The sequence below is a fragment of the Salvelinus sp. IW2-2015 genome, linkage group LG11, assembly GCF_002910315.2.
Source record: "Salvelinus sp. IW2-2015 linkage group LG11, ASM291031v2, whole genome shotgun sequence".
Classification (NCBI taxonomy): Eukaryota; Metazoa; Chordata; class Actinopteri; order Salmoniformes; family Salmonidae; genus Salvelinus; species Salvelinus sp. IW2-2015.
Genome location: NC_036851.1, coordinates 35,564,783 through 35,630,242, shown reverse-complemented (window position 1 = coordinate 35,630,242; position 65,460 = coordinate 35,564,783). Strand labels below are relative to the sequence as shown.

At 42.7% G+C, this 65,460-nt stretch overlaps 2 protein-coding genes across 4 annotated transcripts in view; both read left to right on the top strand.

The window, feature by feature from the left end:
• Positions 1-5,021: 5,021 nt before the first annotated feature.
• Positions 5,022-45,733, top strand: LOC111970290 (sodium- and chloride-dependent GABA transporter 2). Of its 3 annotated transcripts, XM_023996944.2 has the most exons (15): positions 5,252-5,464; positions 6,044-6,240; positions 10,512-10,646; positions 12,860-13,000; positions 34,469-34,556; positions 35,464-35,596; positions 38,149-38,283; positions 38,548-38,651; positions 39,303-39,427; positions 39,655-39,767; positions 39,999-40,136; positions 40,567-40,669; positions 44,688-44,788; positions 44,961-45,131; positions 45,458-45,733. In XM_023996944.2, the coding sequence occupies exons 1-15, from the start codon at positions 5,355-5,357 to the stop codon at positions 45,614-45,616; spliced, it is 1,953 nt and encodes a 650-aa protein (XP_023852712.1). In that variant the 5' UTR covers positions 5,252-5,354; the 3' UTR covers positions 45,617-45,733. The 3 variants fall into 3 exon arrangements, 2 of the variants coding, with proteins under 2 accessions (XP_023852712.1, XP_023852713.1); XR_002878098.2 differs by lacking the exons at positions 44,961-45,131; positions 45,458-45,733 and adding an exon at positions 40,928-41,005 and having other exon boundaries at positions 5,022-5,464; positions 44,688-44,774; XM_023996945.2 differs by lacking the exon at positions 10,512-10,646 and having other exon boundaries at positions 5,253-5,464.
• An 11,794-nt stretch (positions 45,734-57,527) lies between these two features.
• LOC111970289 (sodium- and chloride-dependent GABA transporter 2-like) overlaps positions 57,528-65,460 on the top strand; it is a 27,506-nt gene continuing 19,573 nt past the window's right edge. The window contains exons 1-2 of the mRNA XM_023996943.2: positions 57,528-57,884; positions 60,479-60,613. Of these exons, the coding sequence (XP_023852711.1) occupies positions 57,698-57,884; positions 60,479-60,613 (322 nt within the window). The 5' untranslated portion in view covers positions 57,528-57,697. The remainder of the gene's footprint in view (positions 57,885-60,478; positions 60,614-65,460) is intronic.

The following is a 65,460-nucleotide window of genomic DNA, read 5'->3' as shown; positions in this document are numbered from 1 at the left end:
ATGCACTTGTTAATATATAGCTTCACGTTCGTTGTTGTTTTTGCATAGTTTGTTTAAGTGTTCTTCGTTTCGTTAAATAAATAGAATAATGTATTCTTATCACGCTGCGCCTTGGTCCTCCTCTCTTCATCCAAACGACGAACGTGACAGAATAACCCACCACAACCGACAAGCAGCGTGAAAGGAGGAACAGCGCTTTGTGAGCAATGGACTTGGGGGAATTCTGGACGGCAAGGACCCTGGTACAGGCTGGTGAGTATCCCGCCCAAAGCTGAGCTGGAGGCAGCGAAAGCGGAGAGGCGGTGGTATGAGGAGGCTGCACGAAAGCGCGGCTGGAAGCCAGAGAGGCAGCCCCAAAAATGTATTGGGGGGAAACGGGGAGTGGGCTAAGCCAGGGTAGGAACCTGAGCCAACTCCCCGTGCTTACCGTGGAGAGAGAGCGACCGGGCAGGCACCGTGTTATGCAGAGATGCGCACGGTGTCCCGGGAAGCAGGCATAGCCCGGTGCTGTACATAGCAGCACCTCGTATCGGGCCGGGCTAGAGTGGGGCATCGAGCCAGGTGCCATGAAGCTGGCTCTACGCATCTGGTCTCCAGTGCGTTCCTCGGGCCGGTGTACATGCACCAGCCCTACGCAGGTGTTCCCCGGTTCGCCAGCACAGCCAGTGCGGGCTATTCCACCTCGCCGCACTGGCCTGGCTACGGGGAGCGTTCAGCCAGATAGGGTTGGGCAGGCTCGGTGCTCGAGACCTGTAGTGCGCATCCACGGTCCGGTCTACCGGTGCCTTCTCCACGCACCAGTCCACCTGTGGCAGCCCTCGCACCAGCCCTAGTACACCAGTGCCAACACCACGCACCAGGCTTCCTGTGCGTCTCCAGAGTCCAGTACGCCTGTTCCTTCTCCCCGCACTCGCCTTGAGGTGCGTGTTCCCAGCCCGGTACCACCAGTTCCGGCACCACGCACCAGGCCTACAGTGCGCCTCGGCAAGCCTGAGCTGCCCGTCTGTCCCCAGCCGCCGCCTGAGCTGCCCGTCTGTCCAGCGCCGCCTGAGCTGCCCGTCTGTCCAGGCGCCGCCTGAGCTGCCCGTCTGTCCAGGGCGCCTAGCGCGACCCGCTTCCAGCCGCTGCGCCCGTCGTCCAGCGCCGCCTGAGCCGCCGTCTGTCCAGCGCCGCCTGAGCGCCCGTCTGTCCAGCGCCGCCTGAGCCGCCCGTCTTCAGGCCGCCTGAGCCGCCGTCTGTCCTGAGCGCGCCGGAGCCGCCCGTCAGTCAGGAGGCCGCCGGAGCGTCAGTCAGGGAGCCGCCGGAGCCGCCCGTCAGTCAGGAGCCGCCGGAGCCGCCGCCAGTCAGAGCCGCCGGAGCCGCCCGCCAGTCAGGACGCCGGGAGCCGCCCGCCATCAGGAGCCGCCGACGCCCGTTCCAGTCCGGAGCTGCCCTTTCAGTCCGGAAGCTGCCCCTCAGTCCTGAGCTGCCTCTCAGTTCGGATGCTGCCCCTCAGTCCGGAGCTACCCTCAGTCCGGAGCTGCCCCTCAGTCCGGACTACCACTCAGTCCGGAGCTGCAGCCCTGGTGCGGTTGCGCGCTCTACATGGTCTTCAGTCCGGGACTCGCTGCAAGGGTCCCCGCTCCAGAGGCGCCACCAAGCGGTTAATGACTATGGTGGAGTGGGTCCACGTCCCTGCACCCGAGCCACCGCCGTAAGAAGGTCCCCCGGACCCTCCCCTCTGTGTCAGGTTTTGCCTGAGTCCGCACCTTTGGAGGGGGGGGGGTACTGTCACGCCCTGACTTGTTATCTTTGTTTTCTTTATTATTTGGGTTAGGTCAGGTGTGGACATGGGATGTATGTGTTTTTGTCTTGTCTCGGGTTGTTTTGTATGTTTAGGGGTGTTTAACTAAGTCTGAGCGTGTTTGTATTGTAATGTCTATATGGTTGCCTAGATTGGTTCTCAATTAGAGGCAGCTGTTTATCGTTGTCTCTGATTGGGAACCATATTTAGGCAGCCATATTCCGTTGGGTATTTCGTGGGTTATTGTCTATATGTAAGTTGCCTGTGTATGCACTTGTTTAATATATAGTTTCACGTTCGTTTGTTGTTTTGCATAGTTTGTTTAAGTGTTCTTCGTTTCGTTAAATAAATAGAAGAATGTATTCTTATCACGCTGCGCCTTGGTCCTCCTCTCTTCATCCAAACGACGAACGTGACAGTAAACAATTGTTGGAAAAATTACTTGTGTCATGCACAAAGTAGATGTCCTAACCGACTTGCCAAAACTATAGTTTGTTAACAAGACATTTGTGGAGTGGTTGAGAAACTCGTTTTAGTGACTCCAACCTAACTGTATGTAAACGTCCGACTTCAACTGTATGAATACTGTTGTGTGCATGTTTTGTTAATCATCTGTATAATACTTTTTTTTSGATTCACAGACTTCACTCTCCCTACACCTCTGATGAAGATAAGAGGAAACGTGTTCGATTACCATGCACTGCAAAATCATTCTGGTTATGATACGGAGAACATCAACACATTAACATCAACACGCCAGAGGATATACCCATTATACTTGGGGCTCTGCTGGGAGTTTACCTCATATTTTGATTTTTTTATGCTGCTTTGCCTCTTAAATCATAATAAAYACTGACAACTATAATATTATGTTATTGTTGTTATTTTTATGCATATTATTAATAATACAAATATTAGGGGAAGGGGTAGTTCAAAAATGAACCCCAAAAGGAACCATTAAAATGAGTTCCTAAAAAGGGTTATTCTAAGAACTTATTGGGGTTCCCCCACAGTTTCAATTTGAAGAACCCCGAAAGGATTCTCCAGGAACCTTTTTTGTTTTTAGAGTGCACCTTTGATCTACATTATGTATGATATGTAATGTTTAGCTTTAATAGTTCTCTGCAGTGTTAATCCCAGGGTTAGGTAGCATCTGAGAAGTCCATCCAGTTTGTTTCCAAACCAGTGGGTTAAATGTTAATGACACAAGCTGGTAAACATACAGTACATGTACAGTGGGGCAAAAAAGTATTTAGTCAGCCACCAATTGTGCAAGTTCTCCCACTTAAAAAGATGAGAGAGGCCTGTAATTTTCATCATAGGTACACTTTAACTATGACAGACAAAATTAGAAAAAAATATCCAGAAAATCACATTGTAGGATTTTTTATGAATTTATTTGCAAATTATGGTGGAAAATAAGTATTTGGTCACCTACAAACAAGCAAGATTCTTCTGGCCTCACAGACCTGTAACTTCTTCTTTAAAGAGCTCCCTGTCCTCCACTCGTTACCTGTATTAATGGCACCTGTTTGAACTTGTTATCAGTATAAAAAGACACCTGTCCACACCTCAAACAGTCACACCCAAACTCACTATGGCCAAGACCAAAAGAACTGTCAGAAGACACCAGAACAAAATTGTAGACCTGCACCAGGCTGGGAAACTGAATCTGCAATAGGTAAGCAGCTTGGTTTGAAGAAATCAACTGGGGGAGCAATTATTAGGAAATGGAACATATAAGACACTGATAACTCCCCCTCAAAGTTGGGGCTCCACGCAAATCTACCCGTGGGGTCAAAATGATCACAAGAACGGTGAGCAAAATCCAGAACCACAGGGGGGACCTAGTGAGATGACCTGCAGAGAGCTGGGACCAAAGTAACAAAGCCTACCACAGTAACACCTACGCCGCCAGGGTCAAATCCTGCAGTGCAAGACGTGTCCCCCTGCTTAAGCCAGTACATGTCCAGCCCGTCTGAATTTGCAGGAGCAATTGGATGATCAGAAGAAGATTGGGAGAAATGCACATGTCAGATGAAACAAAATAGGAACTTTTTGGTAAAACTCAACTCGCGGTTTGAGGACAAGAATGCTGTTTCATCCAAAGAACCATACCTACTGTGAAGCTGGGGGTGGAAACATCATGCTTTGGGGCTGTTTTTCTGCAAAGGGACCAGGCGACTGATCGTGTAAAGGAAGAATGATGGGCCATGTATCGTGAGATTTTGAGTGAAACCTCCTTCCATCAGCAAGGATTTAAGATGAACGTGGCTGGGTCTTTCAGCATGACAATGATCCCAAACACACCCCCGGGCAACGAAGGAGTGGCTTCGTAAGAAGCATTTCAAGGTCCTGGAGTGGCCTAGCCAGTCTCCAGATCTCAACCCCATAGAATCTTTGGAGGGAGTTGAAAGTCCGTGTTGCCCAGCAACAGCCCAAACATCACTGCTCTAGAGGAGATCTGGATGGAGGAATGGGCCAAATACCAGCAACAGTGTGTGAAACTTGTGAAGACTTACAGAAAACGTTTGACCCTGTCATTGCCAACAAAGGGTATATAACAAAGTATTGAGATAAACTTTTGTTATTGACCAAATACTTATTTTCCACCATAATTTGCAAATAAATAAATTAAAAATCCTACAATGTGATTTTCTGGATTTTTTTTTCTCATTTTGTCTGTCATAGTTGAAGTGTACCTATGATGAAAATTACAGGCCTCTCTCATCTTTTTAAGTGGCTGACTAAATACTTTTTTGCCCCACTGTATGTCTGATTCACACTATTGGGCCAACCCAAACTGTACTATGCTGGCTCATATATTTTCTTTTCACATTGTTCTGTTCAGACCGGTTCCAGCAACTATGGTGGATACTTAACCAGGCCAACTCAGTAACATAGTCAAAAGTTTACACCTGCACCTTCATTTTCTGTGAATGAATGGCATTTCAAAAGAATTTTGTCAACTTAGAACCACTACTTGAACAAATTGTACCTTGACACRAACAAATACTGCAGTAATGTATTCAATTAAAATGTGTTATTTTTTTATTGTATACTGTACATCTTAATAAAACACAGAGAAGTTTCTTGTTTTACAAAGATATAATAGGGAGAGAAGGGATTGTTGACTAAATATGTTTAAATAACAACATAATAAGTGGTCCATGATCAGCATTTCCCGATTACCAAATGACCAAAGCCTAATGACCAGCTCTGACATACCAGAGACAGCTCAGCTTATCTGGTTTAGTTGTTAGCAACTTTGCCAATCTCAATGACCCCAGCAGCTCGGTCCCAGTGGAAAAGTACTCCCAGGAAGTTATTCTGTGTTGTTTTCCTCTGTAGCAGCTCTTACCACAATAACAAGCTCATACAACAGGCATGACTGGTTATCAGTTTATTTGTGCTATTCTTTTTTCAGCCTCCTCCATCACCCTATTCTCTAGGCAATGTATGAAGATTATGATGAAAGTTGTCAAGAGTAGTTGCTAAGAATGAATTGTTTGACTAGTTTGTTGTGATTGTTGGTCTAGGCTACTCATGACATCTCTGCTTTGTTCTGGGTATGCAGCAGTTTAGGAGCATGCTGTCTGAGGGGAATACTGATCAGTCTGCCGTTACAGCACAGACTCAGACCACTGCGAGGATGGGGGAGGAGACAATGGTAATGGAGGGGTAAGTGCTTTATTATGTTTGTTCTGCATATTTCACTCTACGGTATCCAAATGGTTTAGTATTGTCAGGTAATTGTGCTATATAGCCATACATTTTAACTTGTAAGCGAGTGGCTGAAAGTGAGAAAAATGTCCACTGTTGGTAATCCTACATGGGCAAATTAATGAAGCTTACTACTGGTGCCAAGTAAGGATCAGCTGAGTAGTTTTAGGCTGTTACACACTGGGAGAACAATGGATGCAAAATTAGAACTTCCTCAGACACTTGTGAGAATACCACGGGACAAAGGTATCTCTGTGCGCAACCTGAAGATACAGCATTATCTATGCCCAACTCCTTGCAGATGACGGAACGCCTATTGGCACCAAATCACTTTAAAGAGGTGGGGTGTTGTGGTTCACTAGGTTCAGAACGTACAGAGTGAGTGACTGATAGGCTATTTAATTGGAAATTCAGCAATGAGAACATTTATCAAATTTGGTGCTTGTCTTTATGATTTTTAACAAACACCTAAATAAACAAGGTTTCAGTATAATTTTATTAACCCAAAGACTGCTGTGTGCTGGTGACAATGACTAGAAATTTCCCGAAGGATCACAGTCATAACCTGCCTGCCCAGGACATCAGTCTGGTGAAGGGCCAGAAGAAGAGCCAGTTGCTGCTAGACCGTGGCCAGTGGGCCAACAAGCTAGAGTTCCTCTTGGCAGTGGCAGGCACCTTGGTGGGGCTGGGGAACTTGTGGAGGTTCCCATATCTGTGTTACAAAAATGGAGGAGGTAAGGGACGCTATCGCACACTCGAAGACAACTGCACACTTTGTCTGTACACTGCTACTGCATTTACACTAGGGTCATGGACTAAGTGAACTTGATTGCCATGTCAACACCATGGGAAAGAATAACCTTGCTATTCTTATTATTTTTGTTATTTTAATATAATATTTGACTTGATATGGTTGTAAGGTACTGTACTGTCTTTCCCCACAGGTTTCATTATGATCGTAGTGGGTGTAAAGTGGGTGACACTTTACATTAAGGCACCTTTTAAGGGAGTTATAACTGTTTATAAACTCCATATTAATTAACTAATGATTAAATGTCTTGGAAACCCTTTAACCCTATAGAGTCTAAGCCCTGTCTAAGCCGGGGGAGGGGGTTCTAATCTAACATATGGAATTGTTTTAAGATGGTCATACCAAAGATTATTTAGCTATTTGATTTGGAATTTTTAAATTTTAAAGTATAAAAAATATATACAAAAATTATTGGAGGAAACATTGAATTTGCCATTACTGCTATTAGCCAATAGAAACACATTGAATAACGGATTCACTACATGGAACAACACATAGCCCCCCCAAAAATCTAAAGGAAGTTTGTTCTGAAGTGTCTGTCTTATATCTGAGAGATATAAGAAAGACCAGGAAACTATTAGAATTGTTTTTTTACATGTATTTATCTCCTTATTTTAGGCACTAAACTACAATATCTCCATATATAATTTCACACATTTTTTAAACTGCTATCAGGGACCTTCAGACAAATCTTGTGGCTTGTGGGCGTCTGAGAGCAAAATGGAGAAAACCATCAAGTTCACGAGTGTYATCTTTAAACGTTTTTGTGAAAATACCAATTTTCGGGATGCCTCATGGTCTGACAAACACTGCTTTAGCTCTGCCACTTTTTCACTGGAAAGATGATATCTGCGGATGTGATGGATTGAGACGCATCTCATGCAAAAAAACAGATATCTCTAGCTTGAACAGACGGATTTTGATAGGGATTTTTGTATTATGTTAATTCGATTTCCATGGGGGCAAGGAAATTGTAGGTTAAGGATTAAGGGTACCTTGTGGTAAAGTGTTACCTGAGCTTGTAAAATTTGTATAGCTTGTGAAATTGAATCAACATTTGATCTCCTCTGGTATGGCTTGATAGGAAATGTTTGATACCGATACCTACATTGAATGCATTAAATAGGTGTGGGGTGTGAACAGTAAAAGAGGAAACAAGTATTAAGATCACTTTATTGCGCACAAGGTCCAACCTTACTTCCGCTTTTAACCCAACCCCTCTGAAAATTGTGGGGGGTGCATCGCTCAAGGGCACACCGGCAGACAATGGCATCAAGGAATTGATACCAGCAACCCTCTGGTTGCCACCTCACTTCCCACCAGATTATTCCCATCTGACCCAGCATATATTTACATCAGTGGGTAGGTAGAGACTTCAGCTTTCTCCTCATATGTAGACAAAAAATGAAGGTATGGCACAATTGCACAAGCCCTGCATGTTTAAAATATCCTATTGGATATCAGAGCGGCGGTATTTCACCAGCACTACCAGCATTGCTACCAGGAATATGACTTTCTCAAAGCGGATCCTTTGTTCGTACCACCCAGGGCAATTGAACTGATACCAGAGCCGACACAAAACTACGCCGGTAATCGGAGCGGTCTTCTAGTCCGATTTAGGAGGCGCGCACACCACCCACTGCTCCCGAGTATATTACTTGCTAATGTTCATAAATAACATGTTCATGGATAATAAAATTGACGAGCTCAGGGCAAGGGTTTCTTTCCAGAGAGACATCAGGGATTGTAACATACTGTACTCTGTTTCACGGAAACATGGCTCTCTCGGGATATACTGTCTGAATCGGTCTAGCCATCTGGATTGTCAGTTCATCGCGCAGACAGGAATAAACATCTCTCCGGGAAGAACAAGGGCAGGGGTGTTTCGTGATTAACAACTCATGGTGTAATTGTGATAACATACAGGAACTCAAGTCCTTTTGTTCACCTAGAATATCTCACAATCAAATGCCGACCGTATTATCTCCCAAGATAATTTTCTTCGGTTATAGTCACGGCTGTGTATATCCCCCCTCAAGCCGATACCACGACGGCCCTCAAGGAACTTCACTGGACTTTATGCAAACTGGAAACAATATATCCTGAAGTTGCATTTATTGTAGCTGGGGATTTTATCAAAGCAAATTTGAGTAAAAGGCTGCCTAAATTCAATCAACATGTTGGTTGTAGTACTCACGCTACTAAATCACTCGGCCAATGTTACTCCAACTTCCAGGATCCAAGTGCGAACCACCGCATTTAATCATGGCAAGGTGACTGGGAATATGGCAGAATAGAAACAGAGTAGTTATTCCCTCCGCAAGGCAATCAAACATGCAAAACGTCAGTATAGAGACAAAGTGGAGTCTCAAGTCAACGGCTCAGACACGAGACGTATGTGACAGGGTCTACAGACAATCACAGACTACAAAAGGAAAACCAGCCACGTCGCGGACACCGACGTCTTGCTTCCGGACAAGCTAAACACCTTCTTTGCCCGCTTTGAGGATAACACAGAGCCACTGACGCAGCCTGCTAACAAGGACTGTGTGTTCTCCTTCTCCGTGGCCAACGTGAGTAAGACATTTAAATGTGTTAACCCTCGCAAGGCTGCGGCCCAGATGGCATCCGAAGCCGCGTCCTCAGAGCATGCGCAAACCAGCTGGCTGGTGTGTTTATGGACATATTCAATCTCTACGCAACAGCACCTCTTCAACCTAAAACCTAAAACCCTCACAAACTTTTACAGATGCACAATTGAGAGCATCCTGTCAGGCTGTATCACCACCTGATACGGCAACTGCACCGCCCGCAACCGCAGGGCTCTCCAGAGGGTGATACGGTCTTCCCAACGCATCAACGGGCGCAAACTACCTGCCCAGGACTGCCCAGGACACCTACAGCACCCGATGTCACAGGAAGGACAAAAAGTTAATTAAGGACAACAACCACCCGAGCCACTGCCTGTTCACTGAGTTATCATCCAGAAGGCGAGGTCAGTACAGGTGCGTCAAAGCTGGGACTGAGAGACTGAAAAACAGCTTCTATCTCAAGGCCATCAGACTTTTTAACAGCCATCACTAGCACAGAGAGGCTGCTGCCTATATACACAGACTTGAAATCACTGGCCACTTTAGTAAATGGAAAACTAGTCACTTTAATAATGACACTTTAATAATGTTTACATATCTTGCATTACTCATCTCATATGTATATACTTTATTCTATACTATTCTACTGTATCTTAGTCTATGCCGCTCTGACATTGCTCGTCCATATATTTATATATTCTTAATTCTATTGCTTTACTTATTGTGTGTATTAGATATATGTTGTGAAATTGTTAGATATTACTTGTTAGATATTACTGCACTGTCGGAGCTAGAGCACAAGCATTTCGCTACACCCGCAATAACATCTGCTAAACACATGTATGTGACCAATAACATTGGATTGGATTGGTTTTAAAATGGCTGTGTTCCAATGGGAATTTGTCCATGTTTACAGCGCCACCATTAGGTAAAAGATTAGAAATTTTATTTTTCAACAACAACAAAAAATACATTCCCTTTGGAACAGTAATTGGTGACATATTTTACCTCAAAACGAACCGTTCAAATCTTTTTTCGGGAACCCCCCCCCCCCCCCCATAAAACTCTTGATCTCTTCATCTGAATCCCACAGTTCTTACCTTTTTAACTGTAGTAAGCGTGTGTTTGTAGGACTTATAGTTTGGAAACCGAAATGTACTTAATGAGGGTAGTATTCAATATTATGTGTCATTTAAACAATGCCACCAGAGGGGGTCAGAGTTTATTAAAGCAAATTTCCTTAAATTGTTCACATTTTAGATTGTCTTATGTGTGTTCATGTGATATTTGAGTGACTCAAACACTACAAGAAAATCAATGGGCTAAAAAACCTAGCTAAAAGACCTTAGCTGACATGGGTTAGTTCATCTAGATTTCTAAAAAGTTGCACTACTTAATTTTTTAATTGCGCCTAGTGCATTCTACTATTACATCTTTCAGGAGTAAGTTGAAAGCCAGACTGAGTTCCTTAAAAAATAAAAAACTTGCACCCCCTAGGCCCCACAGTTTGGGAACTGCTGGTCTAGACCATGTGATTAGCATTTTATGAGGTTGGCATGTGAATCAAGTTAGGCATAACAACACTTTGTAACCGTCCTCATAGGTGCATTCCTGATTCCCTATGTTCTGTTCCTGCTCTCCTGTGGGATCCCCATGTTCCTCCTGGAGACAGCCATGGGACAGTACACCTCGCAGGGCTGCATCACCTGTTGGAGACACTTCTGTCCTCTCTTTGAAGGTTACTACTGCAAGAATAGAATTTCATATAGAATCCCAATGTGTGTGTGTGTGTGTGTGTGTGTGTGTGTGTGTGTGTGTGTGTGTGTGTGTGTGTGAGAGAGAGAGAGAGAGAGAGAGTGTGTGTGAGTGTGTGTGAGAGAGAGAGAGAGAGAGAGAGAGAGAGAGAGAGAGAAATAATGATAGGATATTTATAGCTGCAAGAACATTTCATTTTAGGGACCCTCATAGTACAGTATGTACTGTACTGTGCTGATGGATTTTGTTTTGTAAATAGCAGGTGACGCCAAGGGGAAATATTCCACACAATATATACAGTCACCTCCAAAATTATTGGCACCTCCAATAATTCTGAAACCTATATTTAAAAAAATAAAAATTGTATTACTTGTTAAACAAAATCTGATTCTCTGCAATTGTATTATTATAAAATAATATAGTGAGAGTTTATTTTCCTTGCACCACAGAGCCCCCAATTCCGTTGTTGTTGGTAGTCTCGTTGTTGTTGGTAGTCAACCCTACTACTGTTGTGTCGTCTGCAAACTTGATGATTGAGTTGGAGGCGTGCTTGGCCACGCAGTCATGGGTGAACAGGGAGTACAGGAGGGGGCTGAGCACGCACCCTTGTGGGGCCCCAGTGTTGAGGATCTGCGAAGTGGAGGTGTTTTTCCCTACCTTCAGCACCTGGGGGTGGCCTGTCAGCAAGTCCAGGACCCAATTGCAGAGGGCGTGGTTCAAACCCAGAGCCTCGAGCTTAATGATGAGCTTAGAGGGTACTATGGTGTTGAATGCTGAGCTATAGTCAATGAACAGCATTCTTACATAGGTATTCCTCTTGTCCAGATGGGATAGAGCAGCGTGCAGTGTGATGGTGATTGCATCGTCTGTGGACCTATTGGGGCGGTACGCAAATTGAAGTTGGTCTAGGGTGGCAGGTAAGGTAGAGGTGATATGATCCTTGACTAGTCTCTCAAAGCACTTCATGATGACAGAAGTGAGTGCTACGGGTCGGTAGTCATTTAGTACCTTTGCTTTCTTGGGTACAGGAACAATGGTGGCCATCTTGGAACATGTGGGGACAGCAGACTGGGATAGGGAGAGATTGAATATGTCTATAAACACACCAGCCAGCTGGTTTGCGCATGCTTTGAGGACGCGGCTAGGGATGCCATCTGGGCCGCACGTCGGCCACGGAGAAGGAGAGCCCGCAGTCCTTGGTAGCGGGCCGCGTCAGTGGCTCTGTGTTATCCTCAAAGTGGGCAAAGAAGGTGTTTAGCTTGTCCGGAAGCAAGACGTCAGTGTCCGCGACGTGGCTGGTTTTCCTTTTGTAGTCTGTGATTGTCTGTAGACCCTGCCACATACGTCTTGTGTCTGAGCCGTTGACTTGAGACTCCACTTTGTCTCTATACTCTATACTGATTTTGCCTGTTTGAATGCCTTGCGGAGGGAATAACTACTCTGTTTCTATTCTGCCATATTCCCAGTCACCTTGCCATGGTTAAATGTGGTGGTTCGCACTTTCAGTTTTGCGCGAATGCTGCCATCTATCCACGGTTTCTGGTTAGGGTAGGTTTTAATAGTCACAGTGGGTACAACGTCTCCTATACACTTCCTGATAAACTCAGTCACCGTTTCAATATATTTGTCAATATTATTCTCAGAAGCTACCCAGAACATATCCCAGTCCTCGTGATCAAAACAATCTTGAAGTGTGGATTCCGGTTGGTCAGACCAGCGTTGAATAGTCCTTAGCACGTGTACTTCCTGTTTGAGTTTCTGCCTATAGGAAAGGAGGAGCAAAATGGAGTCGGGGTCAGATTTGCCGAATGGAGGGCGGTAGAGGGCCTTGTATGCATCCCGGAAGTTGGTGTAACAGTGGTCTAGTGATTTAGCAGCGCGAGTACTACAGTCGATATGTTGATTGAATTTAGGCAGCCTTTTCCTCAAATTTGCTTTGTTAAAATCCCCAGCTACAATAAATGCAACTTCATGATATATTGTTTCCAGTTTGCATAAAGTCCAGTGAAGTTCCTTGAGGGCCGTCGTGGGCCGTCGTGGTATCGGCTTGAGGGGGGATATACACGGCCGTAACAAAATTCCCTTAAAGCCAACCTCATCAGGGTGGAAAACACAAAACCTGCAAACAGGAAACTGTGTACATTTACATGTATATTTTAGTGCACTTAGATTTGCATTTGTTTTGTTTATCCCCAGGGATTGGTTATGCCACCCAGGTGGTCATTGCGTATGCTGCAGTGTCATACATCATCATCCAGGCCTGGGCCTTCTTCTACTTGTTCTCCTCCTTCAGTGCCGAGTTGCCATGGGCCAGCTGCAGAAACGCCTGGAATACAGGTAATAACAGTAACATGGGTAATAACAGTCAATAACACAGGTAATAACAGCAACATGGTAATAACAGTCAATAACACAGGTAATAACAGTTTGTAACATGGGCAATAGCAGTTACAATCATATACATATTGACATATACAATAGGTCAATTACACAAGTAATGACAGGTGATAACAGGTGATAACACAAGTAATTAGATGTAACAGTTAATAAAACATGTATTAATAGTTAATAACATTAATACACAGCAAATAAGTTAATTCCATAGGAAATAACAGTTAACCCTAAAGGACCACACACACCACGCCGATTGTCGATCTTCTGTTTGTCTGCTGCTTGTTCGGCGTGGTTTGTTTTAGGGACCACCTGCTGATGGATGTCTGGCTGACAACATTTTTGTACATGAGGAATCGGTTTGCACTCACTTTGCAAATTACATCCGGCACTCTGTTCAGAGGTGCTAAGTACTATCGGTTGGCAAAAGCTATTGGTGTGTCCGTGCCTTAAAAGTGGCAACATATTTATATACTTAAAAGTGCCAACTCCAAATTGGTAATGATTGCGAAGAGACACTGTCAAGCAGTAACACATTTTTATTTTATTAACCTTTTCACACCTTTATAGTCAAATGTGATGTATGCTTTTCATGTTTTAAGTTATTCGGATCAATTTCAATCACAAAAACTTGTCATAAACCTTTGTCTGTTATTCATTCAAAGTTTTGCGTTTCTCTGATACTGAGAGGCTGAGAAATTGGCGATTGAGTTAATCTGACATACTGGTATGAACTAAGATGGCCGCCGATATGGGTGCCGCTGCCATATTAAACTTTTGACTCTTAACTTAAAATGCTATGGGTTATCAACTGATCTTGGTGTGGAGACATATTCTGGAGGGTAAATAATTTGGTATTTATATTTTTGAGCAGAGGTGGCGCCACAGGTCCCAGAAGTGGGGGCAAAGTTTTATTCCCCTTGGGCCCAGAGTTTTTCCTTGATGGTAACCAGGTAAAACTTCAGAACCTAGTTGTAGCAGGGATTGACCTGAAAACCTCTTAAATGTAACTACATGTAATCTAATCCACGTAATCCCCGAAAGTAATTATTTATCATGAGGACCATAAACAAGTAATGCTGCACACTACAAGAAAGGTTAAAATCTCACGTTTCTGGTAAAAATGGTAGTCACGTTTGAGGAACAGTATAAATATGATATTATTATGAAAACATGAAATATTTTCTATGACTTTTTCCTATTCAACAGAACTATGAATAAGGCTTGAAATGACAATTATGCTTTCTAAATATAGTATTTAAAAAATTATAAAACCACTAACTAAGATTTCACCTTCCTTATGTCACGACTTTCCCTCTTGGGTGAGTGACACTTATAAATGTAAAATGCATAGTTGTATGTTTAGTGTTAAAGATAATGTGCATATTTTCTAAAGGTCTCGCTTGATCAAAACATCTGCCCCCACCACTGTGAATGTCAGACAGCTCTAGCTTGGCTTCCTGAACTCGTTGGGAACTCGCCTTTCATCTCATATTAATCTTGTCCATCTATGACAAACAAGAAGTGTTTTTTGTTTAAAACCTATGAATTATTTTAGATTAATGGCTATAAATCGATCTCTGAATATGCTATAGGGATTAAACCACTCTCTCCTACTGCGCTACGATGTAAGAATTGCAGGCGTATGTTTCGTCAGTGGCTGGTTGGTAACCTTGAATTTGATTTTTAGCCATTAGGATCCAATGACGACAGCTAGTCTTACTTGAGCGTTAATAACATATATAATAGCAGTTAATAACACAGATAATAACAGTTAATAAGGCTAGCAGATACCCATAGACTTCCAGTCATTGTGCTAACGCTAGTTAGCATTGGCTCGCRAAACTAACTCTAACTTATTTCATACTGGATGCAGAGACTTGATATACTCTATACTCTATATACTCTATTGCCTCATTGCCAAAATCCTGAAGTTTCCCTTTAATAGACAAGTACAGCACAAGGATAGAACTACATACATTTAAAATAGGAATACACACTTTCCTAAATGTATGTTTAGCATTCCATACATCATGTTCTCATTATAACAGCAATACTGCAGCCATTCATTTTCTTATGTATTGCGATCCTTTGTTCTACTATTACAATTGCTTTGTCTAAGCAGGTCCTGATATCCTAATCTCACAGCATCCTTGAATCCTGATATCCTAATCTCACAGCACCAGTTGTTCTGTAAACACCAGAGAGAATCTCACATCGGTATCCTTAGTTCTTCTGTTTTACGTCAATACTATGCATAATCATGTGATTCATAGATGCTACTGAATGCAAGTACACCACACACGAAAACCAACATGGAAATGCAATAATCATGTCATGTGGAGTTTCACCAAAGTCATTAACTCCTGCTCCATTCCCCTGGCGTGAACAGAGCCACATATCATATCGTATGGAGTTACACCAAAGTTTCACCCCTGCTATGTTCGCCTGACGTGAATGCAGCAACCTTGAATTATAGGGAGGTGCACTTAAGTTTCACACCTGCTATGTTACCAGGATGTGAACACAGCAACCTTGAATCGTGTAGAGTTGCACCATAATCAGATAAATTCCCCTGACGTGAATAAAGCTACCTTGTTTTGCTAAATTCCCCTGATGTGAATAAAGCTACCTTGTTTTGCTAAATTCCCCTGACGTGAATAAAGCTACCATGTTTTGCTAAATTCCCCTGATGTGATTATAGCTACCTTGTTTAACAATATTCCCCTGATGTGAATAAAGCTACCTTATTTCACTAAATTCCGCTACCTTGTCAATATGAAAAATACACTTTTAAATGTATGATAAATACCCATTGATTCTTGAAGAATATAATTTATATATCCATCATGAGATTATCATTTTCTTTCTAATAGAACCCCATATATAAGCTTGTTTTACTCCTTGTAAACAACACTGTATAGACTTAAACTGTCATTTTGATCACATGGATGGTCARTCCTTTTTTTTGCTTTTTGTTTTTAGTTTAGTTAAACTGTCACACTCCATGTGAACCAAAAATATAAGCTTGTTTTACTCCAATTTTTGTAAACATTGTAAATGTAAACAAACACCATATAGCCTCATAACATGGTTAAAACAATATTTTTGATATCATAGATGGTCAGTCCTTGCATCCATAGCTCTATCTATTAATCTGAGTGTGGTTACATTTCTCTAGGTCCATCTGTGGATTTGCCCTTTAAACAGCTGCATAGTATCAAGATATCAAAGTGTCACCAACAAAAAGGTAAACAATAGGCATATAGCAAATGCAGCGTATGGCTGAGAAGAGACTTGGGCCAAGAAACACGAGCAATGGATATTAGACCGGTGGAATTTTTTTATTTTGGTCTGATGAGTCCAAATTGTAGATTTTTTGTTCCAACCGACGTGTCTATGTGAGATGCAGAGTAGGTGAATGGATGATCTCTGCATGTGTAGTTCCCACTGTGAAGCATGGAGGAGGAGGTGTGATGGTGTTGGGGTCCTTTGCTGGTAACACTGTCGGTAATTTATTTAGAATTCAAGACTACCACAGCCTCCCATCTGGTTTGCGCTTATTGGGACTATCAATGACCCAACACACCTCCAGGCTGTTTAAGGGCTATTTGACCAAGAAGGAGAGTGATGGAGTGCTGCATCAGATGGCCTGGGCTCCACAATCACCCCGATCTCAACCCAATTGAGATGGTTTGGGATGAGTTGGATCGCAGAGTGAAGGAAAATCAGCCAACAAGTGCTCAGCATATGTGGGAACTCCCTCAAGACTGTTGGAAAATCATTCCAGGTGAAGCTGGTTGAGAGAATGCCAGGAGTGTGCAAAGCTGTCATCAAGGCAACGGGTGGCTACTTTGAAGAATCTAAAATCTAAAATATATTTTGATTTGTTTAACACTTTTTTGGTTACAACATGATTCCATATGTGTTATTTATATAGTTTTGATGTCTTCACTATTATTCTACAGTGTAGAAAATAGTAAAAATAATGAAAAACCCTTGAATGAGTAGGTCTGTCCAAACTTTTGACTGGTACTGTGTGTTTGAAATATATTTTTCTTTATTATTTTCCCCTAACCCTACAATCCCTCCCCTAATTGGAGTAAACTAATGGACAACAACTCTTAGGCATCTACTTCTAGTGTATACATATTATATACATTTTACTGACACAGTATAATTTACAATAGTTCTCTTTTTTGTGTTTTTAGTCTCATCCTTCAGCTCCATTCAACCCCTCCCATCTATCTCTGAACACTATCCAGTTTCTATTTGCTATATATTTTTCATAGGTGCTGTGATGTTTCACAAAAGTTATGAACCTTTCTATTCTCATAGATTATATATCCTGTAAATTAAAGGTACACATTTTTGATAAGAGTATTATTAAAATTATAAATCAATTGACTATTACTTTTTAAATCACCCAGCAGTGCTATTTGCAGAGTTAGCGCCAGGTAAATGTTCAGCCATTCCTGAACTTGCAACCAAAAACAAGCTACATATGGACATTACCTTAACAAATGATCTAATGATTCTGTCTCTTCACAGAAAAATCTGCAGAACTGGGATGGTTGTATCCACCATATATATAACATTCTATTTTTTGTAAGACTTTTGTATAATAATTTGAATTGAAAAACTCTTAATACGTTTTTAATCCAGCATTGTTTTTTGTCACATATGACAGGGATTCGGTACATTGAAAATCTCTTCCCAACTATTTTGCAATCTATATGGCACAGCTGTCAATGTTTTGGTCCTTAAATTAAACTGGTATACTTTTTATTTATCACAATTGTCTTTAGCCAATTTTGGTCTTTAATGCAGGGCCGACAGACAAGTTCCTTACTTTCTCCCCCTTCCACTTGCCTCTTCCATTGGATGGTCAGTCCTTCCATCCATAGCTCTTTCTATGAATTTGAGAGTAGTTACATTTCTCCAGCCCCAATCCCTCAGCTATTTACCAAATCAGTGGCGAGCCTAAAACTTATATTTTGGTTCATCCCCATCGTTAAAGTGAAAGACGGCCAATTTATAACATTTATGGTAGCCGGGTAAGTTGAGCCTGCTCTGTGGTTGCGCCTTAAGCATTTTTAAAAACTGAAAACAACCAAACTGCAAGGAATATCAGTAGCCTAACAAAGGAGCTACACTGGGGCAAAAAAAGCAGTAATTTGGTGCTTTTATCAAAAAGTGTACGATTGAGTCAAATTTTTCAGCTTAGCCGTCCACTCGTGTACCCTAAGAGAGATCATTGGATTCACGCTTCACCATCTGGCAGATCGACAGACGAATCTGGGTTTGGCAGATGCCAAGAGAACGCTACCTGCCCCAATGCATAGTGCCAACTGTTAAGTTTGGTGGAGGAGGAATAATGGTCTGGGGCTGTTTTTCATGGTTCGGGCTTAGTTCCAGTGAAGGAAAATCTTAATGCTACAGCATACAATGACATTCTAGGCGATTTTGTGCTTCCAACTTTGTGGTAACAGTTTGGGGAAGGCCCTTTCCTGTTTCAGCATGACAATGCCCTAGTGCACAAGATCGGTGTGGAAGAACTTGACTGGCCTGCACAGAGCCCTGACCTCATCGAACACCTTTGGGATGAATTGAAATGACGACTGCAAGCCAGGCCTAATCACCCGACTTCGCTAATGCTCTTGTGGCTGAATGGAAGTAAGTCTCCGCAGCAATGTTCCAACATCTAGTGGAAAGCCTTCCCAGCCTTCCCTAGCAAAGGGGGGACCAACTCCATATTAATGCTGATGATTTTGGAATGAGATGTTTGACGAGTAGGTGTCCACATGCTTTTGGTCATGTAGTGTACTTCATAGCAGTTAATAAAGGGAAAGGGGGATATCTAGTCAGTTGTACAACTGAAATGTGTCTTCCGCATTTAACCCAACCCCTCTGAATCAGAGAGGTGCTACCATAAAGGTAAAATAAAATAAATAAAAATCTACATCTTTGGCGCCCAGGGAACAGTGGGTTAACTGCCTTGCTCAGGGGTAGAACGACATATTTTGACCTTGTCAGCTCTGGGATTCAATCCAGAAACCTTTCGGTTACTGGCCCAATGCTATAACCCAGGCTACCTGCCGCCCCATCAACGCAGGTGATAACACAAGCAATTAATTCATCACACATGCAATTAAAGTGAATCGCAGGTGTCATATTCCCTTAGCAAGGCACTTAAAACTTCTTGGCGCTACGGATCCCGTTACCGGGATCATTTTCCTAAACAACCACTGAATTGCAGAGCGCCAAATTCAAAAATAATCCTAAAAATATTTATAATCATGGAATCACAAGTGAAATATACCAAAACACAGCTTAGGTTGTTGTTAATCCACCTATCGTGTCAGATTGTGAAAATATGCTTTACAGCGAAAGCAATCTAAGCGTTTGTGAGTGTATCAGTCAATGCTAGAACAGTTAGCCTTATATTAGCTTGGTCACGAAAGTCAGAAAAGCAATAAAATTAATCGCTTACCTTTGATAATCTTCGGATGTTTGCACTCACGAGACTCCCAGTTACACAATAAATGTTATTTTTGTTCGATAAATATTAGTTTTATAACAAAAAAACGCCATTTGGATTGCGCGTTATGGTCAGAAAACCACATGCTCGTTCCGGTCCTGAAAGGCAGAAGAAAATTCCAAAAAGTATCAGATTCTAAAAATAATACTAAAAATATTTATAATCATGCAATCACAACTGAAATATACCAAAACACAGCTTAGCTTGTTGTTAATCCACCTATCGTGTCAGATTTTGAAAATATGCTTTACAGCGAAAGCAATCCAAGCGTTTGTGAGTGTATCAGTCAATGCTAGAACAGTTACCTTAAATTAGCTTGGTCACGAAAGTCAGAAAATAAATAAAATTAATCGCTTACCTTTGATAATCTTCGGATGTTTGTACTCACGAGACTCCCAGTTACACAATAAATGTTATTTTTGTTCGATAAATATTAGTTTTATAACAAAAAAACGCCATTTGGGTTGCGCATTATGTTCAGAAAACCACAGCCTCGTTCCGTTCCTGAAAGGCAGACAAATTCCAAAAAGTATCCGTAATGTTCGTAGAAACATGTCAAACGTTTTTTATAATCAATCCTCAGGTTGTTTTTAACATACATAATCGATAATATTTCAACCGGACGGTAACCTATTCAATAAAAGAGAGAAAGAATATGTCGAGCTACCCCTCTCGCGCGCAGGAACCAATCAAAGGACACCTGACTCGTTTTGAAAAATCTCGCTCATTTTTCAAAATAAAATCCTGAAACTATGTCTAAAGCCTGGTCACAGCCTGAGGAAGCCATTGGAAAAGGAATCTGGTTGATACGCTTTTAAATGGAGGAGGGGCAGGCAACAGAACAGGGATAAATTTTTTTTTTAAAAAGCACTTCCTGGTTGGATTTCCTCAGGTTTTCGCCTGCAGAATCAGTTTTGTTATACTCACAGACAATATTTTGACAGTTTTGGAAACTTTGGAGTGTTTTCTATCCTAATCTGTAAATTATATGCATATTCTACGATCTGGGCCTGAGAAATAGTCCGTTTACGTTAGGGACGTTATAAAAAAAAAATACAAAGAATCTGGTCCCTAGCGTCAAGAAGTTTTAACCACAATTGCTCCTATAAGTCATACTGTGTAAGAGTGTCTGCTAAATGACTCAAATGTAAATGTAAATGTCAAGGCGATCACGTCACATCAATCACATTAAATCTCATATGCAAAAAACAAGACAGCAGAAATGTAACTACAGTTGAAGTCGGAGGTTTACATACACTTATGTTGCAGTTATTAAAACTGTTTTTCAACCACTCCACAAATTTCTTGTTCACAAACTATAGTTTTGGCAAGTTGGTTAGGACATCTACTTTGTGCATGACACAAGTAATTTTTCCAACAATTGTTTACAGACAGATTATTTCACTTATAATTCACTGTATCACAATTCCAGTGGGTCAGAAGTTTACATACACTAAGTTGACTGTGCTTTAAACAGCTTAGATTTTTTTTTAAATGATGTCATGGCTTTAGAAGCTTCTGATATGCTAATTGACATCATTTGAGTCAAGGTTCATCCTTGGGAGGAATTTCCAAATGCCTGAAGGTACCACGTTCATCTGTACAAACAACAGTATGCAAGTATAAATACCATGGGACCACGCAGCCGTCATACGTCTCAGGACGGAGATGCGTTCTGTCTCCTAGAGATGAACATACTTTGGTGCGAAAAGTGCAAATCAATCCCAGAACAACAGCAAAGGACCTTGTGAAGATGCTGGAGGAAACAGGTACAAAAGTATCTATATCCACAATAAAATGAATCCTATATCGACATAACCTGAAAGGCTGCACAGCAAGGAAGAAGCCACTGCTCCAAAAACGCCATAAAAAAGCCAGACTACGGTTTGCAACTGCATATGGGAACAAAGATCGTACTTTTTGGAGAAATGTCCTCTGGTCTGATGAAACAAAARTAGAACTGTTTGGCCGTAATGACCATCGTTATGTTTGGAGGAAAAAGGGGGAGGTTTGCAAGCGGAACAATACCATCCCAACCGTGAAGCACGGGTTTGACAGCATCATGTTGTGCGGGTGCTTTGCTACAAGAGGGACTGGTGCACTTAACAAAATAGATGGCATCATGAGGTAGGAAAAGTATGTGGATATATTGAAGCAACATCTCAAGACATCAATCAGGAAGTTAAAGCTTGGTCGCAAATGGGTCTTCCAAATGGACAATGACCCCAAGCATACTTCCAAAGTTGTGGCAAAATGGCTTAAGGACAGCAAAGTCAAGGTATTGGAGTGGCCATCACAAAGCCCTGACCTCACTCCTATAGAAAATGTGTGTGCAGAACTGAAAAGGTGTGTGCGAGCAAGGAGGCCTACAAACCTGACTCAGTTACACCAGCTCCGTCAGGAGGAATGGGCCAACATTCACCCAACTTATTGTGGGGAGCTTGTCGAAGGCTACCCGAAACATTTGACCCAAGTTAAACAATTTAAAGGCAATGCTACCAAATACTAATTGAGTGTATGTAAACTACTGACCAACTGGGAATGTGATGAAAGAAATTTAAGCTGAAATAAATCAGTCTCTCTACTATTATTCTGACATTTCACATTCTTAAAATAAAGTGGTGATCCTACCTGACCTAAGACAGGGAATTTTTACTCGGATTAAATGTCAGGAATTGTGAAAACCTGAGTTTAAATGTATTTGGCTAAGGTGTATGTAAACTTCCATCTTCAACTGTATTTACAATGCATACACAGGAAAATACATTTTGACGTGGGCAAATGGAATAGCGGGCATTCTCATTTAACAAACCATCTATTTTGAAACAGACTGACAATATACTGAACATTTCATAATTTCATCATAAGCATGATTCAAAATGAGACATCTCATTCCAAGATGGCATAGCAGTCAGACGTCCTTTGTCCTCGTCTTGTCGTGTCCCGTGTATATATATATTTACATCTTTTCTTCACATATCTTTTTATATATATTTTTCTAAAAACTCAACTTCAAAACACTCTCCTGCAACCTGCCTCACCAATTTTTTATTTTTTATTTTTCACCTCAAATCTGAAATCCACAACAGAAGCTAGCCAGAAGTTAGCCAGAAGTTAGCCATTTCACTGGCTAACGTTAGTATTCAGCTAACCACGGTTGGCGGTCATCAGCTATCATTTAGCTCAAAAAGCTATCGCCAGTTTTGTACAACGCGACTCAGACCAGAGCGTACCGTACCTATTTTCTCTCCATATCCCTGGATTTCTACCGCAAGCTCTGGACATTTACACCTGGATCTTGCAGCAAGCTAGCTGCTATCCGAGTGACTATTGGCTAACGTCGGTCTCGGAGCAAACATCAATTATTCCGGAGCTAGCCAGCTGAAGAGTTCCATCAGCCACTCCTGGGCTACAATCACCTATCCGGACACGTTTTACTGCCGATGCGGAGCCCCCCCGGGCCTTCAAGACTGGACTACCGACGTTATCTGCCCGAGGGAGTTATCCAACTGGCCCCTCCATTGTGACGTAACCTGAACGCCCATCTGCGGCCCGCTAATCGTTAGCTGTCTTATCGGCTGTTATCTGAATAGGTCTATCGGACAATTTTCTTGGGCCACTATAACTATAACTATTTTTCCAATTGGATTGGTCCCCTCTACCACACGGAACCCCACTAATCTACCAACGGAAACGCACGAGGTGGCTAAAAACAGACCTCCATCTTCTGCCAGCTTGCTATCCATGGCCCAACTAGCTGTCTGAATCGCCGTGACCACAACCAACCTCACTACTCGCTGAACCCTTATGATCACTCGGCTAAGCAAGCCTCTCCTTAACGTCAATATGCCTTGTCCATTGCTGTTCTGGTTAGTGTTTATTAGCTTATTTCACTGTAGAGCCTCTAGCCCTGCTCATTATACTGTAGCGACCCGCACAGACAGCGGTGTGTTATGTGTTAGGCTATTAGTGGGTTGTGTTGTACTTACCAGTGTTCGCGGGGTCCGACATGCCAATCAACCTGCTATCTGCCAATCACGGGAATGCCTGGAATGTTCTGATGCCGGGCATCCTGGTGGTTGGCGGAGTGGCGTGGAGGGGGGTTGGGCAGGGGGATGGAGCATTGGAAGTTAAGACCAGGTTTAGCCATTGTTCTTTCTCTTATGTCTGGCCTTCACAAGAGAAGGTCATGGTTGGCTTGTGGGGTATCTTTATTTTATTTGGCGTGGGCTACGGCCAAACATTAGCCTGTGTAAAGTTGGGTTAATAAACCGTCAATTTGTAAACTCAATACTCTGTCTGGACAATTGTTCCTTTATGATCTAGTCAGATCATTACAATACCTTATCCAACCTTTCAGTTCCACCACCCACACATGCGATGACATCATCTGGTTTCAATTATGTTTCTAAAGACAATATCTATCTCATCATCACTCAATGCCTAAGTTTACCTCCACTGTATTCACATTCTACCATACCTTTGTCTGTACATTATACCTTGAAGCTATTTTATCGCCCCCAGAAACCTGCTCCTTTTACTCTCTGTTCCGAGAGTCCTAGACGACCAGTTCTCATAGCTTTTAGCCGTACCCTTATCCTACTCCTCCTTTGTTCCTCTGGTGATGTAGAGATGAATCCAGGCCCTGCAGTGCCTAGCTCCACTCCTATTACCCAGGCACTCTCTTTTGATGACTTCTGTAACCGCAATAGCCTTGGATTTCATGCATGTTAACATTAGAAGCCTCCTCCCTAAGTTTGTTTTATTCACTGCTTTAGCACACTCTGCCAACCCGGATGTCCTAGCCGTGTCTGAATCCCGGCTTAGGAAGACCACCAAAAACTCTGAAATCTCCATCCCTAACTACAACATTTTCAGACAAGATAGAACGGCCAAAGGGGGCGGTGTTGCAATCTACTACAGTGATAGCCTGCAGAGTTCTGTCCTACTATCCAGGTCTGGATAGTAGAACTTCTACTTTTAAAAATCCACCTCTCTAAAAACAAGTCTCTCACCGTTGCCACCTGCTATAGACCACCCTCTGCCCCCAGCTGTGCTCTGGACACYATATGTGAACTGATTGCCCCCATCTATCTTCAGAGCTCGTGCTGCTAGGTGACCTAAACTGGGACATGCTTAACACCCCAGCCATCCTACAATCTAAGCTTGATGCCCTCAATCTCACACAAATTATCAATGAACCTATCAGGTACCACCCCAAAGCCGTAAACACGGGCACCCTCATATCATCCTAACCAACTTGCCCTCTAAATACACCTCTGCTGTTTTCAACCAAGATCTCAGCGATCACTGCCTCATTGCCTGCATCCGTAATGGGTCAGCGGTCAAACAACCTCCACTCATCACTGTCAAACGCTCCCTGAAACACTTCAGCGAGCAGGCCTTTCTAATCGACGTGGCCCGGGTATCCTGGAAGGATATTGACCTCATCCCGTCAGTAGAGGATGCCTGGTTATTTAAAAATAAGCATGCCCCATTCAAGAAATTTAGAACCAGGAACAGATATAGCCCTTGGTTCTCTTCAGACCTGACTGCCCTTAACCAACACAAAAACATCCTGTGGCGTTCTGCATTAGCATCGAACAGCCCCCGTGATATGCAACTTTTCAGGAAGTTAGAAACCAATATACACAGGCAGTTAGAAAAGCCAAGGCTAGCTTTTTCAAGCAGAAATGTGCTTCCTGCAACACAAACTCAAAAAAGTTATGGGACACTGTAGTCCATGGAGAATAAGAGCACCTCCTCCCAGCTGCCCACTGCACTGAGGATAGGAAACTCTGTCACCACTGATAAATCCACTATAATTGAGAATTTCAATAAGCATTTTTCTACGGCTGGCCATGCTTTCCACCTGGCTACCCCTACCCCGGTCAACAGCACCGCACCCCCCACAGCAACTTGCCCAAGCCTTCCCCATTTCTCCTCCTCCCAAATCCAGTCAGCTGATGTTCTGAAAGAGCTGAAAAATCTGGACCCCTACAAATAAGCCGGGCTAGACAATATGGACCCTTTCTTTCTAAAGTTATCTGCCGAAATTGTTGCAACCCCTATTACTAGCCTGTTCAACCTCTCTTTCATGTCGTCTGAGATTCCCAAAGATTGGAAAGCAGCTGCGGTCATCCCTCTTCAAAGGGGGGGACACTCTTGACCCAAACTGCTACAGACCTATATCTAGCCTACCCTGCCTTTCTAAGTTCTTCGAAATCCAAGTCAACAAACAGATTACCGACCATTTTGAATCCCACCGCACATTCTCCGCTATGCAATCTGGTTTCAGAGCTGGTCATGGGTGCATCTCAGCCACGCTCAAGGTCCTAAATGATATCTTAGCCGCCATCGATAAGAAACAATACTGTGCAGCCGTATTCATTGACTTGGCTAAGGCTTTCGACTCTGTCAATCACCACATCCTCATCGGCAGACTCAATAGCCTTGGTTTCTCAAATGAATTCCTTGCCTGGTTCACCAACTACTTCTCAGATAGAGTTCAGTGTGTCAAATCGGAGGGCCTGTTGTCCGGGCCTCTGGCAGTCTCTATGGGGGTGCCACAGGGTTCAATTCTTGGGCCGACTCTCTTCTCTGTATACATCAATGATGTCGCTCTTGCTGCTGGTGAGTCTCTGATCCACCTCTATGCAGACGACACTATTCTGTATACTTCTGGCCCTTCTTTGGACACTGTGTTAACCTTTCTAGGGTATGTGGGACGGTAGCATCTCACCTCGTCAACAGCCACTGAAACTGCAGGGCGCCAAATTCAAAACAACAGAAATCCCATAATTAAATTTCCTCAAAAATACATGTATTGTACACCATTTTAAAGATACACTTGTTGTAAATCCAGCCACAGTGTCCGATTTCAAAAAGGCTTTACGACGAAAGCAAACCAAACGATTATGTTAGGTCAGAGCCAAGTCACAGAAAAACACAGCCATTTTTCCAGCCAAAGAGAGGAGTCACAAAAAGCAGAAATATAGATAAAATGAATCACTAACCTTTGATGATCTTCATCAGATGACACTCATAGGACTTCATGTTATACAATACATGTATGTTTTGTTCGGTAAAGTTCATATTTATATCCAAAAATCTGAGTTTACATTGGCGCGTTATGTTCAGTAGTTCCAAAACATCCGATGATTTTGCAGAGAGCCACATCAATTTACAGAAATAGTCATCATAAATTTTTATGAAAATACAAGTGTTWTACATGGAATTTTAGATGCACTTCTCCTTAATGCAACCGCTGTGTCAGATTTTAAAAAAACTTTACGGAAAAAGCAAACCATGCAATAATCTGAGTACGGCGCTCAGACGACAAATCAACCCAAAGAGATATCTGCCATGTTGGAGTCAACAGAAGTCAGAAATAGCATTATAAATATTCACTTACCTTTGATGATCTTCATCAGAATGCACTCCCAGGAATCACAGTTCCACAATAAATGTTTGTTTTGTTCAATAATGTCCATCATTTATGTCCAAATTCCTCCTTGTTGTTCGCGCGTTCAGTACATAATTAAACTCACGACGCGCGTGCAAGTCCAGAGGAAAGTACGGACGAAAAGTCAAAAAAGTTATTTTACAGTCCGTAGAAACATGTCAAACGAATTATAGAATCAATCTTTAGGATGTTTTTAACATAAATCTTCAATAATGTTCCAACCGGAGAATTCCTTTGTCTTCAGAAATGCAATGGAACTCAAGCTAACTCTCACATGAACGCGCATGGTCAGCTCGTGGCACTCTGGGAGAGACCTTACTCAATCCCCTCTCATTTGCCCCCACTTCACAGTAGAAGCATCAAACAGGGTTCTAATGACTGTTGACATCTAGTGGAAGCCTTAGGAAGTGCAACATGACCCCATTTCCACTGTATCTTGGATAAGCAAAGAGTTGAAAACCTACAAACCTCAGATTTCCCACTTCCTGGTTGAATTTCTTCTCAGGTTTTTGCCTGCCTTATGAGTTCTGTTATACTCACAGACATCCTTCAAACAGTTTTAGAAACTTCAGAGTGTTTTATATCCAAAGCTACTAATAATATGCATATCCTAGGATCTGGGCCTGAGTATCAGGCAGTTTACTCTGGGCATGCTTTTCATCCGGACGTGAAAATACTGCCCCCTACCCAAGAGAGGTTAACAACCCTCCAGACGAGCTTCAATGCCATACAACTCTCCTTCCGTGGCCTCCAGCTGCTCTTAATTACAAGTAAAACTAAATGCATGCTCTTCAACCGCTGCCTGCACCTGCCCGTTCTGATTTAGAATATGTGGACAACTACAAATACCTAGGTGTCTGGTTAGACTGTAAACTCTCCTTCCAGACTCACATCAAACATCTCCAATCCAAAGTTAAATCTAGAATTGGCTTCCTATTTCGCAACAAAGCATCCTTCACTTATGCTGCCAAACATACCCTCGTAAAACTGACCATCCTACCGATCCTCGACTTCGGCGATGTCATTTACAAAATAGCCTCCAATACCCTACTCAATAAATTGGATGCAGTCTATCACAGTGCCATCCGTTTTGTCACCAAAGCCCCATGTACTACCCACCACTGCGACCTGTACGCTCTCGTTGGCTGGCCCTCACTTCATACTCGTCACCAAACCCACTGGCTCTACATCTACAAGACCCTGCTAGGTAAAGCCCCCCTTATCTCAGCTCGCTGATCACCATAGCAGCACCCACCTGTAGCACGCGCTCCAGCAGGTATATCTCTCTGGTCACCCCCAAAGCCAATTCCTCCTTTGGCCGCCTCTCCTCCCAGTTCTCTGCTGCCAATGGCTGGAGCGAACTACAAACATCTCTGAAACTGGAAACACTTATCTCCCTCACTAGCTTTAAGCACCAGCTGTCAGAGCAGCTCACAGATTACTGCACCTGTACATAATTTAGCCCAAACAACTACCTCTTCCCCTACAGTATTTATTTATTTATTTATTTTGCTCCTTTGCACCCCATTATTTCTATTTCTACTTTGCACATTCTTCCACTGCAAATCTACCATTCGTGTTTTACTTGCTATATTGTATTTACTTCGCCACCATGGCCTTTTTTTGCCTTCACCTCCCTTATCTCATCTCACTCGCTCACATTGTATATAGACTTATTTTTCTACTGTATTATTGACTGTATGTTTGTTTTTCTCCATGTGTTGTTGTATGTGTCGAACTGCTTTGCTTTATCTTGGCCAGGTCGCAATTGTAAATGAGAACTTGTTCTCAACTTGCCTACCTGGTTAAATAAAGGTGAAATAAATAAAATAAAAATCCTGCTACTCCGTCCTGGATTCCCCACTCTACTACTCCCTTGGATTCCCCTCCGGACCTGCTTATCCTGTTTCAACCCCTCTCGCTCCAGCCTCAGCCTCAGCCTCCGCACCTGGTTTCCAGAAACCCTCCCGCGCTTCCCCTGACCTGCACTCCATCTTCCCCATCTTTCAATAAATACCTTGGTTACTTCATCCCAGTCTCCTCGTCTGAGTCTGTTCTTGGATTCCCCTGTTCCACTCCGCGTAACAGTACGATCTGGCCAAAGAGATCAACCCAGCAGACTGCTACTCTCCACCAAACCCTCTTCAGCCAAGGCGCCCTGCTCGAGCAACATGACCAAGCCCTGAAGACCCTTCTGGAGCACATCAAGGAGTTTTCACAGAGCCTGTCTGACCTACCGGGCCAACCCTTCGCCCAGAGCTTACAACCAGTTCCAAGTCCTTCTCCTCCGCTCCAGGAGCCGTTTGTTTCCGACTCCCGAGCATTACGATGGCAACCTCGGAGCTTGCAGAGCCTTTTTGGTACAATGTTCACTAGTATTTGAGCAACAGCCCTACTCTTATGCTAGCGAACGGGCCAAGATTTCATATCTGATGGTCTGGCTCCGTGGAGCAGCGCTTACCTGGGCCACGGCGGTGTGGGAGAGACCCCCCATCTGCTTCTCCTACTCCAGATTCACGGAGTGGATAAAGAAAGTCTTCGACCACCCGGTCTGCGGTAAGGATGCCACTAAATGACTCCTGTCCCTCTATCAAGGTCCCCATAGTGTTGCTGAGGTGGCATGTGGGTTTCGCACCTTCGCCGCTGGGAGCGGCTGGAATGAGGAGGCCCTTCAGGGAGCATTCCGGAACGCGCTCACTGAGATCCTCAAGGACGAGTTGGTGTCCAGGGATGAGCCTGATGGACTTGATGAACTCATCGCTCTCGCTATCCGCATCGACAACCGTCTCCGTGAGCGTCGGAGGGAGAGGGTAGGTAGGGTTGCATGTCCCATAACATCTGCCTCTGTGCCTTGTCCTCCTTCTCCGACTGCATCTCATTCCCAGGCTAGTCCAGATCCTGAACCCATGCAGCTCGGCCGGGCCCTCCTCTTTCCAGAGGAGAAGCAACGACGAATCGGCGCTAGGAGCTGCCTATATTGTGGCAAGGTTTGTCACTTTGTCTCCACTTGTTCACTGTGTCCAGCAAAAGAGGGGGCTCGGCAGTAGTTGGCAGTACTGTTGAGCCAAATCGCCCGCCCATCTTCCCCCAGACCCCTGATTGAAGGCAACCTTGTGTGGCAGAGCCAGGCTTTTCCTCTGTCTGCTCTCATCGATTCGGTCGCAGATGAGAGCTTCCTGGACCGAGGTGTCGTTACCCAGTTGGGCCTGGACACTGTCCCACTCGATTCACCCCTCGATGCCAAAGCTCTCAATAGACAGCTCCTCRMCCGTGTCTGTGAGAGAACCGTCCCTGTCATCCTGCGTCTCTCTGGAAATCATCAGGAAAAGATCAGTTTCCACATAATCGACTGTCCTTACTCTCCCCTGGTTCTTGGCCATCCATGGTTAAAGCTACACAACCCACAGATTGATTGGACCACCGGAAAGGTAACCACTTGGAGTTCATTTTGTCACTCTAATTGTTTACTTTCTGCCCTTCCCCCTGCCTTGTCTGTGCCCCAGTTCATTCCAGAACCTCCTGACCTGTCATCAGTTCCTCCTGAGTATCACGATCTAGCTCCTGTGTTCAGCAAGCACCACGCCCTGTCGCTGCACTCATCGGCCGTACAACCTCCAACCATTGACCTCCAACCTGGAGGTCCTCTCCCCAGTAGCCGGTTGTTTAACCTCTCTCGTCCCGAGCAAGAGGCTATGGGGTGATACATCCAGGATTCTCTGTCTGCAGGACTTATCAAGCCATCTTCCTCCCCGGTGGGTGCTGGGTTTTTCTTTGTGAAGAAGAAGGATGGGTCACTGAGGCCATGCATAGACTTCCGTGGGCTGAATAATATCACTGTTAAGAACAAGTACCCCTTGCCACTCATCAGCTCTGCATTTTCCCCCCTCCATGGTGCCACGGTGTTTACCAAACTCGACCTCCGGAATGCCTACCACCTTGTCCGCATAAGAGAGGGGGACGAGTGGAAGACTGCATTCAACACAACACATGGTCACTTTGAGTATTTGTTCATGCCTTTAAGTCTTACTAACGCCCCTGCTGTTTTCCAGAACCTAGTCAATGACGTGCTTAGGGCTGTGATTGGACGCTTCGTTTTTGTCTATTCAGATGACATCCTGATTTTTTCCAAGGATCCTGAGGCTCACCAGCAACACGTTCACCAAGTTCTTCAATGGCTGTTGGAGAATAAGCTATTTGTTAAAGCTGAAAAATGTGAGTTGCATGCTGCCACAGTGTCTTTCCTGGGTTATATTATTGCACAGGGACAGTTACGTATGGACCCCGCCAAGGTCATGGCAGTCACAGAGTGGCCCGCACCCTCCAACCTGAAGCAGCTACAGCGTTTCCTGGGGTTTGCACATTTTTACAGACATTTCATCCGCAACTACAGCCGACTGGCAGCACCTTTCACCACTTTCACCTCCACTCCGTTCCACTGGACTCCTGAGCCAGAGGCAGCTTTCCTGGAAGCGTCACTTCACCTCCGCTCCTTGCTCAGCCCGACCCAGAACTCCAGTTCATCGTGGAGGTGGACGCCTCTGACACCGGGGTAGGTGCTGTTCTGTCTCAAGTTCCCCCTCTGATCAGAAGGTCCACCCATGTGCATTCTTTTCCCATAAGCTCTCACCTGCAGAGAGGAATTTTGACATTGGAAACCGGGAACTCCTGGCAGTTAAGCTGGCTCTGGAGGAATGGCGTCACTGGCTGTAGGGCTCTGTAACCCCCTTCATCGTGTGGACTGACCATAAAAACCTGTCCTACATCCAGACCGCCAAACGTCTGAACTCCCGGCAAGCCAGGTGGGCCTTGTTCTTCGGTAGATTCAATTTCACGCTCACTTATTTCCCCTGTTCGAAGAATACCAAGCCTGATGCCCTCTCTCGACATTTCACCACCGACAACATGGGTACCGAGCCAGAAGCCATTGTGCCATCCACCTGCATTGTTGCCGCCGTCACCTGGGAGATCAAGTCCCATATCCGCCAGGCTCAGCAGAACCAGCCTGACCCGGGTAACGGTCCTAGTAATGCTCTGTTTGTTCCAGATTGTGTTTGCTCTGATGTTCTTCAGTGGGGCCATTCTACCCACCTCACCTGTCACCCTGGTATGAATCGGAGCCTCGCCTTCCTGCGTCAGCGCTTTTGGTGGCCCACCATGGAGGGAGATGTCCGGGAGTTTGTCTCAGCCTGTTTGGTTTGTGCCCGGAACAAAACCTCCACTAAACCCACTTCCGGTCTGCTCCACCCTCTTCCCATACCCTGTCGTCGCTGGTCACACATAGCTCTGGACTTCGTCACTGGCCTTCCCCCATCTAACGGTAACTCCGTCATCCTCACCATTATTGACAGGTTTTCCAAAATGGCTCACTTCATTCCCCTCTCCAAGCTCCCGTCCTCCAGGGAGACTGTGGACCTGTTAGTATCACATGTGTTTTGTCTGCATGTCATCCCCACTGACATCGTTTCCGACAGAGGACCCCAGTTTACCTCCCAGGTATGCAGATTCTTATGTTCAGCTCTTGGTATCAATGTCAGTCTTTCTTCTGGATATCCCCCCCAGACCAACGGCCTGACCGAACGGGCCAACCAAGAGATTGCCCTACGCTGTGTGACTTCTGCTAACCCTTCCTCCTGGAGCGCTCAGCTACCCTGGGTTGAATATGCTCACAACACCCTCACCAAAGCCTCATCAAGTATGTCACCCTTTGTGTGGGTGCTCTCGGTTACCAACTCCCCATGTTCCCTGCCCAAGAGGTTGAGATTGCGGTTCCCTCTGTCCAGAACCATCTGCGCCATCGTCACCCAAACTGGAGGAAGGCTTTGGCTGCCATTCTTTGTGCCTCCGACAGGACCCAGTCCCAAGCCAACCTTCAGCTCCAGTCTACATCCCCGGGTCAAAAGGTATGGCTCTCATCAAAGAACCTGCCATTGAATGTGGCATCGAAGAAACTTTCCCCCCGATTCATTGGTCCCTTTGAAATTGACACCTCTCTGCGGTGTGCCTGAAACTCCCACCCAGATCCATCCTACCTTCCATGTATCCCTGATTAAACCTGTCTGCTCCAGTTCCCTGTCTCTTCCTGCAGCAGCTCCTCCACTCCCTCTGCTCATCGCTGACCATCCTGCCTATACCGTCCAGCGGCTTCTGGACGTGCGCCGTCGTGGCTGGCAATACCTGGTGGACTGKGAGGGATACGGGCCTGAGGGGCGCTGCTGGGTGCCCCGCCGTCACATTCTGGACCCCTTCCTCTTACGGGATTTCTACACCTCACACCCAGATAAGCCTGGTTGGAGGGGGTGGAGGGGGTGGTACTGTCACATCTGCTCCCGCAATGCACTCTACCGCTCATCCTGTGTCTCCTTGACCTGCCGCCGCCAGTACTCGCTCCCTCTCTCTCTGTGTGTGTGATTGTGTGGGCGGAGACAGGTGTGCTGGAGTTAGAGCAGATCCCCACCAGCTGCAACCTGTTCCATAATCAAGACCTCTACAAAAACTCAGCCCTGCCACTTCCACGCTGCCAGATTGTAATCTTCTACTCAGTCAGTCTTAGTTTCTAGCCATTTGTTACTATTCAGATCCTGTTATGCCTGTTCCTCTCTGCTATAGTTCTGCCCGCTCTGACTGGTCCCTGTCTCCAGTCCCACGTCTACTCTGTCCTGGATTCCCCACTCTACTACTCCCCTAGATTCCCCTCCGGATCTGCTTACCCTGTCTCAACCCCTCTCGCTCCAGCCTCAGCCTCAGCCTCCGCACCTGGTTTCCAGAAACCCGCCTGAGCTTCCCCTGACCTGCACTCCATTTCCCCCCTGTCAATAAATACCTTGGTTACTTCATCCCAGTCTCCTCATCTGAGTCTTGGATTCCACTGTTCCTCTCCGTGTAACACTATCTAGTTCCAGTACAGACCAAGTGGTGCTTGTTTTGATTGTATTAGGTTAGTGTCATTATTAGCTTGTTTTACCACTTCATTTGTAAGTAGTAAGTATCAGATACAAAAAGGTGGGGGAGGAAGTTTGTAGTTTATGATGTTACCCTGATCTACTGAGTCCGCTAGATGGCATTACAGGACGTGGGTGATAATATAGACTACCACTGTAATCTTAAATGTTTCCCCAAGTTATCTAAGGGCGCAATATTTTCTGATGTATTTTTAAGCTAAGTTTGAGCTCCCACTGAGCTGCTCATGCTGTCTCTGCATTAGACATTGTTTTGCCTCAATATCTAAACTTAGGTTTTCATTTCCAGCCTATATTATGTTTTGTTTGACTGGGTTAAAACAATAGGGTGTCTATTGACAAAACAAAATGATAATCTCCAACCTTTGCAAGAACAATAAACATTCTGTATACACATATTACTTGAACTATTAAACTCGTCTTATTTTTAATGAAAAGTATTTCTCCCATAGAATCTTGTGTAGAATTTGACAAGAGGAATCAGTCAGCTAACTGGACAGTCCCTGTGAATGCAACTTCACCTGCGACAGAGTTCTGGGAGTAAGTGTCATGTACAGTACTTACTGTAATATTCTAAGTGATTCTATTTCTACACTACTCTCTCCACATGGATTCTTATAGCTACTGTACACTCTACTGTGATTCTTATAATAATCAAGTGTAGTCATGTGCCAATGTTCTCATAATCACTTTTTCTCATGATCAAGTAATTCACAAGTTATTATTATGTGTTTTCCATTTAACCATGAATCTTTAATTAAATATCTCAACAAAGGTCTGTGTATGCCCGATAGATTTATATGGTTACTATTTCTCTCTTGTTGCCAACTATCATGTCAACACACATCCTTCGAAACTAATTAAACCTAAAAGCACAAAAGTCTCATAGCAGTTTAAAATACTGTCAATATGTTCAAAATAATACTTTATCAGGGCAAATCAATAGGACTCAATCCTTACAGCTGTATTGACTTTGGGAGTTTCTGCAGCTGCTGATTGAAGATGTGTCTTGAAAAGTACAGAAGTTATCATACAGTTACTTCATTTTTAGGAATTGCACAACTGCAGTTTCTTCACTATTCTGTCTTTTCAATGTGATATCTAAAACATCTCAAGATGTCTCTCTGTAAAATAGTGTTAAGGGAAGGCATAGTGTCCAACCCAACCCTGTTCGTGACGTCTGTTCTCAGGGATTAGTGTTTGGTTCAGACCACTTTGGAGAGATAGTTAGCTCCATATCCAAATGATTTAATTAATCCTTAGAACACTTTATTAATCCATAACAAGACAGAAATTGGTCTAGGCCGGGCCTATACCAACACAATGACAACCTTTTGAAGGGAGCAAATTATACATTAGTCAGGGTTACATTTTTGATACGTAGTATTTTTATTAAGCGTATGTGAACCCAGTGAGATTAAGAATGAAATGTGCCTGCTGTTTCCAGGCGCAGGGTGTTGAGCATCTCCACAGGGATAGAACAGATTGGTAGACTGCGGTGGGAGCTGGCTCTGTGTCTGCTGCTGGCCTGGATACTCTGCTACTTCTGTGTCTGGAAAGGAGTGAAGTCTACTGGGAAGGTACAGTAGGCCAACAGTGCATGGCAAAAGTATTAATCCCCCTTGGCGTTTTTCCTGTTTTGTTGCATTACAACCTTTAATTTAAATAGATTTTAATTTGGATTTCATGTAATGGACATACACAAAATAGTTCAAATTGGTGAAGTGAAATGAAAAAAAGAACTTGTTTCAAATACAGTATATATATGTATTTTTTAACGTCCAAGTGGTGCGTGCATATGTATTCACTCCCTTTGCTATGAAGCCCCTAAATCAGATCTGGTGCAACCAATTACCTTCACATAATTAGTTAAATAAAGTCCACCTGTGTGCAATCTAAGTGTACCTGTGGATGTATTTCAAGGCCTACCTTCAAACTCAGTGCCTCTTTAATTGATATCATAGGAAAAAAGAAATCAGCCAAGACCTCAGAAAGAAAATTGTAGACCTCCACAAGTCTGGTTCATCCTTGAGAGCAATTTCCAAACACCTGAAGGTACCAGGTTCATCTGTACAAACAATAGTACGCAAGTATAAACACCATGGGACCACGCAGCCATTATACCGCTCAGGAAGGAGACGCGGTCTGTCTCCTAGAGATGAACGTACTTTGGTGCGAAAAGTGCAAATCAATCCCAGAACAACAGCAAAGAACTTTGTGACGATGCTGGAGGAAACAGGTTCAAAATTATCTATATCCACAGTAAAAGTCCTATATCGACATAACCTGAAAAGCCGCTCAGCAAGGAAGCAGCCACTGCTCCAAAACCACAATAAAAAAGCCAGACTACGGTTTGCAACTGCACATGGGGACAAAGATTGTGCTTTTTGGAGAAATGTCCTCTGGTCTGATGAAACAAAAATCTAACTGTTTGGCCTTGATGATCATCGTTATGTTTGGAGGGAAAAGGGGAACGCTTGCAAGCTGAAGAACACCTTCCCAACCGTGAAGCACGGGGGCGGCAGCATCATGTTGTGGGGGTGCTTTGCTGCAGGAGGGGCTGGTGCACTTCACAAAATAGATGGCATCATGAGGTAGGAAAATTATGTGGATATATTGAAGCAACATCTCAAGACATCAGTCAGGAAGTTAAAGCTTGGTCGCAAATGGGTCTTCCAAATGGACAATGACCCCAAGCATACTTCCAAAGTTGTGGCAAATGACTTAAGGACAACAAAGTCAAGGCATTGGAGTGGCCATCACAAATCGCTGACCTCAATCCCATGGAAAATGTGTGGGCAGAACTGAAAAAGCGTGTGCGAGCAAGGAGGCCTACAAACCTGACTCAGTTACACCAGCTCTGTCAGGAGGAGTGGGCCAAAATTCACCCAACTTATTCTGGGAAGCTTGTGGAAGGCTACCCACTGGGAATGTGATGAAATCAATAAAAGCTTAAATAAATCATTCTCTCTACTATTATTCTGACATTTCACATTCTTAAAATAAAGTGGAGATCCTAACTGACCTAAGACAAGGAATTTTTACTCGGATTAAATGTCAGGAATTGTGAAACTGAGTTTAAATGTATTTGGCTAAGGTGTATGTAAACTTCCGACTTCAACTGTAAGTAATTCAGAAGTCCAAAAATGGATGAAGCAGCTGCAAATTGCCCCTTTAAGTTTAAGTAAGAGTGGTTTTAAATGATTCAACCTACTTACCTGGAGTTGTGCAAAAGCTTTCTCAAGCTACCCCTATACCTGCAAACATTCCAGCACTGTTGCTTTCTGACATACATTTTTGCTTTATGTGCCAATTCACCATGGACATTGATATATTTTCCCAAAGGGAACAATATGTTTTGTTTTTTACAAAGTGTTCCAACTAGAAATGTGTCACATTTAGAATAATTTATTGTTTATACACTGAGTGTACAAAACATTAGGGACATCTTCCTAATATAAAGTTGCACCCCCTTTTGCACTCAGAACAGCCTCAATTTGTCAGGCATGGACTCTACAAGGTGTCGAAAGCGTTTCACAGGGATGCTGGCCCATGACTCTAATGCTTCCCACAGTTGTGTCAAGTTGGCTGGGTGTCCTTTGGGTGGTGGACCATTCTTGATACACACGGAAAACTGTTGAGCATGAAAAACCCTGCAGCGTTGCAGTCATTGACACACACAAGCCRGTGCACCTGGCACCTACTACTATACCCCGTTCGAAGGCACTTAAATTTTTTGGGTTGCCAATTCACCCTCTGAATGGCACACATACACAAACCATGTCTCAAGGCTTAAAAATACTTATTTAACCTGTCTCCTGCCCTTCATCTAGACTGACTGATTTAACAAGTGACATCAATAAGGGATCATACATTTCACCTGGATTCACCTGGTCAGTCTATGTCATGGAAAGAGCATGTGTTGCTAATGTTTTGTACACTCTGTGTAATATTCTCACTTTAGTTTTATTAACATACATTTTGCTCTTTCTGAGGCTGACGTTAAGCCCCTTGTTATATACGCACACTGTTATTTTCCCTTGATACAAACATCTTCTGAAAGGACTAAAATGTCTGTCATGGTGAATATGTTTGGTTATTTATTGTCAGGTAATATCTCTCCTCTTGATAGGTGGTGTATTTCACAGCTACCTTTCCCTATCTGATGTTGATTGTTCTATTGGCTCGGGGACTCACGTTACCTGGAGCTATTGATGGGATCAAGTTCTACCTCTACCCGGACCCTGCAAGACTGGTCGACCCACAGGTAAATAATGAGCTGTCATGCCCCTTAACATGTGTGCCAAATATCATAAGTCCGTAACAAATAGGTGATGACAATGTGGTTGTTGTAGCACCACAGGTATGTTTGGAGAGCAGCAGGTAAAACAGTAGATCAAGAAAATCATCGAAGATACCATGTGGGCAGGAAATGCAATGCATTGTCTGTTTTTTTTACTCAATGTTTTTCAGCTCATGTTCTACCTTTAAAAAGGCTTCAAAGTGATGTATACTGTGTGTACCATTGCAGGTATGGATGGATGCTGGAGCACAGGTGCTTTTCTCCTTTGGCATCTGTCAAGGGAGTCTGACTGCACTGGGCAGCTACAATCATTATAACAATGACTGCTATAAGTAAATACTTATATTTTCTTCCCTGCCAGCTGGCTGTCTATTGTATTATCATTTTTATTGAACTTTTTTTGTGTCCTTTGGGAGGTTAACTAGCCTAGGATGTAGTGGATTTGGAAATGTCCAAGTATTGTTTTTGAGCCCCACTCTGACAGTTTGAATTATGTCTGCCATTATCAAATTATTTTACACTTTTGGGTATTGGATATATACAGTATATTCTATACTATAATTTGGATCACTTCAGGAACTGTAGTGCTGTAGCTGGCCATGGCTCTCAAGTGTTTCACAGTCTCTATAGGCCATGCTGTCCTTGGCCTGAGAGTCTGGGAGCCACACACTGTTAGCATTGATTCTGACTGACCCCTTAAAGGGCCTTTTCATACATCAGAGTGTCCATGGCTCAGGCTGAGGGGGGGGGGGTCTGGCTCCTCACAGGAAGTTCTTTATCCTGGTTCACAAACAAGTGAGACAGAGAGGCGACTTAAAAGCCTGCTCCTCTTTATTGTCATTGTCTGAAGGTTTAGCTTATCTCAAATGTAGTTATTTGAATTCCTGTACAGAGTAAATTTACTCAGACCTTAGGTGCAATCCATGAGATTTGACCCGAGCTGATCTTACCTTACCTTTTCTTACCTTTTACCTCATTTATAGGGACACGTTTGTGCTGTGTTTGGTGAATGGAGGATCAAGCTTCGTTGCTGGGTTTGCTATCTTCTCTGTGTTGGGCTTCATGTCATATGAACAGGGGCTGCCCATATCTGAAGTTGCAGCATCTGGTAAGAGTACTACTAACTTCCTTGCCTGGTGCCAGATCACGTTGTGCTGTCTTGCCAATTCCTCGTGACAATGACCATAGGAGTTGGCAAAACAACACAAACAGATCCGGGGCCACCACTAACTTCCATAGTTTACCACTAACTTCTATACTTAACAATACTTCCAGAGTTTATGGTTATTTATTTTGTATGAGAATGAGAAAGTGCATGTGTCCACATTGCTACAGGTCCTGGCCTGGCGTTCATAGCCTATCCTCGTGCCGTGGCCATGATGCCTTTACCTCAGTTGTGGTCCATATGTTTCTTCGTCATGGTCATCTTGCTGGGTGCTGACACACAGGTGAGACAACAAAGGTTCAACCGCATCGAAGTTAGATTAATTATTCTTGAAATATTATCCATATGAGGCTACATTAGTAGGATAATTGTTATTTCATTGTTATTTATTACAGATGGGAAATTATTTTTATTGTTAGGATTTTTTAGTCAAGTGACGGAGCTTAATGTTGTTCATGCAACTTTGTGAGTAGGAGTAGAGGATGACTTGGCCCCTCTCTGCCCCTGGTCACAGTTTGTCAGTCTGGAGTGCCTGATGACCTCTGTGACAGACATGTTCCCCACCGTGTTTCGAAGGGGGTACCGTCGAGAGCTGCTGCTGCTTTGTCTCTGCTCTGTCTGCTTCTTCCTGGGACTCCTTCTGGTCACAGAGGTGAGTGTCTCACTACACAAGTCTTCACTCTTTTTCTCCCTTCATTCTGGCTGTGTTTTTCTAGTCTATAGTTGTCAAGCACTGGAACAAAGTTATGTCCTGACCTAGCCAATGTCTCAACACTGTCTTAGTATACCGGTCTAGTGAGACCGCTGATAGGGCCTCCCCACCCCTTTACCAGAAGTTGAAACGTGTTAAGCTGCTTTCCTGGGGGCATATGAATATTTTATTCTCACTCTGTGAGAAAGGCTAACATCTTAAGTCCTCCTGGTACTATACATACTATTGGTTACTATTTTCTAGAGAATAACATACCCTATATCATGTACCTTTGATTAACATTTTGTGATCAGACGATACCAGTGTATCGTCCGATTAGACGATTAGTCATAGTTTCACACTGTACGATCATGTCTGTTCTCTGTTGCAGGGAGGGTTATATTTTCTACAACTTTTTGACCATTACGTGTGCAGTGGCAACAATCTCCTTCTGCTCTCTGTCTGCCAGTCAATAGCAATCGGTTGGATTTATGGTAAGTCCTCAAGATTCTCTGGTGATAACAATGAAATAATGTGTCTCTTCAGGAGTTAGTTATTCGCCCTAAGCATCCATTCAGTTCCTGTTTTGGGTTATGATTTATCCTTAGAGAGGAATTCATTTATGTTGAAATATTTTGACTTTCTAAGACAGGTTTAAATTTTTTGGGATTAAGGATGTTGTGGATACGTCTATCTAAACGTGTGCCTCCAAGTTCCCTCATTTTTGCATTTGCATTTTTTGTCACGTGTAGACAGACCAGAAGGTTGAGCATCTAGGAACGTTGCTCAAATGTCCAAGCAATGTGATTTTGTCCCATGATAGCACATGTGTAAGTGAAGTCTACATTGTCTTTGAATAATACTGTATATCACTTGAAATCTTCAAATGCCAAATGATCTTACATTTTGCTCAGTTGATATACTATTCTTTCTGAACGATCACTCAGTAAGTGGCCTAAGTACTTTTAAAGCAAGAGGCACAGAAGCCAAAACAGATATTCAATAAAGTTGATTCTTACATCTCTTATAGGGACTTCTAAAGTGCAGTTCCTCTGATGTTCTTTGTGGGTTTTCAGTGTTTTAAAGTCCCAGGTGCTTAATTCAGTCTTTTGTGAAATAATTGTACACTTGTTTCTCAAGCCTATTCAATAACACTATTCAAACAATGACTGGATATATGTCTTCTATATGTCCTCTTGATTTCATCCTCTTAGTCCTTAGTCAGTAAAATTCTAGACAGTGTCTGTCTCTGCTTAGGTTTCATCTTTGTGCTCTGTCAGCTGTGTATAATACTTCCTTAGACTTTCCCCATTGAGGATATAAGCTTGATGGCATCCTGGTCTCTTGAAAACGGATGTCTGCTGTCACAGCTACTTTGGCTTTGATTGCGAAACAGAAAAGCCTTAACCATTGACAGACTAAATAAGCGCAAACGCACAAGAAAACCTTTAAATCCACATGGGTTTAACATAAGGTTTCATTAGGGTCCATTTCACTCATGTGCAGAGTGATGTTCAATTATATAATCTTGAACGCTTTTATAAGATACTACTTTTAAGATAAACATAACAATGCAAGTCATGGCATGCTATTGCAAATTGTGTCCGTTTGACTAACTTTGAAAATGTTTATTGCTTTATGGAAATAAACTGTCATTGGTTGTGAAACATGGATAGCCCCTCTCCCTTAGGCTGTGGGAGTGTGGGTCATGAAAAGATCTTGTTCATTGTTTTAGTATACTCAATCCAAGTTTATCTGTCAGAGAGGTAATGGTGTTATTTAAATAACATKTATTTACTAACATTTCCCTCAAACTGACTCCAGACATTAATCTTTCACTCCATTTGAAACATTGAAGGCAGTCTGCTGGCATGGGAAGTATTGTGTTTCAGTGTGTTCACAGCCAGACCGTGTATGTCTCTGGGGGGAATTTACAAAGACGGCAGGCAACTGTGCTGTCAGAAAAAGAAACCACCCCCAGTGTGCACCTAATGTAATACAATTAACATTAATATCAAGTGAAGCAACATGTTATGAGACCTTGTTCACATGGATAGCTGGTAAATGAGAACTGTAGTAAAGATTAAAAAATTGTTATGAATGTTCTAACCAAATGGCATGGTAATAAATGCAGGTATGCTGGCGCCACAAAGTGTTTCTGTAGGAATGAGGTGCGTGTTAGGGTAAATACTGTAGATCCTAGAAGTATTCTAATGAGAGGGAAGGAGACAGGAACACCTGAGGATGAGTCTCCTGACCTCTTACTGGAAAATGTATAGGAATACTATGGACTGAAAGGGGATATCTTGGCCGTATGTATGTATGTATGTATCAAGTGTCTCAGCGTATGAGTGCTGCACTAGGATCAGGTCCCCCCTGTTCGTGTAATCATATTCATTTTGATCTAAAAGGCTAAACGGATCCTAAATCAGCACTCCTAGTCTGAGAATCTTAATACATATGGCCCCCGGCCTTTCCTGACACACCCGATGCAGCATGTAGGAACGTATCCAGAAATTATGTCAAAAGTCATGTCAGATCTGCTGCAATTCTGTCAAAAGGTGTTATAACACCTTGGGTGCTGACTAGATAATTGTTTTACCTTTAATTTATAATGGGAATATAATTGATATGATACTTCATTATGGAGAAGCCATCCATAAGTTTGAATGAACATTATATATCTACCCGATATTTCCTTACCTACAGTTGAAGTCGGAAGTTTACATACACCTTAGCCAAATACATTTAAACTCAGTTTTTCACAATTCCTGACATTTAATCCTAGTAAAAATTCCCTAACTTAGGTCAGTTAAGATCACCACTTTATTTTAAGGATGTGAAATGTCGGAATAATAGTAGAGAGAATTATTTATTTCAGCTTTTATTTCTTTCATCACATTCCCAGTGGGTCAGAAGTTTACATACACTCAATTAGTATTTGGTAGCATTGCCTTTAAATTGTTTAACTTGGGTCAAACATTTCGGGTAGCCTTCCACAAGCTTCCCACGATAAGTTGGGTGAATTTTGGCCCATTCCTCCTGACAGAGCTGGTGTAACTGAGTCAGGTTTGTAGGCCTCCTTGCTCGCACACACTTTTTCAATTCTGCCCACACATTTTCTATAGGGTTGAGGTCAGGAATATGTGATGGCCACTCTAATAGCTTGACTTTGTTGTCCTTAAGCCAATTTGCCACAACTTTGGAAGTATGCTTGGGGTCATTGTCCATTTGGAAGACCCATTTGCGACCAAACTTTAACTTCCTGACTGATGTTGCTTCAATATATCCACACAATTTTCCATCCTCATGATGCCATCTATTTTGTGAAGTGCACCAGCCCCTCCTGCAGCAAAGCATCCCCACAACATGATGCTGCCACCCCTGTGCTTCACGGTTAGGATGGTGTTCTTCAGCTTGCAAGCATCCCCCTTTTCCCTCCAAACATAACGAGGTCAAGGCCAAGCAGTCCTATTTTTGTTTCATCAGACCAGAGGACATTTCTCCAAAAAGTACAATTTTTGTCCGCATGTGCAGTTGCAAACCGTAGTCTGGCTTTTTTATGKCTGTTTTGGAGCAGTGGCTTCTTCCTTGCTGAGCGGCCTTTCAGGTTATGTTGATATAGGACTCGTTTTACTGTGGATATATATACTTTTGTACCCGTTTCCTCCAGAATCTTCACAAGGCCCTTTGCTGTTGTTCTGGGATTGATTTGCACTTTTGGCACCAAAGTACGTTCATCTCTAGGAGACAGAACGTGTCTCCTTCCGGAGCAGTATGACGGCTGCAGTGTCCCATGGTGTTTATACTTGCGTACTATTGTTTGTACAGATGAACCTGGTACCTTCAGGTGTTTGGAAATTGCTCTCAAGGATGAACCAGACTTGTGGAGGTCTACAATTTTCTTTCTGAGGTCTTGGCTGATTTCTTTTGATTTTCCAATGATGTCAAGCAAAGAGGCACTAAGTTTGAAGGTAGGCCTTGAAATACATCCACAGGTACACCTCCAATTGACTCAAATGATGTCAATTAGCCTATCAGAACCTTCTAAAGCCATGACATAATTTTCTGGAATTTTCCAAGCTGTTTAAAGGCACAGTCAACTTAGTGTATGTAAACTTCTGACCCACTGGAATTGTGATACAGTGAAATAATCTGTCTGTAAACAATTGTTGGAAAATTTACTTGTGTCATGCACAAAGTAGATGTCCTAACCGACTTGCCAAAACTATAGTTTGTTAACAAGAAATTTGTGGAGTTGTTGAAAACGAGTTTTAATGACTATAACCTAAGTGTATGTAAACTTCCGACTTCAACACTATCATCCTAGCTGAACCCTTGATTGGTCATAAAATACTTGTGTTTCAGATCAAACCTTCAAAAGCTTCACTCAGAGCAATAATTTAACAATTCAGACTGATACTCACTGAAAATCATATAAATGAACTTCCTGAATTTGTTGAAGTGTAAACAGAGTCGACCCAAACTCTGTGTTATACCTTTTATTTACAGGAGTGGATCGTCTCTATGACAACATAGAAGATATGATTGGGTATCGTCCCTGGCCAGTGATTAAGTACTGTTGGCTTTACGTCACCCCTACAGTCTGTTTGGTGAGTGGTTGGCTCACTGCTTTGTCAAAAATCCTTCTTTAAGGAATATATACATTTCTAAAAAAATACTATAATATTATGGTTTTAATATGAATGATATTATCTCATGCAACATGCCTAAAAAACAATACACGATAGAATGACATGCCTGTTATTATTTGTTTCTCTTCAGGGTACATTCATCTTTTCCTTGGTACAATACAAGCCCCTAAAGTTCAACAAAACCTATTTGTACCCTGACTGGGCATATGCATTGGGGTGGTTCCTGGGGCTCGCCTGTGTGGCTCTGGTGCCTCTGTGGATGATCTGGAAGGTCTATCGGTCCAAATTGACAGTCTGGCAGGTAAGACTACTGTCAATGGTGGTAGTTGATACAATGCTTAGATACAATATTCATGAGAATACGAAAGTGGCGAGGAAATGCCATCTTCCTGTGCCCACGGCATACATTGCTTGGTAAACTATTTACAAAGATTACAACCTAATAACGTAGAACCATAGAAATAGGGATTTATACTTCAGTAATGACTTTGGGCTTACCAAAAACGTACATTTTGCAAAATCACAGAAATGTAATTTAGATTGTTTGGATTTATTACTCTTCTTTGATCAGAACTGTGAAATGCATGTTATTGGATTTCTGTTTTTATCGACGACCTGCTTTCACAGAGCCTAAAACAACTATGTCGCCCAGAAACCAACAAGGCCCTCAACCAGAAGCAGCAAACTCCTGAACAGTGCCCTCTGAACCCAGATTCCATTCTTAATCCAACTGCAAATCATGAGTACAAGGGAAGTGCCATAGTTGAGCTAGAGATGCACACATGACATCTTGCTAATTTGAAAACATGATACATAGTACTTTTGATATATTTTCAGTGCCCAATTAAACAGTCCATACGTAAGTATTGTATATTTGAGGAATATATGCAAATAAAAAAATGGTATTCATTTTGTATTTTTTTTCTCCAGATCTCAGATATTGTATTGAGGTAATTTATGTCTTACCTCAGCTATTCTACCTATACTGTATATAGGACCCACCTTAGTGGTGGATGGCAGCCATATTTTTGGGATAGGACTTTTATAAATGTTATTTGCACTGTGAGTTTTCAAATACTTTTAACCTCTAATTCCTCCCAAACCCGGATCCGGGAGCACCCCCCACAGTAAAAAAGCTGACTAGCATAGCGTCACAAGTAAATACTAGCATCTAAATATCATTAAATCACAAGTCCAAGACACCAGATGAAAGATACACATCTTGTGAATCCAGCCATAATTTCTGATTTTTAAAATGTTTTACAGGGAAGACACAATATGTAAATCTATTAGCTAACCACGTTAGCAAAAGACACCACTTTTTTTTACTCCACCAGTTTTTTACTCCATCAGTAGCCATCACTAATTCGACCATAATAAAGAGTATAAATAGCCACTAACCAAGAAACAACTTCATTAAGATGACAGTCTGATAACATATTTTATTGTAAGCATATGTTTTTTAGAAAAATGTGCATATTTCAGGTATAAATCATCAGTTCTACATTGCAGCTGCAATCTGAAATAGTGCCGAGCTGCCAGAATAATTACAGAGACCAACGTCAAATATCCTAATTACTCATCTTAAAACATTTCTGAAAATACACAGCGACAGCAAATGAAAGACCAACATCTTGTGAATCCAGCCAATATGTCAGATTTTTTTAAGTGTTCTACTAAGCGAAAACACAATTAGCATTAATATTGCTAGCACATAGCTCAGAAATTTCCACAGCAATTTACCAGCAGCCACAGGTTAGGCGATCTGTATAATCACAGCAAACATTATATATAATTTGGCCACTAACTTGATGATACTTTCGCTCAGATGACAGTCCTGTCAACATTTCATATTAATCAATGCATATAGGTTTTGTTTCCGAAAATGTGCATGATTTAGCAGCAGCAATCGTTGTTATACAATACTGATCAGTGGGCACAGCGTTTTGCATTCTGGCCCTGCTTGCATCTTGGAAAGGCACTATTTACGATTTATTTATCGAATTAGAGTTGACTAAAAAATACAGTTTGCGCACAGCACAATGAAGTGCATTTAGTTTGATTAATGAAACCGCTGAGGTTAGATTTTTTAACAGATATTAACGTTCTAACATACACTGATGGTGCTTACAGCAGGACTTAGTGCGCCGCAATGACGGGAAGCGTTACTCTCCTCCCATGACAAACGCCGAATACACTCTATAGGCCCGTTCTTGAAGCTCCTCGACCTGGCAATCCTGCTCCAAACATAATCGGCTTTAGTCTCCTTATTCGTAACTCTTTACTGTTTATTTTTGGAACGCGCCCTGACTGAGGCAGGTGCTTTCATAATCGTGCTTCGGTGAATAAGCGTTCATGTAGTAGCAGCTAACAATAGCCATGTGAGAGACATCCCAAATCCTCAAATGCAATACTAAGGAAATTCCGAAATAGCAATATACCGCCATAAATGATATAAACTCGGGTTTAAAATTAACTTCGTTATGATTTGTTTCTAACACCTATATCGAATTAAATTACAGACGGATACATCTAAGGCCGATAACTGAGCGTTCCAAAGTTTCATCCTGAGGTCTTGCTTCGCGTCATGACGAACGCAAAAAGAGAGGTCCCTTCGTTTCCTTGAGCTTTATAAGCTCTGAGATCTACGTAGACACTCCATTTCCAATTCTCATTGGTTACTGACATCCAGGGGAAGGCGGGTGCAGTTCATGTCGACCCATAGGATACATACAGATTTTAAACTGATCTTGAGAACAGGCTCGTTTTCAGACTGCTCAGTTCCTCTCATGATTTTTCGCTGCCAGAACAAGTTCTGTTTCACCCACAGACATATTAAACGGTTTTAGAAACTAGAGAGTGTTTTCTATCCAATAGTATAATAATATGCATATTGTACGAGCAAGAATTGAGTACGAGGCAGTTTAATTTGGGAACGCTAAATGTCGAAGTTGAAACAGCACCCCCTGTAGTGTCAAGAGGTTTTAAGATGTGAAATGACTACTATGTAGATGGTGACGATATAAGTATGGGGTATGTTTTAAAGGTTATTCTAAATTGTTTTAAATGTGCATACAGCAAGCATTGATTAGCAACTTAGAAAGTTAAGCAGGAACCAAGATAGCAGGATTTGAGCAACCAAGCTGAAATTGATGAGAGAAAATGGATAAGCAGCAGGAATTGAGCATCCAAGGTAGTAGACTGTTTCTGGACATCTGAAGGAAACATTGGCAGTATTCTCCTCAGAAGTGTCAAGTCAGTATTTAACAGGACAGTCCTTCTGGTGGTAATTTTGCAGGAATTCACCAAAGGCATAAAAGCAGCATATCATCCCTCAAAGACAAGGTCTTCTGGAACTCTATGTATGGAAATCCACATCTTATGGAACTCCAGAAGCACATTAAGTGAAGTTTAATTCCCTGCAGGACACAAATAAATTATCCAACCATTAGCACCTTGGATTTGACAGATAAAGATAATTGTCCGAATAACGCCCCAATTATTTAGTTAGTATATTAAATGACAGACATGATATGATGTGGAAAGGTGCGAAATTATGTTGTTAAACTGTCAATTGCAATTATCGTGAAACTGATCTGATTATGGTATTTTGTAATACTCTTTTGTAACTCTGTTATGATGTAACAGTACTCTACTTGCGTTGTGTACAATCAATCATCGACACGAACTCCAAYTTTTGGCACCAGTCAAGGAGTTTTATTCTGATAGGAACAGCACAAAATTGCACGTCATGCAATGCACGGCTCACCATCCAACTCTGCACTCACGCACTGTACAAAATATACGAACCCCCCCACCAGACACAGTAAGTTGCTAGCTAGTATTAGCTGGAATTCTCTACAACAAAATGCACAACAAATATTCACCAAAAAACGCTGCATCTTATGTGTGATGTTCGAATATCAATTACAAACAAATTGATATAAATTATACATTTAAATCATCACTTTGGAGTATATAAATCACTTTTGACGTACAGTGCTTTGCAACCAACAACTTACCGCTGGTTTGGTGCTTGTTCACTGGGACGATTCTAACTGAAACATCCTCCCTCGTAAGCAAGCTACGCAAACCAGCCAATAAGATGCCATGTAGAGTAGATGAAGGAAAGACAAAACTAAAACCAAAAACCAATTGGCTTAACAATAAAGTGGCAAGGGGAATCACCAATATAACCCTGTTACAATGATACATTACACAATTATTTTATAAAACAGTTTTATAACACTAGCCTTTGAATCAGTTATTTTCATTCTAAATATTGTTGATGATATCATCATTGACAATCGGCCTTTAAACTTTTAACAATTTTATAGTGCAGTAATAACAGCTTTCTCCATTATTTATGGCTGCACTCATCCTGACAGTGTGTCACAACTTACATGTTCACACATGAGTCCATATCAGACGATATTCTGGGTACATGCAAATTTGAGCAATTCTGGATGAACAAATGTTAGGCAAGGGAATCTTTTTTGTACTGGCTCAAGGTCTTTGTTTCAGTGTGTTATCACACCAGAGGCATAACAATAGTTGTGTCTATGAATGCAATATCCTGAGATTTTCCAATATAATACAAAAGAAAACACATACGCTTTTCCCCTCAGGTTGCCATACTGATAATTTTTCACATCTGTTAAAGTTTCAAGTTTTAATGTCACATGCACAAGAACAGTGAAATGCCTTTCTTGCAAACTCAAAATCCAACAATGCTATAATCAATAATAATGTAATACTAAAATAAAATAAAATAAAAACGAGAAATGTGAATAACACAATAAGTAAGTAAGCATACTATATACAGGGTCAGTTCCAATACCATATTTACAGAGTGCACGGATACTGGAGTGATGGAGGTAGATATGTATAGGGGTAAGGTGACTAGGCATCAGGATATAAGATAAACAGAGTAGCAGCAGCTTGTATGTGAGTGGGTGTGCGTGTAACGGCTTTCCTCCTCTTCAGACGAGGAGTATGAAATATCGGACCAATGTGCAGCGTGGTACGTATCCATAATATTATTTAATCGAGAATGAATACAAAAGAACAAGAGAATAAATGAAAACCGAAACAGTACCGTATGGTGCAAACACAAACACAGGAAACAATCACCCACAAAACACAATAGAAAACAGGCTACCTAAATATGGCTCCCAATCAGAGACAACGACTGACACCTGCCTCTGGTTGAGAACCATACTAGGCCAAACACATAGAAATATAACAACAGAACAAAACATAGAAAAACAACATAGAAATGCCACCCAACTCACGCCCTGACCAACTAAAATAAAGACATAAAAAGGAACTAAGGTCAGAACGTGACAGTACCCCCCCCCAAAGGTGCGGACTCCGGCCGCAAAACCTGAACCTATAGGGGAGGGTCTGGGTGGGCATTTCACCGCGGTGGCGGCTCTGGTGCGGGACGTGGACCCCACTCCACCATAGTCTTGGCCCACTTATGTGGCGCCTTTGGAGCGGCGACCCTTGCCGCCGACCTCGGACTGGGGACCCTTTCAGCGTGCCCCAAATAGACGGGAGACTCTGGCAGCGCCGGACAGGCGGGAGACTCCGGCAGCACGGAGAGAAAGGCGGCTCCGGCAGCGCCGGAGTGACGGGCGGCTCAGGCAGCTCCTGACTGACCGGACGGCTCAGGCAGCTCCTGACTGACGGGCGACTCAGGCAGCTCCTGACTGACGGGCGACTCAGGCAGCTCCTGACTGACGGGCGACTCAGGAGCTCCTGACTGACGGGCGACTCTGGCTGCTCCGGACAGGAGGGCACTCTGGCTGCTCCGGACAGGAGGGAGACTCTGGAGACTCCGGACTAGAGGGCGGGCTGGAGGCTCCGGACTAGAGGGCGACGCTGGAGGCTCCGGACTAGAGGGCGACGCTGGAGGCTCCGGACTAGAGGGCGTCGCTGGAGGCTCCGGACTAGAAGGCGTCACTGGAGGCTCCGGACTGACGTCCTTCGTTGGAGGCCTCATGCCATGGATCCTCACCGGAGGCTTCGTGCCATGGATCCTCACCGGAGGCTTCGTGCCATGGATCCTCACCGGAGGCTTCGTGCCATGGATCATCACCGGAGGTTGTCATGGATCATACCGGGCTTCGTGCCATGGATCATCACTGGAGGCTTCTTGCCATGGATACACGGATCGGATATCACTGGAGGCTTCGTGCATGGATTATCAACTGGAGGCTTCGTGCCATGGATCATCCACTGGAGGCTTCGTGCCATGGATTATACTGGAGTTCGCATGGATTATAACTGGAGCTTGGCCATGGATAACTGGAGGCTTTGCCATGGATCATCACTGGAGCTTCGTGCCATGGATCACACTGGAGGCTTCGTGCATGGATTATCACTGGAGGCTTCTGTGACATGGATCATCACTGGAGGCTTCGTGCCATGGATTATCACTGGAGGCTTCTTACCATGGATCACCATGGAGTGGAGAGATGTTACGGATTTTTGTGTTGTTAATGACTAAAATATGGTATACATTTGACTTAGACGTTACTGTAATGAATGAAACCAATTATAATCATAATTCTGAGTGTAATATGTTCCTTATTAGAAAGAATGGAGTTATCTTCAGACAGGCTGGAATGCTGTGTTCCTTACAGGACATTCTGTCTCTACCCAGGGAGGGGAAAGACCTTGAGTTGGTTGCAGATAGTTTAACAGGTGGCAGACAGTAATGAGGCTGTGAACTGTATTGCCATTGTATTCTAGAGGAGGATGGACATTATAACCTATGACATCATATTTATTATATAACCTGATGTAAATTGTACTATGATTCAGTACTCTCGAGAATAAACACTATTGATTGATTGATTTTAAGACTGGTTTTCTGTCCATTTGGCTGATAATTATCTTTCAAATTCTTATTTACGGGCAGAATGTTTTAATTGAATTGGTTGATAAACAGGAATCAAAATTCCTTTAACAAGAGACACACAGGAGGCCTGGCTCTGGGAGAAGGCACAGGGCTCACCAGGCTGGGGAGACATGCAGGAGTGTTAGTGCTTAGCACAGACACAGACCTCACCAGGCTGGGGAGACATGCAGGAGGCCTTGTCCTTGGCCGAGGCACCGGATGCACTGGACCGTGGAGGCGCACTGGCGGTCTCGAGCGCAGAGCTAGCACCACTTGTCCTGGCTGGATCCCCCCTGTAGCCCGGGAAGTGCGGGGAGTTGGAACAGGCCGCACTGGGCTGTGCTGGCGAACTGGAGACACCGTGCGTAGGGCTGGTGCAGTATACCCCGGGCCAAGGAGGCGCACTGGAGACCAGATGCGCTGAGCCGGCATCAACCCTCCTGGCTCGATGCCCACTCTAGCCAGGCCGATTCGAGGAGCTGTGATGTAGCGCACCGGGCTATGCGTGCACACTGGGGACACCTTGCGCTTCTCCGCATAACACGGTGCCTGCCCAGTCACTCTCTCGCCACGGTAAGCACGGGGAGTTGGCTCAGGTCTCCTACCTGAGTCCGCCAATCTACCCGTGTGCCTCCCCCCAAAAAAATCTGGGGCTGCCTCTCGTGCCCGTTACCTCGCGCCAATTCCTCGTAGTGGCGCAGCTCCGCTCTAGCTGCCTCCAGCTCCTCTTTCGGACGGCGATACTCCCCCGGCTGTGCCCAGCGTCCTTTGCCGTCCAAAATTTCCTCCCAAGTCCAGGAGTCCAGAACCCTCTGCTCCTGGTTACCACGCTACTTGGTCCTTTTTTGGTGGGTGATTCTGTAACGGCTTTCCTCCTCTTCAGACGAGGAGTATGAAATATCGGACCAATGTGCAGTGTGGTACGTATCCATAATATTATTTAATCGAGAATGAATACAAAATACAAAAGAACAAGAGAATAAATGAAAACCGAAACAGTACCGTATGGTGCAAACACGAACACAGGAAACGATCACCCACAAAACACAATAGAAAACAGGCTACCTAAATATGGCTCCCAATCAGAGACAACGACTGACACCTGCCTCTGATTGAGAACCATACTGGGCCAAACACATAGAAATATAACAACAGAACAAAACATAGAAAAACAACATAGAATGCCCACCCCAACTCACGCCCTGACCAACTAAAATAAAGACATAAAAAAAGGAACTAAGGTCAGAACGTGACAGTGCGTGTGTGTGCGTGTGTGTGTGTGCGTGTAGGGCCCTGTGAGTGTGCATACAGTACAAAAATCTAAAGGTAAATAATGATGCAAGGTTAACTCAGATAGTCCATGTAGCTATTTTGTTAGACATTTGTCTGTCTTATTGCTTGGGGATAGAAGCTGTTCAATAGCCAGTTGGTGCCAGACTTGATCCACCAGTACCGCTTGCCGTGCGGAAGCAGAGAGACTAGCCTATGGCTTGGGTGGTTGGAGTCTTTAATGATTGTCTGGGCCTTTTGGATATAGATGTCCTGGATGGCAGGGAGCTCGGCCCCATTGATGTACTGGGCTGTCCGCACCACCCTCTGTAGCGCCATGCGATCGAAGTCTGCGCTATTTACATACCAGGCAGTGATGCAGCCAGTCAAAATGCTCTCAATGGTACAGCTGTAGAACCTTTTGAGGATTTGAGGGCTAATACCAAACTTCTTTAACCTCCTGAGGGGGAAGAGGCGCTGTCGCACCTTCTTCGCGACTGTCCGCGTGTTTGGACCATTTTAAGTCTTTAGTGATTTGGACATTGAGGAAGTGTTAGTCATTGTTTCAGGCAGCCGCTGTAGTCCACAAGGTCATGTGTGTTCACACCTCTTACAGTACAGGACCTTAATACCATGTCATTCACAAGCACAGACATTGATTTATACATGACTTTAATCCAGCCAATCATTAAGTGAAAAACAACTAACTATGTGCATGCCATCCAGCCAATGTACTACCACTGCTCTTAAAACACACCTTTTTATCTTTGCTTTTCCTTAGGGTGCTTTTTAGTTGTTCAGTTTTTATTTTATTCTTTAGTTTTTTATCCTCTCATGTTTGTTGTGTAGTAAATATTTCAGTTTTTATTTAAATAGTTTAAAAAAGTTTTTTCCTGTGAAGCACATTGTGTTGCATTCCATGTTTGAAATGTGCTGTAAAGCTTTATTTGATTTGATTATACAATACAACCTTGTCCCCCCAAGCGTTAGGAAGCAGGGGCTTAGCAACACAGTTGCTTCAATCACTTTAGTCTGGCAGGCTTCAAGTACCCTGTGGGTCCAGTAAACATTATCTAAGCATTTCCAAGAACCATCATAAGAAGACATTAGTGGAATGAGAGTCATGGCACTGTGGGAAAATAGTCTTTATGTATTTTTTCTGATGTCTAAGTTTCATAATGCCGTCTCATCTTGCTGTCGCCAGGATTTAATACCCAGATTGCATCCCAAATGGCATCTATTCACTATAGCATGCACTACTTTTGACCAGAGCCATCTGTGCCCTGGTCAATAGTAGTGCACTAAATAGGAAATAGAGTGCTGTTAAGGACGTAACCCCAGTTACTTTGATGCAACATAAGCCGCTGGCTGCACAGTAGGGGTCCACGGTCCAACCAGTCATCTTGTGACACAACCCTAAAAATGACGTGGCCAAAATGATTTGTGTTACTTAATTTATAATGCTATATGGGTCACTTTTGACAACTATATATGTTTTTTTGTATTATTTTATTTTCAATCGAATGTACATTTGAAATTGATGCCAAATTGAAATGTATCAGATGATCAATTATGGTCTAGTTTTTACTTTATAAAACTTCTTTGTCATGTTTGTGTGTGTGAGTATATATATGTGCATGTGTGTGTGTGTGTGTGTGTGTGTTCACCATGTCATATAGTATGAAAATGCATAGCATAGCCCACCTTCCTCAAGTGTAAAGACTCAATCATTCTGTAAATTGAAATTCAAGGTGGAGGAAAACATGTTTACTCCATCCAGGCTTTACATGCTGTACATACATGCCAGTATTTCAACACATTGATGCAAGTACTACTACCATTCATTACTACCATTCATTGACTCCATCCACCAACCAACCAACACTTGCCCATTGCAGTGCCCTTGATTTACCTCAACACTTCAAGGTTTTGTAATAATAAACCTACAGCACTTAATTTATGAAATCTGTTTCTCTTTATTTGGATACTCCCCTATAGATGGTCTACAGATTCTTAAGCTATCAACAAACTATTAACTGCTACTTTTTTGATACAACAACTAGCTGGGTTACAGTTTGGGTTAGAGTAAGATTAGGGTAAGAGTTAAGGTTAGGGTTGCATTTAGGATAAGGGTTAGGGTAAGTGGATAGTTGGAAACCATCTATTTGGGTCTATCAAAGTAAAGTGTTACCATTTAGTCTATAGTATATGGTATAACCCTGGTATAACCCTGCTGCTGTTCAAGGTCTAATTAAACAAGGCAAGCAGCTCTCTTCAATCACACTGGTCACATTACATGATTCATTCAGATATTTAGGAAGACCGACATGAGGCAGGAAACAGTTGATGAATAAGTACTTCTATTTACAAACAAGCACAAATAATCTAGCTGGAATTTGTGAATTCTTAGGCATTGCTGCTGAAGCTGTATATAAAGTATGTAAAAGGCTCTCTTTCCAAGAAAACAAAAAAATGTAAGCCGTGTTCATGTTAGCATAAGGTTTTCAGAACTGGGCTCTGATCATTATTGTACCTTGTTTTGAGGAGATGACCCTAAAAAAAACATACTTATGGATTCACCTGCTGCTCATGATCATGTCATCTCCATCTTTTCATTCAGATTTCATGTATCATTATCATAATAATAATCATAAGCATTATCACCACCATTATCATCATCATCATCATCATCATCATCACAATGAAGCTTACTCAACCACTGAATAATTCAACAAATTCTAAACTTTCCGTAGTCTAGCCTGTCAAGATCCTTTTGCCACAGTTCACTTGTTGACCTGTTTGAAAGATCTCATGTACACTAAATTGAAAAGGAGGACAAGTACTTTTATTGACTGGGTGCTCATTCACTCTCTTCAGGCTCATTAGTTACTAATGGGGCCCTAGCTGAGGCTCCCTTGTGCCGAGGTTAAAAGTGCAGCTAGGACTTATTGCTCCAAGGGTGAAAGTCTGTGATCTTGCCCCTTCAGCACATCAGTAATACTGTACACACCCAAAGAACATGAGACAAACACGACACATGAGACAGACAGCACACAAAACAGGCACAGCACATGAGACACACAATAAAGACCCTGGTTCAACCAGACTTTGGTTCAAATACATGTGTACTTGAGTATCTAGTATTTAAAATACTTTTTCTGTGTATTTGAGTATTTTCAAATACACAGCCCAAAACAACTACTTTTATTTGAGTATTTATATGGTTATTTGTTTAAAAAAATAAAAATGAATAGTCTGCCAAATTGTATTTGACAGTATATTCAAATACTTATTTCAAATACTATTTTCTACCCATCTCAACCCATCCTTCCAATGTTTTTTTCATCTGCATACTGTAAAAGAGTATCAATGTATTTCTAAGAACACTGTACTCTATGTAATACAAGGAATACAAAGGCTCCTGGTTAAGGCTCATTTAAGCCTGGTGCCCTAACCCCTGTCTGTCTTCTCTGTCTGCACCTAAGGTGGTCTCAATATCCAGGCTGCTACTCACAGAGCTGAGGTCAGCTGCAGTTTCACAGCCCACCCCTACATACATAAATACCAATGGTATTTCAGGCTGGCCTCCCCATGGTGCTGGTATCTGGAACCTCAAGATGTAGGCCCTTGATGAACTCAAACCCTAGAAGGCATTGGCATGATAATGGACTTGAGGCCCAACCAAGGTCAGGACTTCAGGAATTATGTGTTTTCAGTTTTCAGTTCCATGTTTTCCCATCACTAGGACTGACATAGAGAAGTGGACTTCGCTCTATGTTTCGCTAGTTTCTAATGTAATGGGCCCCAGCTCCCCAGGGGTCCCCCACTGACTGATTCTGAATGCAAATGTGATGATTAAAAGCTTTATAGGGCATACGCATTGCACAATTGCCTGAAATGAAATACATATGAAATTGGGGGGGGGGGGGGGGATGTCCCTTTTGAAGATAGAGGGACCTTATACAAAGAACTAATTATGTCTGCATGTGCATAAATATAAAACACATAGTCTTTGTGATGTCTACACGGGACTTTGTGATGTCTGCAGAGCACAGGACTTTGTACAGTAGTAGGATAAGCCCAATGCCTTGTTATTATAGTCTGGTTGTCCCAAGGCTAAGATATAAGCACCCTCTTCTGAATGTACATCAGACCAGAATCTGTTAAAATGATTCCTTCTATACAGAGAAGGAATATCAAAGACATATCTATATCTATATCAAAGACACTAACTGTAATACAAAATATCAGTATTATCTGTAATTCCTTTAATGTCACTGAGAATTGTAAACCGTATAAATTAGGAAATTAACCTGTTTCAACAAGAATTGAAAGTCAGTTATCCTATATTGGAATTGTACAATGTGTTATTCTGTGTAGCTCTGCTGAAACATCAGTCTCTCCCAACCCAGCTGAGAGGATCACAGTCCTGCAGGCATTCTTTTGGACACTAAAAGTGCAGCTCTCATTCAAATATCTGGATCTCGTGCTAGCTAATGAATGACTTGTCAGCCCTCATGTCTTTGCATCCCCCTTCAGGCAGAAGCAGCTGGAATCTTGACAGTGCTGTTATCCATAAAAGCTCCAGCAGCAGCAGACAATTGCACCAACCACTGACCTCCAGGCAGGAATTCAACAGACTCGACCAGCAGTACTCGCCTTCGGACCCTCTCTCTCTCACTCACTGCAGGATGGCAGGTCCTCTCTTGGCAGGCAGGCATGAGACTCTCCCCAGACCGATGCAGGATGCCCAACAGAGGGTCAATGAACGAGGCCAGTGGGAGAACAAATTTGAGTTCATTCTAACTGTGGCTGGCGCTATTGTTGGACTTGGAAATATATGGAGATTTCCCTATCTTTGTTACAAGAACGGTGGGGGTGAGTCAACATAGTCCTATTTTTGTCTTTTGGTTAAATACAGAGAGCTCCAAAAGTATTAGGACAATGGTTTGGCTCTGTACTCCAACACTTTGGATTTGAAATGATACAATGACAATGAGGTTAAAGTGCAAACTGTCAGCTTTAATTTGAGAGTATTTCCATTCATATTGGGTAAACCGGTTAGAAATTATAGCACTTTTTGTTCATAGTCCCACCATTTTAGGGAACCAAAAGTTACTTATATGTGAATTAAAGTAGTCAAAAGTTTAGTATTTTCCTAGCACGCAATGATTACGTCAAGCTTGTGACTCTACAAAATTATTGGATGCATTTTCTGTTTGTTTTGGTTTTGTTTCAGATTATTTTGTGCCCAATAGAAATTCATGGTAAATAATGTATTTGTATCATTTTGGAGTCATTTTTATTGTAAATAAGAATAGAACATGTTTCAAAACACTTCTATATTAATGTGGATGCTACCATGATTACGGATAATACTGAATGGATCGTGAATAATGATGAATGAGAAAGTTCCAGACGCACAAATATCATGCTCCCTCTCCCCCCGAAAGGTGGTAACCTCCCTGGTTATTGTAATCGTGAGAGGTTAGCATGTCTTGTGTATGATATTTGTGCATATGTAACTTTCTCACTCATCATTATTCATGATTAATTCAGGATCATCCGTAATCATGGTAGCATCCATATTAATGTAGAAGTGTTTAGTGTTTAGGGGGATAGGTCCCTTTAAAAATGTTCTTTAGAACTTCCAAAATGTTCTTTAGAACTTCTAAAATACTTCTCATAGTTATGGGTCAGTAATAAAAATAATAAGTAATAATATGAAATAGGTACAGTCTGTGAGGTATGTGGCTGTTGATCTAATGTCTCATAACAGCTATTCTTACATTGAGCCAGTTGGCTAGCTCGCGAGTTGGTTCTGGCTCGCGAGAATACTGTTATTAAGGTCACCAGCTCTGTCTTCATTTTAGATTCCCATGATTAAGCAATAGTTTTTCTTTTAATTCCTGCAAAATTTCTTGCCGTTTTGTACCTAAACACCATTCAGTGTTACATCAGAGAACATGAAATTAACCAAAAACATTTTTGATCTTATTTAATATTGTTCACTTATTTGCATCTTGCATATATTTTGTGTATATTATTACAGTTTACAATATACACTGAGTGTACAAAACAGGAACACCTGCTCTTTGCATGTCAGACTGACAAGGTGAATTCAGGTGAAAGCTATGATTCCATCAATCAGTGTAGATGAGGGAGAGGAGAGAGGTTAAAGAAGGATTTTAAGCCTTGAGACAATTGAGACGTGGATTGTGTATGTGTGCCATTCAGAGTGTGAATGAGCAAGACAAACGATTTAAGTGCCTTTGAACGGGGTATGGTAGTAGGTGGCACCGGGTTGAGTGTGTCAGGAACTGCAACGATGCTGTTTTTTTTACACTCAACAGTTTCCCGTGTGTATCAAGAATGGTCCACCACCCAAAGGACATCCAGCCAACTTAACACAACTGTGGGAATCATTGGAGTCAACATGGGCCAGCATCTCTGTGGAATGCTTTCGATACATTGTGTAGTCGATACCCCGACGAATTGATGCTGTTCTGAGGGCAAAAGGGGGGTGCAACTCAATATTAGGAAGGTGTTCCTAATGTTTTGTACACTCAGTGTATACTACATGCTTAACTTGTATGTGATTCTACAATAGATAGTAGAACAAATAATGTTGTATAACACACTTTCCACTCCTAATAACATTACATTGAAGTTTCCAAATTTGTTCTCTTTTAATAAAAAGTTTGGTTGTGAGAGCATATGATGAAATTATCCTATTATTTTATCCAAGTCTCTCTGTCTTGTTTACACATGCATGGTTGATTTGCTGCCTGGTCAGATGTGAGATCAGGCAAAAAGAGAAAAGAGAAGGATTGGTTTGTTGTTTAGCATAAAGCTCCTTTAAATGATACAAAGAAACAAAGCTGCATCCAAATACTGTAGTTGAACCCCCTGAAAACTCATACCGTCTGACCCCATGGTCATTGTGCTGGTTTCGCATTCACATTCCTTTGAGATAAGTAAGTATACATTAATTCACCTTGCATGGTAACAATTTAAAGATGATTTTTGGGGGGGATTTTCCACACTGCACTTTCAGGAGTGTGTTTGGTTTGCGCAGTAGTGTGTCTCTCAGATGTAGGGAGATAGTTGACACTAGATTTAGATATCAGTAATGTGACCCGTTCAGTATTGATGATGGTTGAACACGGCTGAGAAGTCATCTGTCGCAGGCAACAGGAATTTGATTTCTAAAACTGAGTATATTGTGAGGGTGTGATCCATGAGACAAATTTTAATTTAAAGTGGCATGAAAAAAAATTGGTTTGTTCAGATGTATAATGATGAAAGATACAAAGACTTATGCATACTGTCAGTGTCAACTTAATCTCAGCACCCAGAACCAAATCAGCTTTCACAAGATATTGTCAACTGAAGGTTAAAGTTTGAACATAGATTAACATCAAGCATTGTATATGGAGTTCTAATATGTGTGACTCCTTCCTGTACTGTAGGTGCGTTCTTCATCCCGTACATCCTGTACTTGGTGACCTGTGGCATCCCTCTGTTCATCCTGGAGACGGCTCTGGGACAGTACACCAGCCAGGGGGGCATCACCTGCTGGAGGAAAATCTGCCCGCTGTTTGAGGGTGAGTATTGCTGTACAGTTCTGTGCACTTAAAAATGATGTTTTCAAATGCCTTTGCTGCAGCCCAAGTAGGCTACATTGTTTTCATTGTGACAAATTCTCTCGTAGGATGAGCCTTTATTATGTGCTTTCCGCATTTCATAATGTAGATGTCTTGCATGGTCTTGCTACAGCACAGTAAAGTTGAAAGATTATGGTACATCATTATGTAAAGTAGAAACCATAATGAAGTAAACAAAATAAACCACTTTGCAATGAATAGTAGAGTGAGACTTAGAGTAGAATGAGTAGGTGTGGTTCCTTATTCGTGCTGAGACACGAAACAAATAATTGCTTTGTGATCTTCATTCATGAAGATTTTTGTGCAGTTACATAGGGCCCCAATTTATTACCATTCAAAAGTTTTAGAACACCTACTCATTCAAGGGTTTTTCTTTATTTTGACTATTTTCTACATTGTAGAATAATAGTGAAGACATCAAAACTGTGAAATAACACATATGGAATCATGAAGTAACCAAAAAAGTGTTAAACAAATTAAAATATATTATAAATGTGAGATTCCTCAACTAGCCACCCTTTGCCTTGATGACAGCTATGCACACTCTTGGCATTCTCTCAACCAGCTTCACCTGGAATGCTTTTCCAACAGTCTTGAAGGAGTTACCACATATGCTGACCACTTGTTGACTGCTTTTCCTTCACTCTGCGGTCCGACTCATCCCAAACCATCTCAATTTGGTTGAGGTAGGGGGATTGTGGCGGCCAGGTGATCTGATGCAGCACTCCATCACTCTCCTTCTTGGTAAAATAGCCCTTACACAGCCTGGAGGTGTGTTGGGTCATTGTCCTGTTGAGAAACAAATTATAGTCCCACTGAGCCCAAACCAGATGGGATAGGGTATCGCTGCAGAATACTGTGGTAGCCACGCTGGTTAAGTGTGCCTTGAATTCAATGTAAATCACAGACAGTGTCACCAGCAAAGCATCCCCACACCATAACACCTCCTCCTCCATGCTTTATGGAGGGAAATACACATGCAGAGATCATCCGTTCACGCACACCGCGTCTCACAAAGACACAGCGGTTGGAACCAAAAATCTCCAATTTGGACTCCAGACCAAAGGACACATTTCCACCGGTCTAATATTCATTGCTCGTGTTTCTTGGCCCAAGCCAAGGTGTCCCTAAGTGTCCCTTATTGGTGTCCCTAAGTAGTGGTTTCTTTGCAGCAATTTGACCATGAAGGCCTGATTCACACAGTCTCCTCTGAACAGTTGATGTTGAGATGTGTCTGTTACTTGAACTCTGTGAAGCATTTATTTGGGCTGCAATTTCTGAGGCTGGTAACTCTAATGAACTTATCCTCTGCAGCAGAGGTACCTCTGGGTCTTCCATTCCTGTGGCGGTCCTCATGAGAGCCAGTTTCATCATAGCGCTTGATGGTTTTTACGACTGTACTTGAAGAAACGTTCAAAAGTTCTTGAAATTTTCCGTATTGACTGACCTTCATGTCTTAAAGTAAAAGTAATGATGGACTGTCGTTTCTCTTTGGTTATTTGAGTTGTTCTTGCCATAATATGGACTTCGTCTTTTACCAAACAGGGCTATCTTCTGTATACCCCCCTACCTTGTCACAACACAACTGATTGGCTCAAACGCATTAAGAAGGAAACAAATTCCACAAATAAACTTTTAAGAAGGCACACCTGTTAATTGAAATGCATTCCTGGTGACTACCTCAGGAAGCTGCTTGAAATAATGCCAAGAGTGTACAAAGCTGTCATCAAGGCAAAGGGTAGCTATTTGAAGAATCTCAAATATAAAATATATTTTGATTTGTTTAACACTTTTTTGGTTACTACATGATTCCATTTGTGCTATTTCATAGTTTTGATGTATTCACTATTATTCGACAATGTAGAAAATAGTAAAAAGAAAAGAAAAACCCTTGAATGTTCTAAAACCTTTGACCGGTAGTGTATATCCAACTAATATTACAACAGCGTCCCTTTCTGAAGACCGTGTCTGAATTAAATGTTCACTTTTTAAAATTAATAATAATATATGCCATTTAGCTGATCCTTTTAGCTAAAGTGTCTAACTGCACAGAGATAGCATACATCTTAGCAGCAGGAAATTAACCCTTCATGACCCTGGTGTTGCTACTAGAGCCATGCTTTTACCAACTGAGTCTGAGTCCCACATTAATTGATGTCATGATCGCACAGCTGAAGCAAGCACACACACACACACAAATAAAAAATGTGTTTAAAAATCAGACAGATATTCTTCGGAAGGGCTACTTGAAACATAAATTGATTTAGATCTTAGACATACAGTATTTTCAGAATGAATGTGGCCCTGTGGTAACCTTAATCTGACTAAATCTATCATGGAAGCCCAACGGCCGGCAGATGGCGATATTGAGTCGTGTCATTTTACCGTCCAAATGCATTGTATGCAGCCGGCAATAGTTTTGTATCCCTCATGGACCAATTTATACCTAAAACATTCTCCATTCAGGCTGCATAGGCTGCATTTTCCTCCTTAAATATATTTAATTGTGAGAAAATTAGAGAAAAAAAACTGGGAAAATATGCTTACTTTCATTATGAAAAACCATTTTCCACCACCAGTGACTAAATGCTAATCCAAGATGTTGTGTATTGCGTTCAGCCAATCAGGTTGCATCAGTCCGTTTTCTCACCCCTAACCTAACACAGCGCTGTATTAAATCAAATCAAATTTTATTGGTCACATACACATATTTAGTAGATGTTATTGCGGGTGTAGTGAAATGATTGTGTTCCTAGCTCCACCAGTGCAGTAATATCTAATAATTCACAATAATACACACAAATCTAAAGTAAAAGAATGGAGTTAAGCAATATATAAATATTAGGACGAGCAATGTCGGAGTGGCATTGACTAAAATACAGTAGAATAGAATACAGTATACACATATGAAATGAGTAAAGCAGTAATTAAACACTATTAAAGTGACCAGTGATTCCATGTCTATGTATAAAGGGCAGCAGCCTCTAAGGTACAGGGTTGAGTAACGGGTGGTAGCCGGCTAGTGATGGCTATTTAACAGTCTGATGGCCTTGAGATAGAAGCTGTTTTTCAGTATCTCGGTCCCAGTTTTTTTGCACCTGTACTGACCTTGCCTTCTGAATAGTAGCAGGGTGAACAGGCAGTGGCTCGGGTGGTTGATGTCCTTGATGATGTTTTTGGCCTTCTTTTGACATTGGGTGCTGTAGGTGTCCTGGAGGGCAGGCATTGGGCAGACTGCACCACCCTCTGGAGTGCCCTGTGGTTGCGGGCAGTGCAGTTGCCTTACCAGGCGGTGATACAGCCTGACAGGATTCTCTCAATTGTGCATCTGTAAAGGTTTGTGAGTGTCTTAGGGGCCAAGCCAAATTTCTTCAGCCTCCTGAGGTTGAAGAGACGCTGTTGCGCCTCCTTCACCACACTATCTGTGTGGGTGGACCATTTCAGATCGTTGGTGATGTATACGCCAAGGAACTTGAAGCTTTTCACCTCCACTGCGGTCCCGTCGATGTGGATAGGGGTGTGCTCTCTCTGCTGTTTCCTGAAGTCCACGATCAGCTCCTTCATTTTGTTGAAGTTGAGAGAGAGGTTATTCTCCTGACACCACTCCGCCAGGGCCCTCACCTCCTCCCTGTAGGCTGTCTCGTCATTGTTGGTAATCAGGCTTACAACTGTTGTGTCGTCTGCAAACTTGATGATTGAGTTGGAGGCATGCTTGGCCACGCACCCCTGTGTTGAGGATCAGCGAAGTAAAGGTGTTGTTACTTACCTTCACCACCTGGGGGCAGCCCGTCAGGAAGTCCAGGACCCAGTTGCACAGGACGGGGTTCAGACCCAGGGCCCAAGCTTAATGATGAGCTTGGAGGGTACTATGCTGTTGTAGGCTAAACTATAGTCAATGAACAGCATTCTTACACAGGTATTCCTCTTGTCCAGATGGGATAGGGCTGTGTGCAGTGCGATGGCAATTACATTGTCTGAGGTTCTATTGGGGCGGTATGCAAATTGAAGTGGGTCTAAGGTGTCAGGTAAGGTGGAGGTGATGTGATCCTTAACTAGCCTCAAAGTTCAGTTATCTTTGCTTTCTTGGTTACAGGAACAATGGTGGACATCTTGAAGCAAGTGGGGACAGCAGGCTGAAACCAATGGTGCTTTCAGGTGCTTGTCGGAACTAGGAAACTTGGAAATGTCCGTCTTGCTAATTGAGGCATAGACCCTACATGCTGCGTTCAACCAGTTAGCAAGTTCTGAACGAATGAGCTCGCATATTCCCTTATAAGACCTTTGCTTGAAAAACGAGAAACCGTTTTTTTTTGCTCTCCTGGGCTGAGGGTCAGAATTGCGATGACATGAAAGCATAAGAATGGCGCTGTTAAGATCAGAGATTCATCTCCTGAGTATACACCTTAATTTGAGTTGTACATACCTATGTCTCCTGATTGCAAACCAAGTAATCTTACTTATGTCTTCATACTCTCTTGAGAACCTTGATAGTCTCAGAATTGAGTTAGTCGGTAGTGGTGAGCACTCTGAAGTCGAGCCAGTCCAGGATGTAGTGGGCCTACCTGCGGTGACAGGTCTGGTCTTCCAATGTTTGCCCTGAGAGTCCTACCAGAGATGATTTTGGACTGGTAGGAGTGAGATTTTTGGAAAGAGTGAATTCCTGCTTTTTGGCCGACCCATACATTGTGCTAAGCTGGGTAAAGGACAAACTGGGTATGGTTACATCTGTTTTGAGAAGTGGAATTGTTTAGATTTTTTGTGTATCTGCCTCCCAGAGGAAGCGGGTG

Coding starts and splice junctions, on each gene's coding strand:
- LOC111970290 (XM_023996944.2), top strand. CDS start 5,355: ATGCAGCAGTTTAGGAGCATGCTGTCTGAGGGGAATACTGATCAGTCT. Junction 34,557..35,463: donor CCTGCGACAGAGTTCTGGGA/GTAAGTGTCATG, acceptor TGCTGTTTCCAG/GCGCAGGGTGTTGAGCATCT. Junction 38,284..38,547: donor CAAGACTGGTCGACCCACAG/GTAAATAATGAG, acceptor GTACCATTGCAG/GTATGGATGGATGCTGGAGC.